General features: G+C 37.6%; 2 protein-coding genes across 2 annotated transcripts in view; one reads left to right on the forward strand and one right to left on the reverse strand.

The window, feature by feature from the left end:
- Positions 1-12,327: 12,327 nt before the first annotated feature.
- LOC149793589 (uncharacterized) lies at positions 12,328-31,624 on the forward strand. Its single transcript, XM_089966432.1, has 4 exons — positions 12,328-13,991; positions 20,707-20,856; positions 23,660-23,844; positions 30,550-31,624. The coding sequence occupies exons 1-4, from the start codon at positions 12,329-12,331 to the stop codon at positions 31,513-31,515; spliced, it is 2,964 nt and encodes a 987-aa protein (XP_089822558.1). The 5' UTR covers position 12,328; the 3' UTR covers positions 31,516-31,624.
- A 36,123-nt stretch (positions 31,625-67,747) lies between these two features.
- Positions 67,748-71,922, reverse strand: part of LOC149793590 (uncharacterized) — a 23,331-nt gene continuing 19,156 nt past the window's right edge. The window contains exons 7-9 of the mRNA XM_089967552.1: positions 70,421-70,544; positions 69,445-69,870; positions 67,748-68,812 (exon numbers count right to left, since the gene is read on the reverse strand). Of these exons, the coding sequence (XP_089823678.1) occupies positions 68,421-68,812; positions 69,445-69,870; positions 70,421-70,544 (942 nt within the window). The 3' untranslated portion in view covers positions 67,748-68,420. The remainder of the gene's footprint in view (positions 68,813-69,444; positions 69,871-70,420; positions 70,545-71,922) is intronic.

The raw sequence follows: 71,922 nt of genomic DNA on the forward strand, positions 1-71,922 counted from the left end.
CAAGAGTGCTACAGACGGTACCCGAACTTGCTTGCTTGTTTACTTGAATTAAAGTGATTTTCGCTCTAATGGAGCATGTATCACTGGTTTAATGACGTACCGCGTGATTATTAATTACTCATGGGGAAGGAAAGAGAGCCTCATCCCCCAGGTTTTTATGTACTCACAGACTACTTTTAAATTTAGCCACTCATGTGTAGGACTAACTAGTTCTTAACAACCTGACTGAAAGGCTTTAAACATGAGTGGGAATAGTCTCACCACACACTCATTTTTCTGTCCGAGCGTGGTAAAGGAGGAAAAAGGTGCTCAGCAAGACAGCCATGGGTGTTAAGTACTCAACAAAACGCTATCCCGTACTTATTTCAAATCAAGTCCCGTTTTTGCTAATGGACAATAAAAAGTACCAATAATGTGTTAACCACCTGTGCAATTAGTTCAAATCTAACGAGTCTGTTAAATTTCCTACTTCCTAACATATCTATCTAATATTAGTACTTAGTGTACATAAAAAATAGCCATACTGATCTTATTTAAATTATTATGTCTAAGCGACATATACCAGTTTGGTCACTGTTAGGTTTAAAAAGTTAAGTTTGTTGCGGTGTTCCAATGGGTCAAGTTTGTTTCGAGAATAGTTTAGTCAAGGAGGGATACCAAGCCAAATATGTTTCCCTATTTGGGAACCATATTTGGCTTTTGGAGCCCTAAAAAAGGCTGTTTTTTCTGTTAGAAGGTAACACGTCTCTCTTTTGCTTTCACGTTCTTTCCCGCACTCCTAGTCTCATGATTCCTGATATCAGGAAATGCGTAGCCATGATGGGCGGCAATGTAAGCAGCGGCTTCTACCAGTTGACTGAGGGGGTATCCAGTGTAGGTTTGTCTGTAGAATTGGGGGAGAACTCTGACCCCTAATCCCCATTGAGAAGGTCTTGGTTTAAAGGTGTCTAGAGATTTGTAGGCAACGTATTGTATGGCTCTAATAAACTGCCCTGCTTTGTTGACGTCATACAATGCTTGATTTAGCCCCATTTCGGTGTACTTCTCAACGAGGGTCAGCGTCCCCCTCCTCCTCCGCCTCAATTTCCTCTTCTGGTTCTGATACTAATTCTTCAGTTGAGGTAGATAGTTTCAAATCCGCTGCTATGGTGTCTGTCGCTGTTATTGTTGTTGTGGTTGTTCTTTCAGCTGAGATTGCCTGTAGTATCGGAGTGAGGAAATAACGTAGTGCCTCCGATAATTACATATGAGTTTGCCATACCGTTTGTCTAACATAATTGGCCCTTTGTTCTGCCACCACTCTTTCCGGGGCGGGTTGTTTGTTAGGTATAGTCAGCTGTTGACTAGATGTTATTTGTGTTCTCGAGGTGGGTAGAGTGCTAACTGGCTAGGTCTGCATTTCTTGCTCCCGCTGCTGTTGCGTATATTTCTTCCCTCCACACCGAGTTCCTGGCCTAATTCTTTTAATTTCGTTGTACCCGAACTTACATTATCCATATTATCACCAACAAAAAAGACACAAAACGCACAGACTTAAAAGAACTCACTCACTTTTTACAGAACATTACTATTTTAAAAATTTTGATAAGCGACGGAAACGAAGGACCTAGAGTCACACTTTGTAACCAAGATAAAGAAATCATGTGCTTATAGACTCACTTCTGTAATTTTTCTTCTAACTGACTAACATATCATGGGCAATGGAATGTTATTTCTTTTCGAGAGTATAGGGTAGCCCTGAAATTTTTTTTTTTTTTTTTTTTTTTGGGGGGGGGGGGAACTTGAAGCTATGGCGATCTCTTAGGTTATAAGATGTCGGCCTCCTCTGACGACAGGCTTTCTCACAGGATAAGGTCTGCTTCTTCGGAAAGAGAAGAAGAACTCTTTGGTGTCGATACAACTGTTGACAAAGCCTCTGTCAGGTTCATGCTGTTGCTGCTCTCTCTGCTGTTTATGAAGTCTGTACTTCTCCGTTCCTTCTTCTTTTTCCTTCTTGAATTCCTCCTTGAAGAGCTCTTCTTTCAGGTCTTCAGTTACTTCAACATTATGATATTATCTATCTCTTCAGGTCTCGTTATCAGACTTGTCATGACCCTATGCAAATTCACATAGGCTTCGTTCAACTTGGCTAATCTTGAGCACATCTTCGAAGGAAGATGAGTCGACAATGGATGGGCAGACTGGAAACTAACCCGTTTTTATGGTTAAAGCGCGGACGTGAAGGAAATCATTACTACACGGTTTTCGAGTCGAACAGTTCAAATAGTGTTATGGGAGGGATAGAGAGAAGTCAAAGAGCATGAATCAGGATACCTATAGTTAAACAAACCACAAAGACATTTTTTCTTCAAAACACAACATTTTTATTCAAAATTACTTAACACTAACAAACAACTCTAACATTTTTAACAATAATCCAACAATATAACATCAAACATTTTTTTCAAATACCAAACATTTTTTCAACTAACACATTATTTTGGACAGGGCTGACAACGTTGTGAATGAAATTGTGATTTCCACTGTTGTAAGTCATTAGGCCATTGATGGACACTACGTTTCCTAGCTAGAGACAAAAGATTAGCATACTGGTCACAAAACCATCGATGTACTTTCACATCGTTTCTAGAAGAATGACGAGGATCAAAATAAGTCACTAAATGTTCTAAAGAATAGCCCAGACTACGATGATGCAGAAAATACACACAATATTGTCCACACACCAAGGAATATGTGCCATGTTATTTCACATTATTGAATCGTGTGGTCTGAGCATTTCTTCTCATAAAGTCAATGATATCGTCTTCCAAAGGGGGCAATCCATACGAATCGAAATATTCCACACATCCTTCTTGAGGAAAGTAGACGGCTACCCAGTGGGTTCCTGGGAGATGACTGTCGTCTGTGTTGATCACATAAGCTTGATGGTTTTGAGGTGTGCGATGAGGGAGTTCATCTTTAGCACAGACGACAGGATTCCAAGAAGCAGTGTACGAACTGTGGTTCAAAAGGTAATAAAGTTCCCAGGTATCCCTGTTTTGTGTGGGTTTTTTCTTCACAGGTAATGATAAGTGATCAATTCGATCCTGACGTTTTGCTTGAAAATGTCTGACAAGTAACTGTTTCTTCGCCTTGTCTCCCAACTCTGATCCAGGAAAGCATCGATGCGATGGATCTCTTGAGTTGTTAATGGAGGACAATAATGTTCACGCAAGCCTTTATACCACTGTTGTAAGACGTCGTCTTCCGAGATGAGACTCCATGCTTCGTCCAGATACTCGTCCAATTTTTCTTCTTGACTCAGCATCAGGCATTTATCGTGTTGAATTTGACTGGGATGATCGTTTTGACATCCATAACACTCTTCCTTGATTAATTCCTTCATTTTTTTCTGTCAAGACTATAGCTTAACAGGAAACTAAATGTGATTCTTGTTCTGGCCGTCTAGACTTCATCATGATGACTTCTTCGTCTTTGTCTTGGGGTTCCCCTTCCTCAGGATCTTCACATTCCATGTCCAAAGAATCCCTACTATATAAACATTGATAAAAGTCTTCCATGACTTCTAATAGTCTAGAATGACTTCTCTCAAACTGTTGGTTTATATCGTGTTGTCAAATTCAGCATACAGGATGACGTTCACCGTATTATCTGCGCGTAGATTTTCTGTAAACTGAAATTCCACACGCATCTGGCCGGATTTTATAGGGTGAAAATGTCCCTCGTCGCTGTCTTGACTTACAATTCGTTAGAGAACCGTTTTCGAAAATGGAGTTTCACTGTAACTTTCCCTTTGGAGAATGGAATATTTTGTCCCAGATCTCCTTTTATAGCAATGTTGACAGTGTCTAAATACGACTTACTGACGGGCAAATAGTGAGGATGTACAAATTCACGGTGTACGTGATACGTGTTTGCACCTTCCTGGTCATTGTTCGTGGTACTATCCACTTTGAAAGGAATGACACGCAGTAACGGCACAGAGGTGTGTCCCACCACGTTGTACTCTACCACATCGGATTACATAAAGATCAAATTAAGTCCTTGGTTCAGTTCTACCGGGTTTCCAAAAGCTCTGTAAAAATCCATATTACTGTTGATCTTGGGGCTCAAATTGTTTGCGACCATTTCTGCATGTCTACCCAAAATTTCAAACAAACTACCATTGAACCTGAGGGACAATGTGTCCGTATCTTGAAATTTGATCATGAGACGATGAGCCAGTTTATGGTACTCAATCTTCACACTCTTTTTTGGCTCTGTTCAGTGCTTTGCCAAAGGCTAAGTTGAACCTGTCCGCAATAGTGTCCACCAAATGTTCACCACTAAAATAATAACCTGAAGGAATTTTCAAGGTGTAGATAATGAAGGCTGGATTGCTGGCTGGTCTTGTGTCACCTAAAAACCCGATTTTATTGATTTCTTCCTCGAATTGGGCATTCAGGATTTCCACCTGGAAAGTGTTTTGCTTTTCGGTGATGTTTTTGATTTGTGTTGGGTGAATGATTTCCACTGAAGCCACTTCCCAATGGGCTTCGTGATCTAACTGGATGGTCTGAGGTAATTTGACCGTGTAACAGCACAACGTGTTCTTGGGAAACACCTCCATGGAACTGTCACTGGGTAAGGTTAAGTAAAATTGGTTGTTATTGCTCATAATTCCAGAGTTTTGTGGCTGTCCGAGGTGTTACTGGAAGTCAGAGGAGTGTCTCCGCCCGAAATGGGGTTGTTGTTGGAGTGGTGACTGACACTGGACGCAAGATTTCCGGTCTTCCCGTTCGAGGAGAATTTCAGGGAGGGATTGGGAAGCAGGTAAAAGTGGCAACTGCTCAATAAAATGGTCCACAATTGTTTGTCTCCTTGTTGCAAACTCAAATTGGCAATGGCTGCACCGATGACACAATGCACAATGCAGAAAAAGACGATTTGCGTTTTAGGCACACGTTCTCTATACCACACCCACAAGGGTTGTTTTTGTAAATCTTGCAGAGAAGTACTGGGTGAACGAGTGATCGCAGCAGCTGAATCTGTGTGAAAGGGCATGCTAGTCACTTCTTTTTATAGTCGATGACGTGCGAAGCGTCGATCCAAGAATAAAATCTGGGCGGATATCCTTTCCAGCGTACTTTGACTTCTTTGACACGTCGTTTGCCCACTTCACGGTTTCTGCGTTTGACAATGCCTTCGATGTCATACACGTCTTCTTTGTTGGTGACACGACTTGATTTGAAATAAGTACGGGATAGCGTTTTGTTGAGTACTTAACACCCATGGCTGTCTTGCTGAGCACCTTTTTCCTCCTTTACCACGCTCGGACACAAAAATGAGTGTGTGGTGAGACTATTCCCACTCATGTTTAAAGCCTTTCAGTCAGGTCGTTAAGAACTAGTTAGTCCTACACATGAGTGGCTAAATTTAAAAGTAGTCTGTGAGTACATAAAAACCTGGGGGATGAGGCTCTCTTTCCTTCCCCATGAGTAATTAATAATCACGCGGTACGTCATTAAACCAGTGATACATGCTCCATTAGAGCGAAAATCACTTTAATTCAAGTAAACAAGCAAGCAAGTTCGGGTACCGTCTGTAGCACTCTTGATGACACCAACTGTCTGGGTTATTTTCTTTCTTGCAAGCCCCTATGTTCCACTTCTGTTTGTGATAATAACTTGTGATACTTCACATTTTCTAAAGTGGAAATCTTTACACGCCGTACAAAATACAAAACTTATATGACTTTGGCTTTTGACACTTGCACAGACTCTTCACTTTATAAGTGTCACGAGAAAATTGTATATCCAATTTTTACCATTTTCAAAAATACGCACACACTTGCAGCTTGACCAGAAATATGTACATCTTGTTTTGTGTATAAGTCACAGACAAGTCCAAGCATATATAGGTGCTTATGAACGTTAGGAATATCCCCTCATTTTTTGAGAAATATCAAAGCTTTTATGCGCATTTTCCCTTTTCCACTCTATATTAGTGCTTAGATTTGTTCCAGAAAAGAAAAAAGAAACGAAACAATTTTGAAAAAAAAAAAAACAAAACTGAATTTTGAATTCAGGTTTCTCTCTGTTTATAATTTTTTCAAGTTGATGGTGCATGACAGATTACATTCGCCTACCTTTCCAAAGTGAAAGGCATTTCTTCACATCTCATTGCCTTTGTTAAATTCGGTTTCATTGGTTAGTTATCGTTAATCTTTAATTTTTTATGCATTTCTTTTTGATAGACGATTTAAGGCTTTCTATTGTTGTAACGATATTTATGTTGTTTAGTCTGTTGATGAAATTATCTATAGCAAAGTGCTTAAGATTTTTCAGATTGTTTTTATTTCAAACCCTACAAAAGGAGACCAAGTTTGTCTTCAAAGACGATTGAAACTCTAAATTACACGGGCGTGAAGGAAAACATCGTTGTGTTCATTCTAATCATGCCTGCCGTATCTCCTTGTGTTTTAGAGGTCATATTTCTTCTTAAGTAAATACACGCATCAATAGACAGACAGATTGGGTCATCATCCTTGAGGTTCACTGTACTTTCGGTTCTTTACTTCATACAAACCCCAAATTTATTAGTTTGAAGAAAAAAAGAAAAAGAAGACAGCATGCCCCTCAATACTGTAACACGTCTGTTCTGACTCTACCGATGTGAGTGTGAGTGTGAGTGTTTATGTTAAGATGTTTAAATGAGATATAAAAAATGATCAGCTTGAAAACGCGAACCAGTACTGTGACGCTCAGTATTTTGATGTGGTAAGAAGAAATGGTACAATACACAAAAAGGGCTTGTAAGTTCACATTCCAGTCTGTCTGCACTGTAATGGTAGCAACGCAAGAGCGTAGGGATTATTATGCCACACAGTCTTAGAACAAAATAATTCATCACCCGTTGTAATCCATTTCATTGGCTATACTTATTTTCTTACCGCGGTCACTTCGAATTGACTTGAGTAGCTATTCACACAGTGACGAGAATGGCCATGCTTTACTGAGTCTATCGTATAGGCGATTTATATAAAAAAAAAATTTAAAAATTAAACTAATGCACGAACAATCGTACCATGGGCGATCCCATGGAAATTGTGTCCGTCTTATTGCAAAATACATCAACATTTAATTTAACCGTGCAGATCGCTAGAACAAACCTATAATAATACATTATGAAAAGTGTTGTGTGACACGGATCGCCATTGTCGCTTGGTGTCTGCTTTCTTCTTCGAAAAAAAATCGTTTCGTCTTGACTATAAAAATTTAATTTGACTAAGTTTTACGCACTACTTAAACTCATAAATTTACGATGTAGGTGTAAGTCCTCGTTCTCAGTTTTCTGGAAGTTCGTTTTTGCGTTTCTCAGATGTGATACTATATTTTATGGACCGAACGAAATTTCTTTTGGCTTGAAGTAGGACTCGTGGTTTTGTGGCATAAATGGAGAACATTGATTAAAGCTCAGTTATGTCGTCTTCGAAATCGCTGACACGGATTTGAGCTAACACTTCAGCTCTTGTGTGAGGCGACACGGCACGTCATTGCCTTTTACTTTCTCAATGAAATCGTTTCATCTTATTGCAAAATTACATTTGACTAGGTTTCATACGAAGCAGGTCCCTGTACATAGGGAAAGTGTCTTAGCGTCAGAGTATTCATTCCACTCTCAAACAATCAAGAAGATGGAAGAGTCAGCACAGATCGACCTGCTGGTCAAATATTTGCTAAAAGTCATACGAAAGCATAATTCACAGACGAAAGTGGCAACAAAACTTACTCTTTTGGTCGTTGATTTGATGAGAGTCATACGAAAGTGTGTAAGTGCTGATGAAGTTTGCTATATCTGCAAAGGTAAATGGGTATTTGTCTCCAGAATACCTGCTCCGTCTAAGAAAGAGAAACAAAAGTCAAGATACCTAATATCGCTGTCGGGAGAAAGGACACTGGGATTCAGAGTGCTCTAAGAGAAAAGAGAAGAAACAGAAACAAAACGAAACAGAGAAGAGGGATTCAGAAGAAGAAGAAATTGAAGATGATGAATAACTTGTGCCAGTAAAGACATGGAAATGGAATAATTGACAATGTGAGCCGATCCGTTGGCCCTGATGTGAAATTTCATACTACCTTCTAAAAGAAACTAGACCAGAAAGAAAACGTGTCTCTTAGTCTTGACATTCTATAATAAGGACGGAGTGTTTTGTTTTTACTCACACTTTATGAAATTGTGCTCTTTCACCTATCTCTATCCCTCTGGAACATGTTTTAGTTAGAATTGAAATGAAAGGATGTTTTCCTTCACGCACGCTCTTTAGGCATGCAAGTCGGTAAACAATAGTCAGTCTATTCATCCATCATTTTGTGTCTTGATGTTTCCTAAATCACACACTGATGCCATAAAATAACGGGTTAAATGGGTTTTGTAGTATTGGGGGTGGGGTGTAGGTGTTTGGCAGAGTTGGTCATTGCAGGTGAGGGCTTAGGTGCTCTCAAAAATCTTTTTCTTCTTCACTCTGTGTTGATGGAATATAATGGGTTATTTTCTTCATTCTATGTTGATAGTATATATAAAGGGTTATTTCTTCACTCCGTGTGGATAGTGTATAATGGTTTTCTTCTTCCTTCTGTGTGGTTAGTATATTATGGCTTTTTCCTCTTCCCTCTTTGAGGATAGTGTATATTGGGTTATTTATTTCTTCTTCCCTCTGCGTAGATTGTAGATATGGGGTTTATTTTTTTACATCTCACCTCCGTGTGGATAGTAGGTATGGGATTTGTATTCTTCCTCTTCCATGTGTAGATAGTATATTTGGGGTTTGTATTATCTCCCTTCTGTGTGGATAGTATATTTGGGGTTTGTTTTTTTCCTCTTCCCTGTGTGTGTGTGTGTGTGTGTGTGTGTGTGAGTGTGTCTGTGTGTGTGTGTATTCGCGTACGTTGTGTAGATCGTATATTTGGTTGTTTTTTTCCTCTTCCTCCCGAGTGTGAATAGTATATTTGGGGTTTGTCCGCGTTAGCGACGTTGTGTGGATAGCATTGTTGGGGTTTTTATGCGTTAGCGACGTTGTGTGGATAGCATATTTGGGGTTTTTATGCGTTAGTGACGTTGTGTGGATAGGATATTTTGGGTTTGTACGCGCTAGTGACGTTGTGTGGATAGTATATTTGGGGTTTTACCCGTTAGCGACGTTGTGTGGATAGTATATTTGGGGATTGTATGCGTTCGGGTACGTTTGTATGGATAGTATATTTGGTTTTGATTTTTTCCTCTTCCCTGTGTGTGTGTGTGTGTGTGTGTGTGTGTGTGTGTCTGTCTGTGTCTGTGTGTGTGTATATTCGCGTACGTTGTGTAGATCGTATATTTGGTTGTTTTTTTTCTTCTTCCTCCCGAGTGTGGATAGTATATTTGGGGTTTGTCCGCGTTAGCGACGTTGTGTTGATAGCAGATTTGGGGTTTTTATGCGTTAGTGACGTTGTGTGGATAGTATATTTGGGGTTTTACCCGTTAGCGACGTTGTGTGGATAGTATATTTGGGGATTGTATTCGTTCGGGTACGTTTGTATGGATAGTATATTTGGTTTTGTTTTTTTCCTCTTCCCTGTGTGTGTGTGTGTGTGTGTGTGTGTATTCGCGTACGTTGTGTAGATCGTATATTTGGTTGTTTTTTTTCTTCTTCCTCCCGAGTGTGGATAGTATATTTGGGGTTTGTCCGCGTTAGCGACGTTGTGTGGATAGCATATTTGGGGTTTTTATGCGTTAGCGACGTTGTTTGGATAGTATATTTGGGGTTTGTACGCGTTAGTGACGTTGTGTGGATAGTATATTTGGGGTTTGTACCCGTTAGCGACGTTGTGTGGATAGTATATTTGGGGATTGTATGCGTTCGGGTACGTTTGTTTGGATAGTATATTTGGTTTTGTTTTCCATCCCTTCCGTGTGGATAGTATATTTTGGGTTTGTATGCGTTAGCAACGTTGTGTGGATAGTATATTTGGGGATTGTATGCGTTTGGGTACGTTTGTATGGATAGTATGTTTGGATTTGTTTTTTCCTCTTCCGTGTGTGTGTGTGTGTGTATTGGTCTCTGTTTGTTCCTATAAAACTCACTTTATCCCTATCAAATACACTCTACCTACCTACCTACAGTAGCGCGTAGTCAGGTCAGCCACTTGCAACCCTGTTGACATTTATCCCCTAGTGTTCAGTACAGTGACTTCACTGACGCTGGAAATTTTGAGACTATAAATATGGACTTGGGGATTTCCACAGGTTGTAGCTATACGTATGTATTAGAGTTCAGAAACAGGAACGTCACTCAAGCTGAGGCTATAAAAAGATAGTGGGATTTTCCAAAGGAATAACCCACAAGTTGTAGTATAAATAGATAGTGAGATTTCATAGGAATTTAAGCTGATTATAGCTATAAATAGATACATGGGTGTTTATCCACGATAGAATATTAAGGAAACATTAACAAAAAATTAGAGACCCCCCTCCCTGTTTCAATTTTTTGCATGTTACCTTTCCATAGACCCATCAGGTCGGGACCGTATTAAAATAGGGTCCCGACCCTCTTCCATTTCCCCATGTCCCTAGATAGGCCCACACAGTATTCCCATGTTCCATTCCCTTTGTCCCTAGACAGGCCCAAACTCTATTCCCATGTTCAAATCCCCTTGTCCCTAGAATGGATATTTTTTTCTCCCATGTTAAATTACATAGTCCCCAGAGTGGATATTATATTTTTTTCTCCTATGTTAAATTTTACATAGTCCCCAGAGTGGATATATCCTTTTCAACATGGAAGTCCCCTAGTCCCTAGAGTGTCCCTATTCACTACTTTCCATCTTTCCCGATGCAATGTGTAAATGATGTGAAGCCAACTTTTGTTTTGACTGGACTTTTCTAAGTTTTGTACCCTTTACTATATATAAATTAATCTTATATTCAACATTATGGACACATTTCTATGTATTCTAGCCCTTGAAGATTCCCTGATTTAAATACACTCGTCAGGCAAAAGTTGTTTTGACCAAAGAAGAGCAAACGTCAGCGTTCCCAGCATCTTAATTTATCATAGCTTCATCCCAATGAAGTCTATTTAACAAATCCCGAACTTTCGATTCCCATTCTGTTACAGTATGGCTATCTGCGTCAATAAGCATTAGGTTATATATGACAAATATGTTTTCAGCTAGCAGGGGGATATAAACTTTTCCCAATATCTCTGAATACGGAATATATGACACATATTTTCAATTAGCAGAGGATATCAACTTTGTTCAATATTTCTGAATACGGTAGTATCACTTGATCTTTTTGGGTGTCCTACCATAATTCTCGTCATAGAAAATAATTTTAACCATTTTTTAAAATCCTATTCATACTTTTGTAAATGTTTAATTACAATCTTTTGACAGCATTTACTTTGATCAATACCCATTCTTTTTATACATAATTAAGAATACAAGAGTTTCTGACAGTCTTGCTCGTTTCTTGTTTACTATGTCACAATCCCTGTCCTGATTTCACAGGTTAGATGTGGGACATGCATACATTCATCTACAGCAAGTATAAACGCATTATACAGTGTGTGTTGATGACATTGTTTGAATAATAATAATAATAATAATAATAATTATTATTATTATTATTACGCTTCATGAAAAATGTCATGAGTCGTCAAAATTAAGTTCGAACCATGATTGTAGAAACACGTGTAGACTAGAGGATAAGGGCATCTAAGATAAATGTTTATTGCTTTGAGTGTAAACTAATGATAAAAAATAATGACAGTAACAACAATCATTGTTCACAAATATATCAAGAAAATTATATTGCATGAGTTTGAAGTCATATTGTAAAGGACATATATGTACATAGGTCACTATCATTACAGTGGGAAAATATTGCTAACAGACGTATTGTTAGCGTAGATCGTTATCTTGTATCAAAATTTTGGTATCTTCTTATAGCCATAGTCTCATTCAGTGCCATGCCATATAATCAGATAAATGTCGAGCTGTCTTGGATTCTGTTGGCCTCTGCATCATCTGAGGGACTCGGAATTATGGATATTTGCTCACATTAAAACTGACGTTTCCTAGTTTAAAGGTGTTCCATCGAAGTTTTATTTATTTTTCTGAAAATCAGCATTAATCAAGATATCTTTGGACATCATTGTGCATGAAGGGTCAAAGGTACTCAGACGGTTTAGTTGATAAACTCTCACCCTACCTGTCCACCCTGTCTTATCTCCTGTTCTGATTCCAGAGCTAGTTATAAAAGCCACTAATATTATCTTTCTTGGCATGTAATAAATTACTGATATTCTAGCATGGCAGACAGCAGAATTTACACGTTGAAAGAGACAGTGCACACTACAAATCCAAGGCGATATGGGAAGAGCAGTGATGAAAATGAAGACGGAAATGTCGATCGCAAAAACATGAACCTTTCAGAGAATGGTTCACCACAAGACGATGCTACAGGTAAATCAGAGTCTCAGAATAACAGCACAACATTCTCTAAATATAGCGCCGATAATGAACAGCAGGCCGGATCCGGAAGTAGACTAATATTACTTGCCGGTGAAGTTGAGATGACGCAGGATTCAGATTCAGACAGCGACATGCTGACTGATACAGAAGTGACAAAGAGCCAGATGAAATACGGGAAAACACTTCATGGAAGATCTTATAAGGAAATTTACAGTGAACGAGATATGGTCAATGACGAAAACAAAAACACTAAAAGAAAAACAGAGACCGATATCCGACTTTTAACATCCTATTTACTGTCTCTGAATGAAACAAGAAATCCGGAAAATATATCACCAAACGAACTCGACCACTATCTAAGTATGTATTTTACTGTGATCAAGAAGCATGATGGGAACGACTATGAACCAACCAGTCTACGGGGAATGCTTTGCAGTCTTGAGAGGTATCTAAGGTCCCGTGGTTATCCCTCTTCTGTGACAAGGGATAATGCTTTTTCTCGCACTAGGAACGCCTTGAGAGGTAAGCAGATCAGATTAAGGGCATGTGGCAAAGGTGCGAAGAAAACTAACGATCAGCTAAGTAATGACACAAGAGACAGACTGAATCAGCTATATACTGCCAAGGAATTGGGTCCGTATAATCCTATGTCCGTGTTGAATTCACTGTGCTTTGCTTTCGTCATACACTTTAGAATGAGAAAAGCTGTAGACCACAAACAACTGTTGTGGGGAGACATTCAACTGAAAACACAAGGTTCTAAAGAATATCTCTCTTATTGCCCCCGAACTGGAAACATCGGAGGAGACACCAGAGATACATTAAAGATCTGGTCCTATGCCGAGTGTCTTGAACGAGACCCGGTTGCCATTTATAAACTATACGCCACAAAACGTCCAAGTCCAATGATGAGCAGCGAGGCACCGTTTTACCTTGGCATAACCACGCTTCATCCACTCCCGAACCAAGCTTGGTTTCGAGCCACGACCATGGGTGTAAATAAACTGAACGATTTAGTCCGCATGGTTCGAGATATTACCGGGCTTCCAAGAGTTCTACTGACGTCAACTTGTTCAGACGCGCAATTTTCAGAACGCAGTATCACAAAAGGTGATGCCAATATTTCTGAATTCTCTGTTCAAAATCACGCCAGTCTTCTAACTTCGACAAGCGCGACGCCACAACTTCATTTCAGTTCATGGTCTGGTGCCTCAAAAGAGTCTACTAGAGATGACGTAGTCTCATCAGACGACAATGAATCCGAGGGACTTCATTTTTTGCCGAACTTGTCAGTTAGGGAAGGGTCACTGCGCCGCGATTTAACCACCGACGAACTTCGTTTCTCGCCAAATTTGTCAAATAAGGATGGGCCGCAGCGCCATGATGTAAACAATGATGGGCATCAACTTTCGCCGAACTTGACGGGAAAACAAACGTCGCTGCGCCGCAGTTTAAGCACTGACAACAGCGTTGACCAGCCTACCTCAAGCAAGGGTGAAGGTAATAAGATAAGGTCATTAATATGTCAGCATAACCACCCGGCAGTTGTTCATGCTGAAAGTTTTTCCTTGTCCTGTAAAGTCAACTTCCGTAACGTAATTACACTATGACCACAGTACAATGAAGCTAAATCCGCAAATTCAGCAGATTTTAAATTAAGTGCAAGTGATTTGAAAAGAACAATAACAACAACAACAACAAACACATATCAATTTAATTGTTTCCATTTTGTCCTATGTCAGCATTGTTGGATATATGATTTTTCTGTCGCTAGTCACTTTTCAGAGTTGCCGCCCTCTCCCGGCCAAAAAAAAGCCTAAAAACCAGAGCCTTTAAAGACTTTTACGCCTTTAAATAATAAATACATTTTGTTTGTAATACAATTCGATTTCATACTTTAAAATCTGTGGCCCCCTGAATTTGTGTTACCTTTTTAATTGGAAATCCTCCACCGGATGTCTATCTCTTGCATGTCTCTCTACCCCCCCCCCCCCCCGTCTCATGCAGCCAGGACACCAGATGCAGATATAACCGATTTCCGGTGAGTGTGTTAGTAGGCGGATGTCGAGTAAACTACATTGGACTTTGGTGGTTGCTTCAGGTAACTTACGACATTTTGCGATGCGTGTACATACATATATAAGGAAATGAAATAACATTAAGGATAAATTAAGAATATACTGGATGGAAATAAAAACCTCAGCACAAAGTTGCAATAAAAAGATATGAAGAAGACGAGGATTGTGTGTGTATGTGTGTGTGTGTGTGTGTTTGTGTGTGTGTTGAATGTGTGTGTGTGTTGAATGCATATGTAATGGATAGAAAATAAATATGAATCTTCGAACAGAGAAAGTAAATGTGTTAAGATGTTTTGCAAACACAAGGTAACATAGACAGAAAGCGAAAGAAAATTAAAAATGTTTAATCACCGGGACACACTTAGACAGACATTTAAGGTTCGATGATTTATTGTTAAAAGTTACCTTCAGAATATAGCATATATCAAAAAAGTACTAGCTTTTAGAAGATGGAAAGCTGAACGAAAAATACCCATTGTAAGGAATTAATTTTGGTATGTAAGTGTGCATGAATAGAAGACAAAATTATTTGGGATCCATTTTTAATACTGGTCTGAGAAATCCACGTAATCTGCATTTTCAGCAAAAGTACACAGAAATTCAGTGTAACCTCATTATGAAATGCCCCAGTATAGCGCGGTCTCTTATATACCACCATGAGGTCGTTGACCCACTTTGCATGATGAATGCAGTGTTACATAAGGCGACATATTCATATACATCCCTGACAAGTGTTATTGTTGAGGGACAGCTGCATGTACAATAAATCCCACACTTTTTTAACGGTAAAATATGCAAGTTTGAACAGCCTCTAATTAAAGTTTGCTTCTGGATGCAAGGAGTTTATTTGTTTATACAGCCAGCTGCAAATCTGATAAAGTTTAAAAGCATTACTGCATATGCTGCTCGTCCAGCTAAACGCGAATGCAAAGAGGCAACAATTATTTTAAGTTTTATTTTCAGCAATGGATTTGCAAATAAAAATGGGTTGTTCAGTTTTACATACGGTAAAACTCCACCAGTAAAAACATATCTACAGAGACATCATTTTCCACTGTCTCATTTAAGAAGACGAATTAGCCAATTGTGAAAATAATGTTTTTCATGCATAGTAAAATCGCGATACCGATAACATCGATAGCTCGAATACCCACTATTACTGGCTTTAAAGGTTTTCGTTGTTGTTGATATTGTTGTTGTCGATGTTGCACGCGATCTTAAAACTCGAACAATTGGAAATTCTAACTCAAGATTATTTGGTACCCTCAACACTTCTACTTCTAGAAGTCCTTCAGTTGATCTAATCTTGCCTGATGCGTATACAAATAATAAATGTTTGAACTCAGAACTATCGGATTTTAAATTACTGCAGTTACTTCAGATATGGCGTAGTATTCTTTTTAGTTGCATTCTCATAAGCATAATTGTGGAAGTCGATTATAAAATCCTCTACGAATGATTCTATTTTCTGGTTAAAATATTAAAAAACCGCAGAGTAATGATAGTTCTTTATCAAAGAATAAAAGAGAATAGACCAGAGGAAACCGGCAATTAGCAAATACGTTCTGATTTGTGTGTTTGTGTGTGTGTGTGTGTGTGTGTGTGTGTGTGGAATGACTTACGACACATTTGCTTATAACTGCGACTAATAACCCCAAAAATATCGGTAACCTTTTCAACGGCAATGTTACCGTAAAAATTTGAATCTGATTAAATGATATGACTGGAATTACATTTTTTTCTCTCTATCTGTCTGTCTGTCTGTCTGTCTGTCTGTATGTATGTATGTATGCATGCATGCATGCATGTGTGTAGGTAGGTAAGTAGGTAGGTAGGTAATTAGGTATATATGAAAGATCAGCGACATATCATGTAAATTTAATTTTCAGAATATAGGTAATTGCAGAAAATATATTTTTTGATTTGTTGAAAATATGTAGGCATTATTATTTATCAATTTGGAGAATTTATAAAGAAAACATAATAATGGTGCCTAATAAGGAATAATTTGTACAAAAATATTAATAGGATTCTTTCAGGGTCTTAGTACATGAAAAAAAGCAACTTTGATGACTTGCAATTGTGTTTTTGATCACACCCACCTTCCCACCATACCCCGCCTCTCGGCATCGCTGGACAGTGACCTAGGGCTTAAATATACAGTCCACTATGCATATTGTATATTACTGAAATTATAAAGAGTGTTTTAAAAGGTATTTTAAAATGTGACTGTAATTAAAGATTCTTTACAGCTCACCATTTACCCATACCAGGGACTCTAATGGAAGGAGCAAAAATTGACCCCGTTATTGGGAATCCAAAAGGAGGGAGCCAAACTAATATCCTCATATAAACTTCATTTATTACCAAGTTTAGGGAATCTCCATCTGGCATTTAAAATGAGATAGTTTGTCTGGACCAATGGTTGCACGGAACCTGCTACCAACATTGATGTCTGTTCTAAATTCTATGCATAATTTTGTTACTTGCAGGCACAAACTGTATTTTGCATTAGCTGTTAATGCTTTTCATATGCTACATAAAATATACTGTACATAATAGTGAGGTAATTGGTTGTGCGGTACAACTATTTCGTACACTATAGATATAGTACCAAGAGGACATACAGATATTACTATAGTCTCTCTCTCACACACACACACACGCGCGCGCGCACGTGTTTTTGCGTTTGCTTTCTACCTCTATATATCAGTTTACAAGTGAGCACTGACGTGGATGACCTTTGTCCTGGATTCAGCTATGGTTACCGAAATTTTGTATCATTGCCGTGACTTATCGTCGTTATCATGGGAATAATGAAAGCTGTGTGATACGGGGTTGCCTGAACTGCGACACTTCCAGTTCGCGATAAAGACTGTCGAGATACTATCACAAGTAGCTTATATTGTCTCCAATGATAACGGCATAACCTTGATTGCGATTTATCAGTCTAACATTGGAAGAAACCTTTTTTTAATACGTTTATTCCTCAGGCTTCGACATATGGGCAGACTAGATGTATGTACATTATCTACATAAATGCTTGAGTATTTAAAAATAAAAAATAAAAATAATAGCCTTCTTTTAACCGATATTAAACTGTTCAAATTGGTAAAGGACAGAGATATACCGCACTACATATTTAGCAAGTGAAGTGCAAAAGTCAAACTGATTTCCAGTGTGAATGAAACTGGCCGATGTTAAGCTGTTGAAATTTGTGTTTTTGTTGTTGTTTTTGTTGTTGTGTGTGCATGTGTATGTGGTAACCAAAGTACTATTATAAATATGTGCCTTACTGTGATATGACCAATTCGATCCCATTTAGAAAATTTTTTATTCACAAATATATTGAATGGTTCCGAATTTTAAAAAACAAAATAAAATTCATTTTTCAGAGTCCTTGATAAAAATCTGCAGCAACATTTCTCATGTAAATCACAAATTAATGTGTACCGAAATAAATGATTCTGTTAAGACACATTTAAGATATTTGCTTAATTTATCCCGGTCACCTTTAATATAGTCACCTTTAGTATATAGTCACCTTTAATATATAAACGAAGAACCGGCTCGTATCCGAATGCGCAGAGACAGCTTTCTGCATCAAAATGACAGGTTAATTGACCTTACGCCAGAAGGTAGATCACTTCGCCTACCGAACACGTGACTTGACGTCTTAACCTCCGACAAACATTCTGTGAAAATGGCGGGCGTGATAATATTAAAATATATACCAGATGATATTGGTGAGCAATATTTGCCATATGAAATAACATTGAGACAGAGACAGAAAGCGAGAGCATTTATCCATCGCTTGCACTTCTCTAAGTTACGTCGGTATGCGGAGAACTCGCCCCCACGTATCTGGAGAAGTCGCCTCAGAGTGGTTGGAGAAGTCGCCCCAATTGGTTGGAGAAGTCATCCCAAAACTTGACACCCAAATAACCTTTTTATAACAGAATTAAGTCATCTTTTACCTGATTCGTATTTATATTTTTATATATACGCGATCACAAAAGAGATATTAACTAAATTAAAGAATATCATAGTAATATTTATAAGGACGAAATTAAGTCTGTATATAATCTAATGAATGACGACAGTATAGTGATTAAAAAGGATGATAAGTCAAACACTATTATTATTGTGAATCAAGATGATTATGTTAAAGTTGAACGTCAATTAGAAATTAAATAAAAAAATTCAACATGCATTAATGAGATCGCTAAAAATAATAATTCCGTATGTGAGGAATTTGATAATTTCCCTCTTAACATACGTACACCTCATTTCTACGTATTACCCAAAACTCATACAAATCCTGACCATAATTTACCTTTAAATTTTCCAGGACGACCCATTATATCAGGTTGTAGTTCGAATTTAATGATAGTGTTTTACAACCTTTAATGAAATCACTTCCTTCATACATTAAAGATACAACTACTTTCATTAAAAAGTCGAAGTCTATTCCACATCTATCCGATAATTTCAATCCTGGTATCATTAGATGTAACATCACTATATACCAACACTCCGCATGCAGATGGTATTGAAGCGTGCAAATATTTTGTTGATAACAATCCTAATAATAGCACACCATCTAGCGAAGATATTTGTAAAATAATAAAATCTTATATCGGAAAATAATTATTTTAAATTTAATAATACGAATTACATACAGATAATGGGTATTAATATGGCTCATATATACTCTTCCCTTTCATGGGTGAATTAGAAAAGGATTTTATTCAAAACGAAAAGTTTAATCCGTCTCTTTGGTTCAGATTTTTAGATGACATATTTATGATCTGGAAGCATTCAACTGAAGAACTGAAAAAAATTATTGATCTCCTGAATCATTTTGACCCGACGATTAAATTTACTTATACTGCATCTAGTACGCATGTTTCATTTTTAGATGTAAATGTTATAAAAATATTGATAACACTATCTCTACAAATATTATTAAATTGCATCTAATGATTTGAAGAGCAGAGCAAAAGGGACAGATAACACTTCTTTTTCGTTAAGTACAGAAGCAGAGTTGATCAAATGGAAAAGTTGAAAAATTGAAGAAAAACAACAATAAATAAAGCCTTAACCATGTGGTTATATCTCAGAATTACTATATATGATCCTTGGGGCGTCTTCTCCGAGCGAAGTGGGGCGACTTCTCCGAACCGTTGCGAAATTTGTAAATATATACAATAGCCGAGTCGATATCGACAGAAGCAGCTTGTCGGAGGAAAATGGCGGACGTAAACAGTGTCTGGAGGTGTGTATAATAGCGCTCGCTGATTGGCCAATCGAGCAGAATTCTGTGTAAATTATTTTATATCAACAACTTACGTATTAAAAATACTTTTCTCTCTTATTAATGATGCAAAACCTGCCGTAAACTGGTACACAGTTTATGGTACACATACCTCTACATAAGCCTTTTTTTGTCTATCAATCACAATGCGTTTTTTCTAAGAAGCGTTTCATTTGAAAAGTGTGCAAAATCATTCGTTAATACAAAATTACTGTTTTAATGATTTGCAGGCGTAATTTGAGTTAGAATGTCTCACTGTACTTGCAGTGATGGTTGTCGGTGGTTTTTATTTTACGGTGGAGTGACATTGTAACTTTTTGCTTTATGTTTTCTTTTTTCTTTCTGTGGTTGTAGCGTAACTTGTTCCTGGAGACCTTATTTCCGTCCACTATCAGTTACACATGGAGAGTTTTTCAGATGTCACTACATTACAAATCTTCAAAAAATCATTATATCCACCTACGTTTTTCAAAGGTTTTAATCGACTCTCTCACAAAAAATTAAATCTAACTGGAATATGGACTATATAGAAATGCAGAAATTGATATTAAATTTATTTTATGGATTTATGCATGCATTTCGCACTTTTAAATCCTCGATTTCGTATGTACCATTTAATAAAAAGAGCCGATAGAAACGTTGGTATAATTTAGTTGCAAAATATAAAATTAAAAGCAAAATGAAACCTTCTTATTTTGGAACTTACGTGCTCACATATCTGCTGATGGATGTACCATGTATGCATGTATGTATGTATGTATGTATGTATGTATGTATGTATGTATCAAAAGGTGACTGTCTCTTCCTTGAATTCTTTCAGGACAGTCTACAAATGATGAGAAAACAGGATCGCCTTTGGCAAATGCCAAAGCCCTGGTCAAGAGCATTATCCGTGAAATGGATCCGGAATATCTGCTTGAGTTTGGCCAGTGGTTGAGGAAAATGCGTATTACATTCAATCACAGTGAAGGTATTGCCCGCTCAAGATTATATATAAATGTCATTTAGAGTGCGCAATATAAATATAAAAGCAAATCCTTCGTAGTAATGCAGTTTTAACCAAACATCTTTACTAACTCATGATGCTGAGTCAAGAAAAAGGTGGAGAAACTTGATTTTTTCTTCTCTGTCTGTCACTCTTTCTGTTCTATATGTAATTTATTTTTCTCTGTGAAAATAGTTTTTTGACCTCTACTCTTCTCTTTCCTTTTCATGTTCTGCATAAAAAATACTATATTTCGTAATATAGACATTTCACATTTCAACTGACCCCAAGCACTGAATCTAGTCTAATAGTCCATTTCATTTCGCAGTCATTAGTAGTTCTTGGCCTTAAAATTACGATGTTAGAGAACTTTCATACCTTAAAATATTACAGAGGAACAGTAGGTAGGCGTGTGGTCAGCCGTTGCTCGGTTAAAATCAGGACATCCGATCAAAGACAGTCATGCCCTTTATTTTCCAACTGTAAAGTGAAACACTTCAGCCTGTGGTACCGTCAGTTTAACTACATTTCTTGCTGACATTTATCTGTTCTAGCCTAGCACGTAGCTAGGTAGACTTTTTGAAGTGAAAGCCCGGTTTTCCGAAAATGTTAAGTGGTGCAAGGTTTCCCTGTCCACCGAAGTAGTGTTGAATGTTTTGGTGTTAATATAAAATAGTAATGAAAATATAAAATAAGTGTAGTTTCAACAGGGTTGCTCTCTGTTTTGTTCATCAAATGATAATTGCAGCGATTTGTATTATCCCCCCAAAAAGTTTTGATAATTGTACTTTCTGTCCTATGCCCGGGTTGGCATTGGGCCTGATTTCCAAACTATCATCACTTTGAACTTAGGATAGTACTATCTCCCATCAAGACTATTAAGTCTAAGGGAGGGGTTCATTTCCTTTTATTCCCTGTATTTAATTTCATTGTAGTGACTCTGCCAGAGTCATTTGTCCTTGTGTTGTGCATTGATGAGTGTAGTGTTGTATTTGTATCCATATAAATGAAAAACAGCTCAAACTAGATCAAATTCTGTATAGTTGTTTGTTCTTATCTAAAACTTAGTGTAATTGATTGATTAGTTGGATTATAGTGGTGTGCGCACATTGTGCATGTACCACTGTTAATGGCCGCACAGCGACCTGATAATTGATCCTGGGGGAAGGAAAAATAGCCTCATCCTACAGGCGTTTGTGTGTACAAGGTACACTGGTAATTATAGCCTTCAGCCGCGGGTCCTTTTGGTTCCCATTGCGGTCTGATTGGAGGGCTGTTTCATGAGTGGGAATAGACCCACGCACTCATGATACTAAAACTTAGTGTAATAATATAATTTTGAAAAGGTATTTCTAATCGAAAGTAAAGTATTTAGTTTTAAAAATAATATGGTGACTAAGTGCTTTTGTGTTTTTTTTAGTGCGTGCATGTGTTGCGTATTGTTATTGGTGTTTCAGTTTTTCTATATACCATGGCATATTGTGGTCTAATTGTGTTCAGCTTTCTTGTTGCACCTTGGTGCAAAAAGAGGATTGAAATCTTCCATCAAGTGGACGTGATGGAAATCACTCTCTTTGTATTATCAAAATTTGAGTACTTGGTTATATACTTCAACAAGCTGGATTCAGCTCCAGTGTTTTAAATAATCGAAATTCATCCTTTGGCAATCCAGATTAGAAAATCATCTGTCATTAGCCAAACTGGTATTACTTTCCTTGGTTGGTTTTGTTATTTATCCGATGATTATTAAGAGATAGTTATTCTTTCTGCAATTTGACTAGTAATCTTGCTGTTACAAAGTCTTTTTTCTTTGGTTGGTTTTGTTGTCTATCCATTTGTAATCAAGTTCCAGTGCTTTTGTTATAAATATTTCATATTTCGGCAATGTTGACTAGTAAATCTTGTCGTTATAAAGTCCATTCAAGCAAATTATATTTCATGTTGAATATTAGAAAGTCTATATATTTTTTCCGAACCAGAATATTCCTTAATTTGAATCTGTATCATAGCCCTTTTTCATTTCCTTGTATTTTCATTTCTTATTAAGTTCGTGGTTTATACCTGGTTAGAGTACTGCATACATGTTGAAATCCGAAATCTACTTTGCAAACCCGCCCATATGAATCATCCGAAATTCTAGTTCAGAGTCCATTTTCGTTTCTATGGTAATTCCATCATCAAAGTTTCTTTCCTGAATTAGAATAATCCATATTGTAATCCTTGTAGTTTCATTGTTTTCTGGTTTATACCTGGTTAAAGATACTGGGAACACGTTAAAATCCAAATTCTACCCTGCTGACTCTCCTTTCAGAAATGTCTTAACTACATTTCGATCAAAAGATTTCTGAAAAAAGCATTTTATTTTACCTAGCTTCCCCCAACGGCCCAACATACAGAAGGCTCTTTATAATTGTAAGTTTTGTTCTTTCAGGAACTGTTTAAAAAGATGTTAATCTGCGTTCTCAGTAGGTATCTAAATTAAATAAGTAAATAAAATTACCATGACATTTATTCTACCCAGCCTTTGCTGTTCGGTTTTATGCTAAAGTAATATACCATTTTATTTTCATTTCAGTTTTTGTTCTAAAAATGTTGTTTTCGAAAATAGTTTCAATATTTACCATCTGCTTGCACTGTCAGACTGAAAATTAGTTTTTAACTGATGACGATTGCAATACATTTTATGTCATTTTCATTTTTATTCAACCAATGTAAACAGTTTGCATAGAACAGCATTCAGTCAATATCATTAGGCAGTCTTATATATGATTTTATGGTCTTGTGACAGATAAAGTTACATTTACTGAAGATGCAGGAGATGCAACACAGTTAGATGAATCCATGTATACAATCACCTTGGCCCTAACACCACAATCCCTAGTGTCCGGTGAGCCAATCAAAGTAACTGCAGCGAAACACACACCAAAGCCACATTCAGCGATATGCGAAGACTCAGTCAAAGACATCCCCAAGGTAAATTACACAGTAAGTTCCTGCAAAGTCGCAATACACGACTACACGTGTATGTAGTTAGTAAACAATGCAATGTCTTTAAATCGGTAAATCGTTTGAGGTCTTTGGATTTCCTCTTTTTATCTTTCCCCGTATTACTGAAAAAAAAATTGTTTTCAAAAGAACACCCCAAAAAAGATCACAGTCAGGACTCGTGAGAAGTGGTCGTATTTATGGTGTGGTGTTAAAATTGGGGTTCCGCTTGAAGCACCTAGCTTCTATGATAAGTATAGATATAATATTGTTTGATATGTAAACAGACAACCAAAGAGATAGAAATATTTATATAAAAAAATAGCCTTTGTGTTACTTAGCTTTGACTAATTACAACAGAAATGCGTAGATTTCATATGATTCGTTTATTTACAATGTTGCACTGAGAATATATATCCGGATTCATTAGAAAATGCTTTCGAGAAATATTTTATTGAATACAAATATGAAATAAAATGTTATTAATTAAAGAATGCCACTGTGATCGCCTTTACGAGCTTTTGGTGAAGTGGAACTCATGGTATTGTTCAGATAAGATGTCCATCCTAAATTCTGAGTGGCTTTGATGATTGGATTTGAGGGGTAGAAATCCATGCAAGTCATCAGACGGGTCTCCAGTTTCTGGTCATACTCTGTACTAGCGGACTTATTTTCCGTTTTGTAAAAGATACGAATACCGAATCCGATAGCTGTAGCCGAAGGTCTCTGTACCTGGGTGATCCCTGGGTGGTGATTAACTGCACCTTTCAATTATCTTGTTTTAATGAAAGGCCACGAGCATGGTTTGATTAAGGTGAAAATAGTTTCAAGCTTCACTGGATTAAATGTAAGATAATTTAACAGCATTGCCCATGATATTCATTGAGATACACAATAAAATCATGTTTTTACCATGGCTAGCCTAAAGTGTTGTTAGTATTCATTTTAGAAATAAAATATTTGGAAACCTTGTAAGTAAGAACTGTTTGCGGGCGTCCTACTATTTCTCGTCAATAATGCAAATTTATTTCGCTTTTCAAAATCAGTTTTCAATATATTTTAAACGTTAAAATTTGTTTGATTCTTTATGTAAAAAAAACCCCACAACAACAACCGCCTCAATCATTCTTTCGCGAATAGCGTGCCTTACAAGCAGTTTCCTACTACATCCTGACTCGATCAGGGTCCTTACCTTTCTGAATCATTTTCTCGTCAGCCACCTTAATGATGCAATAATAGATCTGTTTGAGTGATTTCGTGCAGTTCAGTAAGTGTTTGTACCTAATCTGTTCGTAGTGACATTCTTTAACATATTAATATGCACGTAGTGATGTTCGTTTCAAGATGAAGGGTTATTGTAGAAATGACATCGCAACTTTAATCAGAATGACTGTCATACATATTCTCCGAACATCTGGATTTCAGAATAATGTTAATTCTACGATGATCATGACGTAAATGTAATTGATAGGCATAAGTTATTGCTCATTCAGTTCTTAGATACCGATATTTATTTATTCGTCCACGATGCGAAGATATAATTAAATAGTGGTCCGTTGTATTTCCCCTTACTGGTCTGCTATTGTGCACGTGCAAACTCAGCGCGTGCTCCCTCATGCTAAGTATTGTATAAAAGATGGATTCATTACGATTTAGACAGGCTAAGAAAAATAAACGAATCTGCACGTTGATCCTGACTGTCGTTCTTCAAGCTTACATTGCCAGAGATACAGACAAAAGTTTATAGTAACAGAGGTCACATGTCCATAATGCAAATTACAACATCGCAAATTGAATAACTTTGGTAACTTTGGAGCGCAGTTAACAGATTGCAAAACTATGAACATGAAGAAAAAAATATGAAAAATCTGTTTAGGCCTAGAAGAAAACAATTAGATAACATAATAATTTAAGTTGCTATTGCAATCTCTCTCTCTCTCTCTCTCTCTCTCCCTCTCTCTCTCTCTCTCGTGAGGGAGGGAGGCACATTGTGCATATTTGGAGATTGATACTAGGTTTTTGGACATCAAAGTATAAAAGTTCCATCGCTTTGATTTTTCTAAGAGAAAGTCTCTGTCTTAAAGGTATCAAAAGTGAAGGACGTTGTAAAACAAAATGAAATTCATCATCTATTTTCGCTTTGTGGTGGTTTGTGAGCTTAACGCATTTTTCAGCAAATGGCGGAAGAAACCGGGAAAACCCCGGGAGGAACCAAAAAACCCATGGGAAGCTAATGGCAAGCTTTTTCACGTACACACATTGGCGGAACCGAGACTTAAACCCACATGGACAGAGGTGAGATGGCGGTTGTCGGTAAAGGCGATCGCCTTAGACCAGGAAGGGGCCCTTGCGCATTGTCACATCAGTAGATTGACGTCAGTTGAGCATGATGATATGTCTTCGTTTTCTGTATCAAGACTGTGCACATTACACTATATATAGTCAAAGTTTGTTGGAGATGATTTGATATATCAATGAATAGTGTTGAAAACAACATTTTTAATAAAATCTATTGTAATTATATGCTTTGTGTGAGCTACCGTGAATGGAATGACATTCCTTCATCAAATTGTCTCGACGCTGTTGCTTAAAATGAAATAAAACATATCTTATTTGAATCAACCATACCCATAGGTGAACTATAAGTCTTTTTCCCATTGTAAATCATATGATTTTTCCGAACTTATCCACATTTTTCAACATGATGTAGTTATGTCTTGCATATATTTGTTTGTTTGTTGGTTGGTTGTAACGGCACTTTAACACATTATTGGTATATAAGCGTGAAAATGGGAGCAAATACCTTTCCCAAGGACACTCTGTAGCAGTCGACCAGGCCTGCCAACACGTTACCTTTGGATTTTGAGTCTCACTCTCTACCACCTGAGTTACCGTGACTTCTAATGTCTAGAATAATAATTGTTTCTTTTTTTTAAAAAAAAATCACATTTTTAAAGACTATAATCAGAGTTTTATTCGAAACAGCACACATTCCACTATTCAAACAAAGAATGTCAGATATACATTGTGTGTTAACAAATGCCATTGCCACATTTCTTTTGAAGGTCTAAAACGTTATCGTTCATGAAAAAGTTGAAGAAATGGGACTCTGTACACAGTATTATCTGGTGCATAATTCTGCTAGAAGAAGCGGCATATTGCTGTTTTTTCCTCGCACACGAGTTTACCTTTTATACTCTTATAATACTAGACCTTTGAACAGCTTTCCAATCACTTCTTTGTCAGCAAGATCAGTACGAAAATTCATACAATTAGTAGAGTTAAAAGCCTTGCAGAAGTCTACTGGCAGACAGCAGAAGCGACTTCCTCTCTTATTAAGTGCTTGAAGCCTTTAACTGAGGAGAAAATATTGTATCTGTTGTAAAATATCTTTTGCAGTACCCTGTCTAAGTCTGTTAAGTTTTTGACTGCCATCGTGTCAATCTATAAAACGTCTATTTCAAATACTGTTAAACATATTTCTTGAAATATCTATGGAAGATCAAATTTCCAAATTTATGCCGCTTGAGAACCATATTGATAACTAGTTACTGACGAGAATTGGTAGGACGCCATTACAGCTTTATTTGCCTTCAGTTACCCATTTCTAAGGAGAGAAAAGGAGGGACATCGTTGATAAATAAAAATGGTTGAGTCGCTTATGACTATAGGATAGTAGTTGAGAAGTCCATTACTCTCAGAAATTTACAAGACATACAATGTAACTGTCAATAATTTACGACATTACGATTCAAATATGAATAATGAATACAATACTATGGAGATTTTGTTTGAGGAGACACGTCATGCAGGGTGTGTGTGTGTGTGTGCGGTGTGATTATATATATATATATATATATATATATATATATATATATATATATATATATATATATATATATATATATATAAGGTTTGCCGAGTTTCCATTCATTGAAAAATGTGTACAACGAGCGGTATATCATTGATACAGCGTAAATACTATACATATATTTATTTATATCATATACGAATACACATATTGCACTTTGAATGGAGTTACGATTATAGAAAAGTGAAAGAACACAAACTTCTGAAAATATTGTTTTTGAAAACAACGACCGGAAATTTGTAAATGTTGAAGTAGCTTGAAATCAAACCAGATTCACTAAGCAGAGGGCACATGTCAGTGCGGTAGTTACGCGATACAAACGAAGACATCGCTGATACGTTCTCGGTACTTGATGAAAATGGTTTTCTCCACCATGCTGCGATACCGGCAGTTTTCTGGTCGTTGTTCTCAGAATATATATGTTGCGAATTAAGTGTGCATTATATCTATTTACAAACATTAAGTGACTTCTATATAATATTTCCAAATATTTTGTACAACAACTTTGGAAATTTGTTTATTGCTGATATCAGGTGACTACATGACTTTTGATGTCATTTACATGTAGGTTGCGAGATCTGTATAGTCATGTGACTCGGAATGCAAATGGCGAGATTCAGGTCAAATTTCAGCAACGATGTACTTAAGTCTTGTCTGTCAGCGGATTAAAAGATCCAACAAATGCCATGCTCGCAATTTCTGAGAAAATAAATCATATTTCTGTCGATTTCGTGCCGGTATATCTCGATGAAAGGTCGTTCAAATAAGCTAGGCCGGTTACTAAGCACCTACCCTATGCTGACACCAAATGGTGTCGGCGAATTCCAACTTTTCGATTAGCAGTGGACTCTGACCCTACTCTCCAATATCAATGTCTAAATATCAAAAATGGGGTGGCAAGGGTCAAAGGAAACTCGGACTAAGTTACGATATGCTACGTTTGTGTATTGATCGAGTGAATGAACTCCTCACATCCTTGCGAGTGTATGTGTCCGCTACAAAATGTAGTTCTACGATTTTTCTTGTTGTTCACAAACACATATGCAAATTGCTAAGTTGATTGTTTTCTTTTTGAGTTTCATTTTTATTCAGATTTATTAAACTAATATAAGACACATTCATGATTTAAACATGAAACATGGTTTTTATGAAGAAAGTAGTGCACTGCAAACACAGTTAGCCTCTTGAACACTGAACCTGATCTGTCAGGCATTCACGTATTGGCGTATGGAAATTAGCGTAAAATAGAAACTAAGCACAATATCTAACCGACAAGAGGTAATTAAAATATTTTAATATATTGACAGTTCATCCAAGTCATTATTCTGCTTTTATTAACATTTCTAAAGATTATAAATCTCTCTCTCTCTCTCTCGCGTCACAAAGACAACAAAGTATTAAATACTCTACAGTATGTGTGCCTCGTAACCGACAAATTTAACACATAGGCCTAGCGTCGACTCGCGACTGCAACTATGTATCATTGGTATTATGAACACCATTGACAGATACCAAAAAAAAGTGTAAACATACCGTTACAACGAACCAGATTACTTGCTACAAGTTCAGTTTTAATGTTTTCGTCCAGCGCCATGTTTATTTCTCTGTCCAGAATTTTGCTTTTTTTTCTTCCCTTGCGCGCGAAAAGGGAGAGGGGAAAGGAAAAAAGAAAGCATTCCGATGAAACTGTACCATTTTAATTTCATTTAGAAAACTGGCAATCTATATTAACTATTTTTAACGTTATTTTCATATGTCATTTATGATTAATGAATGAGTAGAAATTTATCATTGATCTATAAGCCTGCAGTTGAAAGAATGTTTATATATTCGTATTATTGCGCCATGGACGGATCACAATTTGATATACCAGTAATATTGATATATCAATTTGCTTTATACCAACACTCTAAATGCCATGTGATTTTTAATGTATGTGATATATATATATATATATATATATATATATATATATATATATATATATATATATATATATATATATATATATATATATATATATATATATATATAGAGAGAGAGAGAGAGAGAGAGAGAGAGAGAGAGAGAGAGAGATTAATTTATTTAGATTTGCTTTATTTAAATTCTTTAAGAAAAAAATTAACTTATTTTTAATCATTTCATTATCTTTAATACCAACAGAAAAAATGATGTGTATTTTAGTCATATGGTTTACATATACAAGCCCCTCGCCATCATTAGGTTTATAAATAAAGGATTTCTCCTAATTTTTCAAACAAAGATTAATTTCGAACAACAAAAATAATTAGCTTCTCAATTATAAAGTGAAACTTGTAAATGTGTTCATTTTCGAAAAAAGCATTTTCATGTCGATTTAAAAAAAATAAAGTTTTGATCTTCTTCGCGTTATAAGACAAAATTCAACCGTTTTCAGATGGATTCAGTTGTGTTTTTACGCTAGACGAAGAATAAATAATACAATTTTAATATACAATGAGATTCTTTCACAAATATAACCAGTTGTTCTACTGAACTGAACTCAGGAATCGAAGTAGCATAAATTGTTAGAAATGCTTCTCTCTCGATTAATCTTACGCAGCTACACAAGTTCAATAGAAAAATATATACATGTATCATATCCTTCCTTTCTGAAGCTGAAGTAAATTGACGAATTACAAGTATTTGCTGTAATTTACAACACATAGTACACAAGTGATTGATTAGTAATATACTTTTCGTATAAATCACGAGACCTAATCCCACCATCCTTGGTACTAATATATGTCTGTGGTATGGAGTTATGAAAAAAATTTAAAACATCTATTTTCAATAACTTTCAGACCGCACGCAATGCCATCATATCAAAAAGAGACCAAACGGCGATAAATAAGATTTTCGAAAGAAACAACTACCTATTTCCGCCTATAAATATAAATCAGAAGGTAGAAGAAATGTCTAAAGCACCCGATGTTACCAGAGAACTGAGACACAAAAGAAAGTTCGGCGAATCACGTGCAATTGGGTGCGGACTTAATTTCGATACAGACAGAACTATAGAAAACGCCGCTGATTTATGTCCTGTTCAACCACAACGTAACTTCGAGCAATGTTTACCGACAAAAAGGTCATTTGCCGAAACTTTGATCGAGGATTCGAAAGGAAAGCGGTTTAAAGCATCAAGAGAGGTAGCAAATAACGACATCAGCACAATGGTTACACCTACATTAGAAAACACCTTAGTATCCGCTCCAAAGGCTTCGAGTAACAAAGTAAACAATATGCCAGTTGAAAAAGAATTCGATTCACGACCATCGTTGACATACGTCCACACATCATCAAATGGAGATGCACAGGTTTCTACAACTCCGTCGCGAGCAGCTGACTGTAGTCCCTTACAGTCTATGATGTCACATGGAGTCATACCGCCACCTATGCTCAACGTATCCGGAGTTGCGTCCCTTACTGACCCTAGACTGTCCACCATAACAAGACATCCATATATAGGAGGTTTACAGATCCAAGCCATGATGCAGAACTCATCTGCTCACTGTATATTTGCGAACCCAAACATGATGACTTTTCTCGACCGGTTTCCGCAAGCAGGACATCAGCGGATGAATACAAATTTGTCTACGACTACTCCTAACTATGCATTTCCGTCGTCATTACTCCAACCATTATATCCCAAAACGTCATCTATTGATCACAATTCTTTGAGAAGTCAGAATTTAAGTGGTCGATGTAACATCGATACAGTGGTGACTGAGACAAATGAACGCACAGAGTCTCGTAAGACCGACACATAAGCAAATGTATATATATAAAGGCTAAGTTTAGGTTTTGGGAATTGTTACCCAAAATGAGATGCATTCATTTATGTCCCTTTTAATGGCGTCGCCCCCACCTAGCTCGCACTCCCCCCCCCCCCTTCAGTGGGGATGGAGGTGGGTGGTGCAGACAAATTAAATTAAACAATTTGTTTAATTAGGAGGGGTCCGAAATAATTTTTAAAAAAATTGGGGGGGGGGGATGCGGTGATCAGTAATGTCTTACTACGCCACTGATCCCCTTAGTTATCACATAATTTGTATAAATTGATTAGTGCCTTTTTAAAAACGTTTTATTACTAGAATGATATTCTTTCTATTAATAAAGTAAATGTATACAATATTTTCATTTCAACAAGTGTAAATTGGCATTATTGTTTAAATGTTCAGATAGTTTGTTTGCGTCACAGGGCAATGAGAGAGAGAGAGAGGAAGCTTTAACTTTGTGTTTGTGTGTGTGCGCGCGCGCAACTGACATACAGATAGAACTTGGTTAAATCAAAGGCGGTATAAAATGTTTATTGGAGAGAGAGAGAGAGAGAGAGAGAGAGAGAGAGAGAGAGAGAGAGAGAGAGAGAATGTCAGTAAAGGCCTGATAGATAGATAGCTATATAGTTAAATGAACGTTTTATGGTGAATACAGAAATGAAACAGACATCTTCACACACACAAAGACTGTCATCAAAGAAAAGTGATATTATTGTTCGCTCTGGCTTCATCAGATCTACAGTGGATTAACAGTCCCATTTCATGAAATGTGTTTATTTAGCATGATATCAGGCAGATGAGACAATTAGCTTTGAAAATGGAGATATTACTGATGAGCATTCAAGCTGATTGAAATCATATCTACACTGACCGTAGGGATCTGATTTTAATCCGATTGGATGATCCTTGCATTATACTGGCCTTAAGCTGTGCTTGTGCGTGTGCTGGGCTTTGGTTTATTTCAAGCATAGCCTTAGGCTATGTCTGGGCCTTTGGCTGACCTCATAATGGGATCTTGTAGCAACCTGACCATGTTTTGAGTAAGTTTGGGATGTATGGGTTCATTTCAGTGTAGAAACAAAATACAGGACCTAAAATCAATTTGGATTAAATTTCCTGATGGGTTTTCGTTTTGCGAATAATATGTAGCGAAATTAAAGAATAACAAGAATTCAGGGACGACAATTATATTTCGGTTTCAAGAGTATTTCGTTTTAGTGCCATGTCGGTCTTAAGATGTATCAAAACAACTAATGGATAGTAGGTGGGTAGGTGTGGGTCTATTTTGGCAGGTACTCTGTGCTGTCTAAAGACCGATCCTGGGCTGAATAAGTTGAGACCCAAAGATAGTGCTCAGATGCGTTTAAATGGGGTATCTTCCACATAAATTAGACCACAACATTTTTGCAAGTGGATTAACGGAGAACATACTAAGTCTTTTCCGTCGAGTAAGAAACATCGGCTGTAATTAACCGCCTTTGAGAATTCTATTCGGAAGTACCGTTAAGCATGGCACAATGAGGCGGAAGTTACAAAGTCACAATCGGAACATAGCCGCCCTTTTCTTTTGCAACATATATACTGTATTCTCTCACGGGCGAATCACCAACCCCATCCAATGTATTAGTATTTTATTTCAAACGCTCATCGATGGGAATGTACAATGGTATGCATGCTATTTGATTGTGGACGCAGATAGACAGTGTATCTTAAGCGTATCTTTAGGTTACACACGTATCTTTGCCTTTGTATGTGGTTTTAATAAACAATAAAGCACATTGGAAAGGTTTGAATAAAATCTGAATTCAGTCAATTTCTAATTATACATTTCATGCAGAAAAATGGATTATATCATGGCGGAACAAATAATTGACTATAGCGAGCATATCGGATAGAGATTTCTCAAGAGTTTGTGTGTGTGTCTGTGCGTGTGTGTGTCTGTGCGTGTGTGTGTGTGTGTGTGTGTGTGATTAGGATTTTTAACGTAGCGTTAACAATTTTTTAGTCATATCGCTACGATGTCTGCAGTATGGCAAATGAAAGTGATGTCTAGCACTGGGGCATCATGCCGCAGACATGTAGCATGATGTCCCACCCAGTCACATTATCCTGACACCAGGCTGACCAGTCCTAACACTAACCTCTTAATGCTGAGCGCCTAGCGAGGGGTTCGAACTCACAACCTTCCGCTTCCGAGGCGGACGCTCTAACCGCTAAGTCACTGGAGACGTAACAAGCAATGCATATTTCTTTCTATGAGAACATCCCTGTTTGGTTGGAGAAATCAGGGGCAGGTCTGGCAACAATCATATTTACAGTACAACTATACATGATGTGTCTACATTTATGAATAAACACAATTTGCAATGGCCATGTTGTTTCTTCTTCATGATTGATTTACTTAGTTCAGAGATGTACAGTTTGTGACAATTATCAATGATGCTTTGTTTATAAAGGATTAACTGTAAATTACTTATTTGTGCCCCTTCTCCCCACTTTAACATAAGTGACTATATGTTAAAGGCCGGTCATCACTGACGTATAACAAACGGTGTTGCGATTGAATTTACTCAGAAGTCTTTTGTACGGCTACTGCACTTTTGTTTCATTCGTGCCAGTGTGTTGAAAAAAAATAAATTAAAAAAATGGCTATCTTCATATAATGTGCATTGTTATACTCTCCTTAAGACGGCCTCAAGGGAGAATAGTCCTTGACTAATGAGTCACCCTCTATAAATAAAGCATTATTATTATTATTATTATTATTATTATTATTATTAATTCCACTCAGTTTGGTTCTCTTTTTCTAAATGAAACGTGCTCCAGGTAGGCCTTCACAAGTATGGTCTAGCAGAGGCATCCCAAAAGTCGCACTTTTAGATGGGGTTTTGGATCTTACACCAGCCATGCACTGGGCAAAGATCATGCCCATTTCGTGAAAATTGTAGTTATTTTTGTAATTAAGATGCTGGAAGAAGATTCTGGACGAACCCTTTATGATATAGCGAAAATGATACTTTTTGTTATCCAAATGTTTGATATACCTGTTATTAGCGTACCTGACTCAGGACTGTAATTGTGCGGGCTCCAATTCTGCCTCAAGACCAGGTCGGCGGCAATAGTGTGTCTTTAGACAAGATAGTTCATTTCATTTGTCTAGACAAGATGTACTTTTTCACATATTAAATACCAATCAGTCAATGAATCCATCAGTGACAATTTTTAAAATAATTTCTAGCAGGTCATACTTGATTATACTTAATGAACTGGACACCATCTAATTCTACAGGGAAGCAAATGGAATTATACCAAACATTCAGCAAAGAACGAGGTGCAAGAGTAACCTCCCATGGATGATTATGATAACGATAATAAACGTGAACTTATGGGGGGTGGTTCACCAGTTATTATGTACTTTTGAGAGAGTGACGTATGTAAGGTGAAGTTGTTTGCATTTAAAACAAGCACCATGGAGAGAATGTTGGCATACCTCTATGCTACATTAATGTAATGTGATGATATTTCTTTGGATATTGTACTTTTGGAAATTGTATATGATCTAAGCACACTGCTAACTAAAATTGTATATGATCTAAGCACACTGCTAACTAAAATAACTGCTCCCTTGTGCTAAAAAATCAGCCTGAATTAGGGTAAAGTACACTATCTCTAGCAGCTATTAAAATAGGGAAAATGAATTTTGCCAGACTAGACAATACCAGCTTCTGAAAGTGCAATGAATGAATTACCAAATATATAAAATGTAAAAAAGCTATCGGCTCTTTTTAAAAAAATACAATTTACCTCTAAGTTCAGGAAGTGAAAATGACCAAGTGGAGCTAGCACACAAGGGATACCACCCTCATGTTTTCCTGACTCTCGATATGTTGGCCTATTCTACGCACAGCTTTGAAAAGATGTAATGGTCTTGCATCAGGCAAAAAATTAAATACATTACTTTGGACTGTTTCTGTCACCAGTTCAGTTGAGTAATTAAGTCAGGTTTATAGCTAGTTTTACAAAATTCAATGTAAAAATGGCAATAAATGAAAAGAGATATTAAACCGATCTTGTAAAAGATTTAGTAAAGTTCAACATTTTATAAAAAGAAATAAGTTATTATGTGGAAGAGTAACAACAATGAATATGATATGATATGTCTACAACGTCTTTTTGATGGGGAAAATTACTAAAGAATTTAGAAACAGTCTATACGCCGGGGAATTTATTGAGAATTTATGTTCTAGCGGCAAGTTGACACGTTGGGTAGCAGACGATTTTGTACATGTGGGACAACTTCTTGCAAAATTGGAAACTTGAATTGAAATGCAGTATTGTTTTAAGGTATACATTTCCATCTTTTATATAATGTATTTATATGTATGATTCTAAAAGACACATATTAAATTGGATTTTCTGGGTTACCGGTTCAAGAAGGCCATGGAGTTGGTCTTTATGTTGACATGTAGAAATCACATTTTCAGATGCATATCGAGTCGAAATGCGGGATATTTTTGTACACTTTATGAATATCACTTTCCTTAATTAAAGTGCGATCGTTCTTTCTTGATACAAAATGTACTTTTGAACAAAAATAACACGTGATTTAATGTTTACAGAAATGATATATCGTTGTACAGAATTACCCGACATGCATAATTAGCCGACATGGTGGCATAGCTATAACCTGTCGAAAATCCTAATAAATCCCACTATCTATTTATAGCTACAACTTGTAGGAAACTTCTTTGGAAAAGCTGACTATCTATTTACAGCCTCAACTTGTGTGATGTTCCTGTTTAAAAATCCTAGTATTTATTTATAGCTACAACCTGTGGAAAAACCCAAGTCTATATTTATAGTCTAAAAATTTCCACCTTCAATAACGTCAATGTACTAGACACTAGGGGAATAATGGCAACAGTGTTGCTAGTGGCTGACCTGAATACGCGCTACTGTAGGTAGGTGAAATGTATCTGATAGGTATAAATGGAGTTTTATAAGACAAACAAAGACCAACACATGCACACAAACACACAAACCAAACGTACGCGTGCACACAAACATATATACGAGTAAGCGCACATACACACACGCCACACAAAGGGAAGAAGTAAAATAAACCCCAAATATACTATCCACACACGGGAAGGAGCAAAAAATAAACCTAAAATCTACTATCCACACACCGAAAAAAGAAACAAACAAACAACAATCATATTATCTACTATCCACACAGGGGAAGAGGTTAAAAAAAACCCAACCTCAAATATGCTATCTATACACAGGAAGAAGATAAAAACAAACCCATTATCTACTATCCAGACACGAGAAGGAGCAAAAAACAAACCCCAAATATACTATCTATACACAAGAAGAGGATAAAAACAGACCCATTATCTACTATCCATACACGGGAAGGAGCAAAAAACAAACCCCAAATACACTATCCATGCAAACGTACGCGCACGCATACAAACACACACTCTACTATCCACACAGAAGGGAAGGGAAAACAAACCCCAAACTCTACTATCCACACAAACGTATGCGAACACACACACACACACACACACACACACACACACACACACACCAAAGACGGAAGAAGAAAAAACAAACCCGGAATATACTATCCACACAGAGGGAAGAGGAAAAAACAAACCCGTAATATGCTATCCCACAAACGTACTCGAACGCATACAAACCTCGAATATACTATCCACACAGCACAATATCTACCATCCACACAAGCATACCCTGGCTGTGTCAAAGACTTAAGGCAGTTAAAGCTGATTACTTCCCGTTCATGATTTTTTAAATAAAAACATTCATCAAACGGGCCTTTCAGGGCCACCCACCTCTCTCGAAAAGATATAACATTCATTTTGCCAGAATCAATTAAAACTTTAAATCCTTTTTATTGGCCATGATGTACGCACGCGCGCGTGTATATATATATATATATATATATATATATATATATATATATATATATATATATATATATATATATATATATATATATATATATATATATATATATATATATATATATGTATGTATGTATGTATGTATGTATGCGTATATATATATATATATATATATATATATATATATATATATATATATATATATATATATATATGTGTGTGTGTGTGTGTGTGTGTGTGTAGGTTCTTATTAATATTATTAAAATCAAAACCAAGAGACACTTACATTTTCTGTCTGGTCTATTCAGTTACAACTTTTATAATCCAATTCACAACACAACACTTTAAAAGGTTCATAGACTTCTGTGTATTTTTCATTCTCTCTGTTTTTGGAATTTCTTCAATTTCACATGTTTTTTCTCCTCTTCTTCTTCACTTTCTCCTCGTTTTCATTTCTTCTCATTTTTCTCTTTCTAGACGTGTCTGGGTTCTTCGTTTTAGGATGGTACCTCTTCTTCTGCTTGTTCGAAACACCTCTCTTTTTTTGCTCCTGTTCTTTCTTAGGGCAGACTTAAGACCAGTGTCCTTTCTCTTGACAATGATAACAAGTATCTTGAATGTTGTCTCTTCTGACAGCATTCTTGCTTTTTTGACGGTCTGGACATTCTGTAGCCCAATGTCCTTTCTTCTTACAGATATAGAAAGTATCTTGGCTTTTATCTCGAAAAGAGAGGGAGTAATCCGTCGGCTTGTCTGAAGAAAACTTTCGTATGACACATCGCACAGCTCTGATCAGAATTTCGATCTGTGTGGGCTCTTCTATCGTTCTGGTCGGTTTGAGAGTGAAATGAATACTGGAAGGGAAAACACTAACCCTTTATATAGGGAAGACACTGGTCTGACATGGATATAAGGACCCATAGCGTTTAAAATGTAGTCATTTTACTTTTGCAGTCAAGACGAAACGATTGGATCATTTCGTGGAGAAAGGAGAAGGAGAAAAAGTAAGAGGCAGATACGTGATTTATCGCCTCGTACAGTAACTGAAGTCTTGGGTCGAATTCATGCCAGCGATTTTGAAGATGAACATTCGAGAGACGGAAGAGCGCTCCTCTAACAAATCTAGAACTACGGCTTACACGTACATGGTGAAGTTTAAAGATTTCAAGTCTGACGTACCGCTGCAAAAAGCGGAGGAGTTCATCAACGATGTGTGAGATTCTTTAATAACCACACTGAAACGACAACGTGAAGCCAAAAAAATAAAAATAAAAATAAAAATATTCGCTTGAGACTTTCCATTCATCACGACAGTTTAAAGTCCTCCGTTTGGATCGAGTTTAACAGCCCAGCAGGATTGACACCTTCCAAAATCATCGACACGTGCAACAACCCAACTACAAGTTTCACTTCACCGATGGAAAAGCGACACTGTTCAGGACCCAAGTGTCTCTTCCCCAAGGGACCGGTCGCAAAAACGTGTTATTGGTTTACGACCTTAGCAGCACCAAAAATAGCCTTGTTCAAGTTAACAATCCTCAAGAACAGATTTGTTTAGTTAGTGCCATCGTGGTGGGACGAATGTGTTCCGACAAGAACGACACGGCAGAATTGAAAATAGCTTGGAAAACTATTCGACAATCGGACCGAGGCAAACAACGAAGAAAAACAGAACTCCTGTTACAGCAAACGGGGCTATCCAAAGACACCATGTGGCATTCCTGAAATGCAAAAATTGCAAGACTTCTGCTCCACGTTACACCTTGAAAGTGCATTATCAATAAGTGCGTGGACCTCTGTTGTTTCGAGGCACATATTTCAAAGACGGAAAATACATTCACGTGTCTATCATCACCATGAACATTTCTATGCCATTACCAATATGGCCGGATTCCTGGGATATAGGTATTACTTTGAGAAATGTGACTATGCAATAACAATCGAGTGCAACACAAGAATTGTGGATCGAAATGTGAGGGACGTTTGGCCTCTCAACCCTGTCCTGACGAAAGACAAGAACGAGTGCACTGACTTGCTTGTCAGCGAACGTTTTTCAGCCTTGCCTGTTACCAACAACACCTGAAGACGCAAGGTGCACGGAAGAAAAGTGCTTGCTAACTCCTAAGATTGTGCCCTACTTGTGCACAGGGCATACGTACCAATACTGCCAATGGTCACGTATGTTCAGGAAAGAAACGATGTCACATTGTCACCAAATCGTGGACTTGGAACACGAACGCTACATTTTAAAAACCCATTCCAAACATCAAGAGGAAGACGACGACCACAAGAAGAAAGGGAATTTAATCGTTTTCGATTTCGAATACATGCAAGAGACTGTGGACATCGAACGTTAAGGAGACTGTCATCCCCATGCCACAGTAATGACTCACAATTTCTAGGGATACGATGGACAGTTTCTTTTGAAATACTATACGGAACAAAGTATCGAACGTCCGAAAATGACATTGAACGGAGCCAAAATCTTTTCCATGCAAGTGGGACAAGTGCAGTTTAAAGATTCGATGAGTTACTTGGCCATGCCTTTGAGTGGAATGCCTAACACGTTTGGAATGACGGCAATGGCAAAAGTGTTTCCCCGCACTTTTTCAATACAGAAGCCAATCAACATGCCGTTCTACCCCATTTGCCTGAGGCTCACTACTACGACCCCGACAACATGCGCACGGAACAACGATAAACTTTCTACATTTGGTACCAGGCTCACGCCTCGGACCCCTTCGACTTTCATGAAGAAATGTTAAAGTATTGTCGTTCCGACGTGGACATTTTACGGCGTTGCTGTGGAAAATTTCGAGAACTATTCATGGAGCAAGGAAGGGTCGATCTTTTGAAAGAAGCATTCACCATTACTAAAGCGTGTTCCTTAGTATATCGCCAACAATTCATGCCCCAAAACACCCTGGCTGTCCTAAGCTCTCAAACGACAAATTTTTTCAAACGTCGATACACGGTCAAAGTCCTACTCTGGCTACATTACTTTTGCAACAAGGAAGACAAATGGATCCAGCATTCCCGAAACGGAAGAGACGAAAAAATCATCGGACCGTATTCGGTAGATGGCTGGGACTTAGAAAACCCCAAGAAAGTGTACGAGTTTATCGGGTGCTTATTTCAAGGATATCCCCTCTGCTACCCTCAACGTGACACTAAAAATCAATTTTTACAACGGACCATGGAAGAATAGTACGAGGCCGCTTGAAGTTAGAACGACAAGGATACCAAGTGGCGGAAATGTGGGAACACGAGTACGATCACCGTTTCAAAACCGATCCCGAGTTAAAACGCATCGTGAAAAGTTACAAGCTGGTGGACCCTCTGAACCCGAGTGACACTTTGTACGTAGGACGGATGAATGCCACCTGTGCAAAGCTGACGAGGAGAAAGGAGAAGAAATCAAATACTTGGACGTGTGTTCGCTGTGTCCTTATTGTCACTTTTGTACATCTTGTCCATGTCATTCTCGTGGTTGTACCAATGTTCTTTGCTATTACTATTAAAGGAGGACATAAAGATGGAATGCAAACCTAAAATAGATTTAGTTTTGCGTTTCTGCATTTCAAGTGGGAGCATAAATAGCTACTTGCAGTTAATCTCTATGTTGTCGAACCTCTCCCATGCAAAGTTTTGCCATGGTACGCAATGCCAGAAGACTCCGAAGATAGAAGAGCATGCTTATTGAAAACTGGTGTTTCCATGAGTATCAGCACGTCAAGAAAATGAACATCTATTTACGTAAGAAAAGGAAATTTGTAACGAGAAACAACAAATTCATCTTTCCTAATATCTTTACTTGACAATGATAAAGCAACGTATTAGAGGGAATATATCTTGCCGAAAAAGAGCAACGCTAACACTTTTGTTGTGCACCTTTGCAGTTCATGCTTCGATTTCTGGTTCAGAAAGGGTAGATGGTGGCCTATCCACGGTCAATAATCTCCTGCGATTTTAGTGTTTCTTTAAGGACCTCGTTTTACGAGTAGAGAGCGCATAACACAGATTGATTGAACTCGTTCACCAATGGATATAGATTAAGAAAGAATTAACACATCTAACCTCAAAATTGCATCCGTGCCCCTTTCCAATGACACGATACCTGAATTCGACTGAAAGCATTAATTCATCTCAAGTCCGAGACTGTTGAACCTTTTCAGGGTGCACCACCAGAAACGTCCTTAACTGCCGATAGTACTGGCCAGCCGCGACAACTTCACCGCAGGTGTTTTAGACGTGAATGCAGATATAACTAAAGCTGAAAGAGTTGCATGTCTAGAGCTTCTATGTCCTCATTCACTACTCGGTATTGGAACCGTCAATACAACTGTCAAGGTCGTGAGAGACAGTAAAACTCCAAATTGTAATGTCAGGTAGGATAATAGTACCACTTCTTACCTTAATCTGTCGTTTAAAAATGATTGCATCTGATTATTCTATAGCTTGCCATAAATTGAGACGTAGTGCAGGCATCGATTGCTGTGAATTCTTATAAAACAATGAATTAAGGCACAATATTTGCATTCAACGTCGTGAAAAAAAACCCATGCTAGCTCAGTGGCTAGCGTGCTGGACTGACAATGACTGGTTTGCTAGTTGGAACCCTGACCGGGCCAGCTTATCGGCTGCAATGGTGAATCGTCTTGATAAGACACTTTGCTCTCAGTTCCTCAGCACTAAATAGTCTATCATGCGATGATGTGCCATTTAATACTAGCTGGAATTTTACGATTAACTTATGTACCATGCTTATTTGTGAAGAAAGTTATCTATAGAAAAGCAAGTCTTGCTCATAAGTAAACAATAAGTGGTATTTTTGAATATATCTTGTTTTTCAAAGAAAACTTTGATGTGATACAACTTGGAACAGAACGAAAGTATTCAAGCTATTAAATAAAGATCATAAAACCTCTCTGAACATTAGAATATATACTATTTAAAAATGTATTGGTGCCCATTTTAGGCAAGACTTATTTACTTGTTTTTACATTTCAATAGACATACACGAATAGACAAAGGGGGACCCGAGTGGCCGAGTGATCTAAAGCGCTCTCCGTTACGGATCACTGCCATCTCACCTCTGTGTGCGTGGGTTCGAGTCTCGGATTCGGCCAATGTTGGTATGTGAGAAAGCTTGCCACTAGCTTCTCGAGGGTCGGTGGTTCTTTCATGAGTTTTCCCGGGTTCTTCCTCCACCATTAATACTGGCTGCCATGAATAGCCTATTGTGTGCTGTAAAATGGCGTTAAACCCTACAACAACAACTACAACAAATAGACAAAGACCTTATATGTGCTGTTAATTGCCATGTTACTGTACAATAATTTGAAATAAAGCCTACATGTATAAACGTATGAATTCTTTCTAAATTCTTTTACGGGATCAGAAACATCTTTAAGACCTAGAATGATCAAAGTATTGCAATGTATACTCCTACATTTAGATTCTACAAATAATAAAATACATATTTTGGGACAGAAATATAATAACTTTTAGCATATTTACTGTAGGAGCATAACTGAAAATGAAGCCATTGCTGTTATAGGAGTCCGTCACTGTACGGACGTCATTTGGGGGTACATTTTCCTACAGTTGGTAGACATTTTTTGGACATGGTTCATTAAAGGTTTCAATCTCAAGATCATACATCACGGTTAGGTTATTTGAGATCAATTCCAATTTTTCTTGGTGAGCGTTGAATAATTTGTCGAAGTGTTTGAAAGAAATAGAGTCGGTCAGAAAAGAAGATCTACTGAGAAAACAAGCTGCTGTTGTATTGTTTCTTTCGTACGCAAGATCGTTTACACCAACTGTTATAGTTATCACATTAATATATGCAAAAATGTATGTTTTGTTTCAAGATGGAGGCTTCGGATTTAAAGCAATCCTTAGGCAGTAATTTTATTATAACAATGTCTTCCCAAAACGATGAAAGCGCATTTATGTAGTGGCCATTTATGTCGGCTGTTTGGGTTGTTTTTTTTTGTTGTTAGATTTTTGTCCGGTTATACCGATTGATGTAGGATGGTGGGATTTGTGATTTGTTTCCAAATCAGGGGATGAATAAGATATAAATCACAGGTTTTAGATAACAACAACATTAGTAGATTTTTCTTATTTGCCCTTGAGCGATTGTTTTGTTTTTCGTTCGTCGCATTAATTGTTGTATCCGATATGGATTTTCAAAACATTATTTTTTCGTCCGGTAAAAGGGATCATATACTTTCATTGTTCAGTTCGATGACATTGTTGAATGCAGTATATTTCTGTGGGAATTCTTATATCACCAGAAACATATCTGTTATGCACTTTAACTATCACCGTAGCAACGCATAACATCGCTGCGGTGGATTTAACATACATATTCAGAGTTCAAAATGACAGTTCCTCACACATGAAATAAAATCACAGAAGGATATCCGTAGCTCCTTTCAGGTTGAAAAGCAGCGCTACAATAAATTTCTGCATCGAATCAGACGATAGCTACGGTCCACTCTGCGGTATATACATCATCACGGGTAGGAGGGACATAGAATATGCATTCAGAGAGTCCTGTTTCGGCGAGAGCTAGCTAAGCAGATAAAACGCAGATTCATCCTTTCCAGGACCTAGCTGTCATCTACTCTCGTACCTAATATAATTAAAAATTTTGCTTTTCAAACCAGTGAACGATCGAACAAAATGAAGAAAAAGACCAGAAAAACTGAAAGTTATCTAAACGTACGTCTTTATGTATTCTACTTGCTGGATTTGGAAAAAATCAGCCTTCAGGAATTAAAACTATTTAGTTCAAACTTCTTTCATATCTGACACAAAAAAGAAAGATTGCAACACCAAGAATTGTTCCATAGACTGTAATATCTTAAGACATTTTACAAAGAAGACGCATACTTATACAATCCGCGATTATTGTAAGAATTTCAAATATGGAATATGGCCTGTCGGAGATGAGACTGGTGAAATTATTTCAAATATTGAAAAATATGCTTTTTTGTGTAGCAGTTCCCCACTAAAGACTATTCTTATTAACATTTATAATCCACACTAACTATTGTTTTTGTTTATCCATACATAAGTTACAAAAGGTTGGGGAATGAAAGTGTTGTAAAATCATCTAATGACAACAATGCACCGTGAAAATGTAGCGATTAACTTTATAATGAAAATCTGTATACCAATATAATTTAAAAGAAAAACCTAGGATTCCATCTTCAGTTTTCGCTCAAGTTTTGGCAGGCTCGACAATGTCTTGTGTGTTGTAGATTACATCTAGAAACTGAATTTTGTCAGTCCAGTTATATAGGAATATTGAAACTCGGATAATGGTTTCAAAGGGACCAATATGTAGAGCAAACCTTGCACAATAACTCAAGGCGGAGAATCATCTCTTTTATCTTTAAATATCTCGAGCATGCACGAAACGATATTAACACATTTCAGTGATGCAGACAATTTTGACATTTAACCACAAAAAATGTCTACGACAATCGATTTTAAACGGTAGTAGGTCGAATATTAAAACCCGTGTAATTCAGCTTGAACATGCTGATGTCATAATTGGCAATTATGCCATGCTTGTTCCTCAGGTTATAGTTGATGCATAGTAGGATTTCATAAAAGTATTGCAGTTGTCTATCACGTTTAATATTCACATAACAGGGGATATCATTAAAATGAAACACTGAGATAGGGCCGTGCAGAGGCCGAGATACCCGAGCAATTTGCTCGGGGCCCCGCACCCCAGGAGGGCACTCACACGATGTCAAACACGGCAAATTCTGCTGGCCGAAAGCTTGATTTTTTTTGTTGTTGTTGTAAAAAGATAACCAGTTATAACATGCACTACAGCACGAAGTAACTAATGATAATGTGAGACAGGGGAAAAAAAGGAAGTGGGATGACGGATTGGATCATCCTGCTATATAGTTTTTACCGGTAATGCGACTCACTTGACTGACGTCAGTTTTATATGACTTCGTCAGTTCGTCACTTTCTCTTGGTCTGAAACGTCAGTCGTCAGGCATATGTTTTGCATAAAAAGGATATCTGAGCGGTGATCTGCCGATGTCTTCCAAATTGAAAATAATTCACGTGTACCGTATTTAAAAACGGAAATATGGAAATACTGCTGAGAAATGACTGCTTTGGTTGAAGATTCAGCAGTATTACAGTAGTACTCTGCAAGTACTGCATTTCAGTACGTTACTTTTCTAGTTGGAAGATATACCCCTGAAGTCGTCAAAGCATTGTGGAAAGAATTGAAATGAAACGCACATATCCATCAGGTGCGTCAAAGCTAAAACTCAGCAAAGCCAAAAAAGCAGCTCTGCAAAAAGGTAGGAAAACCTTATTTGATGTTGGAATTACGACAACTCCCAAGACCTCAGATGCACCTCCCAGTAGTTCATCAACTCAGAAAGAAGATGACCCTGACATTCAATCTTTTGTTCCAGCAGCTATAGAGAGTTTAGAAGCTGGTACCACTGGTCATGAATGAGGAAGTTCAGCAAAAATCAAAAGTGCAGGTGCATCTGTTACTGGTAGCAGTGCTGACAGTGACAGTACAAGTGCACCAGCCATTTTTGAGGACAGTCAAGTCACTGAAACTGGTGAGAGTGATAATACTTCTGCAAGGCCAACTGGATCAGTTTTGATGCAGCCATTTGACATTGGGGAATTTGAAACTGAAACATTCTTACCCACTCAGCTGGAAAATTTTGTCAAGGCTGATCACATTTCCTTTCCACTGGAGCTGCCAAAAGATATTGGAAATCACATATTTCCAATGTCTGTTTTGAAAGGTAAAATGCCAAATGGGGAACCATTTTCGCGAGATTGGCTTGTATTTAGCCGAGCAAAGTTGGCGCTATTTTGTTTGCCAAGTCGATTATTTTCACCTGAAAGTTAGGTTCAACGCTTGACTTCATCACTTGCAACGACCGAAGGATGGGGACCTGGAAAGAAATGGAAGAATCTTATCAATCGTATTCCTGAGCATTATCATTCAAAAGCCAATAAACAGTGCTACATTCATTGGCGTGAATTAGAAGTTCGAGTGAAGAATGATCGGTCAATTGAATATTTTTTGGATCGCCAAATCCTCACCGAAGCAGCTACACGGAGAAAAATTATAGAACGAATCTTGGATGTGGTTCTGTTTCTTGGTGAACGTGGATTGGCTTTTCGCGGAAAGTCGGACATTATTGGAGATCCTCATAATAGAAATTTCTTAGGATTGCTAGAACTGATTTCGCATTATGATCCAATTCTGAGGAACATGTGATGAAAGTTAAACGGTCACAGGAAAAGGGTCAAAGGCTTCAAGCGCATTATCTCTCAAATCGTTCTCAAAATGAATTCATTGGACTTTGTGCTGCTGAAGTTCAGAGACGAATCGTAGAAGAGTGTGAATCTGCAAAGTATTTTTCAATTATGGTTGATGCCACCCCTGATGTGAGTCTTACTGAACAAACTACTTTTGTCATACGATACGTACATCGAAGAGCGGTTTTGGATATTTGCAGATTGTGCAAAAAAGACTGGATCTGATATTGCAAGAGTAGTCCTGGAGACTTTGGAAACTTTGAAAAATCGCTTTGAGGACCGCCGTGGCCAAGGCTATGACAATGGGGCCAACATGTCAGGAAAGTACAAAGGTGTTCAAGCAATTTTCCTAAAGAAGAACTCACTTTCTACATTCTCACCATGTGGCTGTCATTCGTTGAATTGTGTGGACTGAATGCTGCCTTCTGCTGCACAGATGCTGAGACCTTCTTTGGGATTGTTCAATCTGTATATACCATCTTCTCTGCCTGTCCACAACGCTGGGAAATATTACAAAAGAAGCTGCATGGTGTGTCTCTGCATGGGCAATCTGGGACGCGATGGACTGAGAGACTTGATAGCATTCGCCCCTTCTCTAATCACTTGTGTGGAATCATTGCCTCTTTGGAAGAAGTTCAGAGCTTGAATCTGACTGCATAAACACGAACAGACGTGAAAGGTGCCATAAAATATATAAACTCCTTCAAATGTGTTCTCATGGCAGGCATTGGATGAAAGTCCTCTCATTGATTGATCGCTGCAACCAGGTCATTCAGACAAGAAAGGCAACTATTGAAGTTGAGGTGAAAAATATCGAGGTATTGACCAGTCACCTCAAATCTGTTCGGTAATACTGGCCAACAATTTTGAAAGAAGCCAAAACAGTGACAGTATCTGCAAAAATCAGTTCTGAATTTCCAATCCATCGGAAAGTGAAGCGTAATCATTTTGTGGAGAACAAGTTGAAGGCGGTGAACATATCACATATTCAACGGAAATTTAATCAGAAGAAGAAGCAACTTTTCGGAGAATTTTTTTTTTTTTAAATCACATTATTGATTCAGTTATTGGTGGACTTATAGTTCGTTTCACAGCCATTAAAAAAATCTTGGCTACATTCTCTTTCTTGTGGGAGTATCAAAAACAGTCTGAAGATGAAATTAAGAGTGCCTGTTCTGATATTTCGAAGATATATTCATGTGACGTTAATGAAACTGAACTGTCTGAAGAATTGCTTCATATGAAATAAATTCATGCAGCAAATTTTGGTGAGAAATCTCTGGGTCCATTTGACTTGTTGAACATGATTTCAGAATTGATGCTTTGTGAACCCTTCAGAAATGTAGTGATAGCGCTGCGTATTTTCTCTTCAATACCAGTAACAGTTGCCTCGAGTGAGCGTTCTTTCAGTAAATTGAAACTCATCAAGAATTACTTCCGCTCAACTATGGGACAAGAACGAACTAGTGATCTTACCATCCTGAGTACTGAGTGTGAACTAGCAGGAAAACTTGATTTCCATATCATTGAGGAATTTGCAAAAACAAGTGCAAGAAAAATGACATTGCAACAAAAGCAAGCTGGACTTCTTATAATCGGCTATATATATTCTTTTTTTGTTTTTGTGGGGGGGGGGGGGGCGGGGGGCAAAATCTGAATTATGCTCGGGGCCCCCAAATCCTCTGCACGGCCCTGCACTGAAATGCATAAATAATTATCTTTTTGGTTACATTAAACAGTAATAGTATCTTTGCGTGTTCTTTTATTTGCAAATGCGAAATCTTTATTTACCTCGATATTGACATTATTTAACCGTAATTTCATGCTCATCATCTGAACGAGAATGACACTTATTCACGTCAACATTTGAAACAGCACACAAAAAACTAAAATAAATTTGTGTATATGTTTGCTTATAAAATTTAACTCTTTTGCCAATAGTTTGGTGTTGTGATCAGTCTGTGTGAAGATTTTGTGACTTGTGACATGGATTTTTAAGGTAGCTTTAACAATTTGTCAGTCATATCGCTAAGATGTCTGCAGTGTGGCAGTTTATAGTGATGTTTAGCATTGGGGCATCATGCCGCAGACATGTAGCATGATGTCTCACCCATTCATATTACCCTGACACCAGGCCGACTAGTCCTAACACTAGCCTCTTAATGCTGAGCGCCAAGCGAGGAAGCTGTTAGTACCATTTGTGTAAGTCTTTGGTATGACTAGGCCGGGGATCGAACCCACAACCTCCCGCATCCGAGGCGGATATTCTAACCACTAGGCCACCTGAGCGGTTGTGATGGTTTGGTATATTAAATTGATCCAATGAAAATGTGGATATGTCATCACCTAAAATTTATTGAAGATGCAATTTTACGTTAGCATTCAGAAGTGTAGTGTTTGACGGCTGGGTTTACATAGGTTAAAATACAGCGATTGTGAAATCACATTTAAATAACAACGTTATATTTCCACAGGAAGAAAGAAGTACATTAACTTTGTTTTGTTGTCACTTGTATTTTAGGATTGAAAAGGAATATATACTTTATCGCATTAAAATTCCAATATTTAACGTTGTTAGAGCTTTGCAATGCAAACATTCATAAATTTGTTTGATGCTGATAATGAAAATAATTATTGGGAAGACGTTTTCTAGACTCATCCTTGGGGTAAATGTACGAACAAGTAATCAGTGCAAAACGAACAATATGACGTGCTACGAATAACACAGTTATTTGAAATCACTAACACATGCGAGATATTAAATAATTGCAGGGTTCACGACAGAGGCCGGCACGACTCGGATGAAGAATCATCGATCTTACATGATAAAGAAACTGTCCAAACAATGTATAACGTTTGAGTGGTTTATGTATGTTCCTGAAGAAGAAAAAAATCCGGCATATTTGGGGTGATTGAATGTCTTTATTTACTGATAACAAATAAAGCCCATTTATGTTTGGTCCAATACAATATATAGATGAATATATAAAGACCAACACAATGTTTGTCTTTCCAAAAATGTAGCAAAACTTAATGAATATGAAATAGCTGTCCTTGTTGTCATTCAAAAGATATATAAAGTGTTTAATCTGAATATATGACAATACTTTAAAAAACAGAAAATAGTGGAGACCATTTTAAATGAAGCAGTCCTGCCATACGAATATATCTTGCGTAGAATTAATATGTATCAAATACACTTAAAAACGTAACATATGCAGTAAACTTAGCTTATGGACGTAAATGTTACTCTTCACAATTACACTTAGACTTTATGGACTACATGGTTTGAACAGCAATAAATGCTCCTTTTACCTAAACCCAGTGACCAATATCTTATATATATTTAGTTCTGTGGTTGATTCAAGACTGACTTAATACACTTATGGATTGTAGCTTCATCCTTGAAATCTCCAGACGAATATCTAATTACTTCACAATAGTGTTCTTATATATCTATTTCCATTTTCCTTATTTTCCATTAAAATCTCCCATGTTACTTTATGACTTTTACTGTTAAATAACGTTGGCATTATGGAAAAATTAATCTGAATAACATTGATGTAGACAGCATTTCTATCTATCTATCTATCTATCTATCTATCTATCTATCTATCTATCTATCTATCTATGTATCTATCTATCCATCTAATGGACGCTAACATAGATCAAATAATCCTCCCTGTCCGTATACACGTACAAATCCCCAAACTGTGCAATGACATGCTTAATCGGCTCACTCTTTTTGTACCATATGTAGCGTCAATTTCTTGCCTATACAAACAATCCCCGGGAAGAAACCAAGATCCATGGAGATTCTTTAGTACGTAAACGATCAATTAATGTGACGCATGAATTCCGTGAAAGGTGGATAAATACATACAGTATTTCATACGCCTCAATTTGAAATGTAAAAAAAAAATGTTCATAAAGAGTTCCTTGAGCTCCCGAAGAGCCGGATTCTTGATGCAAAGGTTCAGATATATTCATGTAAAAAAATGTATCACTTTTTAATTTTTATGAACCCGTCAGTAAAAGTAATATATAATTTGATTAGCTGCATATAAATTCTTTCACTACACATAGACCTTAAGTATGCCATTATTTGGCGGGAGACAACTCCATTGGCCATATGCAGCATTCTACACAATTCAATAGGGCAAATCGGTTGGAGTTATCTTCCTTGAAAATGATCACTGAAGCTCTCATGGTCTTTCAATATGTCACTTTCGCCCTATGAGTGAAACTGACTCAAGTGTTATCCTTATGTATTTTATAAACAATTAAGAGACAATGAGTATCATCTGCACTATCAGATGCTGCCTTTATTAATATTATTTATACAACAACAGCCATTAGGCCTTACTTCAGTGACATCACACCAATGAGTAGACAGCAGGTCAAACCATACCGTTTTAAGTCCAAATCATTTAATTTAGGCAATTCTGACTGCATTTTTTGTTAAAATGCGGTCGGACACCTATTCACAGTTTATATAAGTAAATGTCATTAGTAAAAACAGTTTGAGGACCGTTGTCAATTCACCATTCTATCTGGAGAAGATTGCATTTTTGCAAGGCAATATAAACTAAATCAAACTAATTCCAACTACTCCATATATACATGTAGATAAAATATACAGGCATGTCCTCTTCCTTTCTCAGTTTGTTTAGTTGCATGTACTCGAGTTATGTCATCGTCGGAATTGGTCAAGCCCTTGCTGTTGCATCTGCAGACGCCACGGGCGATAAGCCACTAGAACCTTTATGACCTGTGGTAGCAAGATTTCCTCTCTTTCATCACTACGCATAAACAAAAAATGCGTCATCAATAACACAGTGCAACAACGTCTACATATCATTGAAAGTACTCATTTTATTGGTCGATAACTGACTGTCTAGGAAGAGAAACTTTGATTAACTCATTCAAACAGCGTGCAATGTCAGGTGGCTCACAGTGGCGAGAAACAGTTACACGCGCTCGCGGGGACAGGTTAACCAGTTGCATACATGTTTATGAGAAACGTGCAGATCTCCACATAGCTACGATGTCGTAGCCTCAACTTGATTTGTTGTGGTTGAGGCTACGAACTGATCCCATATCATGTAATGGAGCAAAAAAAAAATCATCACTAAAGTGAGAAAAACAAACAGTGTAGAAATCAACTACATAATTATAATCATGTTGTGAAAGAAGTTTGGCTTATTTTGAATTTATTAAGCCCGTACACGATAAAATAAATTGGCATGGTTACACTAACCTCATTCTGTCCGCCATGACAGATAACGCGAGACTCTCACAGTTACCTCTTTTCTACGTAAAGCTTGCCAGATCATATTTGGATATTCTACGCTATATTATTATGAATCAAGTGCGAATAATCGCTTCTTGGTGGAATTTCAAAGTTGCCGATAAACCGTATTTACTTTTAATGCGCAGAATTTCTGACCCAAACGGCGCCAAATTTTTACTACGATTTGTTTACATTTCCAAATAAGGCGTCAATGTCCTTATATGGCACACAAACAAACGAGGCTGAGAACGGAAGTAATCATTATTTGAAATAATATGGCAGACATCTAAACGAAAATATCGGCTAAAAAAGGTAAACGAGATTTTACAACTATTTCTACAATGATTTTCGATACTTCCGGTATTAAATAAGAGGACTACTCAATTTATTGGATTATATGCGAGGAATATGTTTAAAGTGTTATTATTAGGCTAAAAGAGCGCCGGGTGTGAATCACACCCGGCTTGCTCCATTAACACGTATATGCTCATGTTAGGACCCTGTCCACGAGGAACGAGTAAGGGTACTAATATTAGTACTAATCTCCACACAATGGCCTCGGGTGATAATGGAGCGTGGCCCGTGGCTTGCGATGATGTTCGTACTGTAGCGTATCGTACTTCTGCAGTCATACGGATATCTTTAGCCCGTGATCAGATTCTGAACAAGAACTCGAACTATGGCATATATCGAGGAGACGCCTACTTCTCCACTACTTGTATACGCTTGTCGCGGTCCTATCCAGACTGTAAAGGGAAAGGATTGTATATGTCAAAAGAAATTGGAGGGAGGTGACATCACAAGATGGATGAACACAAAAACTTGACAAAAATCGATAAATCTCATCAAAACGATCCGATATAATCCAGAAATAAAATCTTTAAAAATTTTACATTTTCTGCATGCTGCAGCATCTGTTTTTTCAAAGAACACATTCCTCTTGTAGCACCCCATACAAGATTATAACAAAATTGCTAGTTCCGCAGCAAATCCAAACTTGGCGAAATATTGTCAGTTTGTGGGAGAATCCAATGATGTGGTCACCTAATACTTGATAATAAGGCATACAGCTTACTCCATATTGATGGTCCTCTCCATGTTAGAGCTTGTTGCCTATTTTGTATCATGATATAATATTAGATAAACATTACATTTAATGACCGTTCCTATGACACTATCGGTACACTTTACATACCTTGTTTGCAGTTTAATATTTTTCATGTGAACACGTTAACATATCACTTTGTGTGAATATGATTGATCCAAATACGTCCATGAAATTCTTGCGCAGTACTCTCATTATCGATTATGAGACCATGGGAATTTTTCCTTGTCTGCCTTCTGGGCATATATTTTTTAAAACTATTACCATGAGTAATACTGCGGCCATCTTTCTAATTGAAAGCTCAAATGACGTTGGGAAAGACAGTCGACAAACACGAAAACGCACAGCATTTGCTACGTATGTCGGAATATAAAACCAATTTACCCTACATGGAATTCTCTGAATGTAAAACTGTATTATAAGTACATTTCACCCATGACAAGCGTGATTTAAATGTCAGTCTAAATAGCGATCAATATACTGACCTATCTTATGAAAATAATGTCGACGAATGCTAGTCTCCCCAAAACATGAAATCTTGAATCACTGTTATATGCAGCAACACCTATCTTGAATCACTGTTATACGCAGCAACACCTAAATGGTTTAGATTTGGTAAACTTTCTGCATCCAGTAATCAGCCCTTCGCAAGAATATCTAACAAGTTGAATACGACTTTTATGTCTACGGTATCCAATACTACATCTGTGGTGAATATCCACAGTAGAATATACACATTTTTTTGTGGAACCTTGTAAACAGTCCCATCGAAATCCATTTACATATGATGCGTCATCTATTGTGGCTTGCCTGACCGAGAAATCTATATGAAATCACACAGAAATTGACACTTGAGATCCAGTGTTAAAAAACGACGTTGTTCTTGCCAATGTTATATTGATTTTGAAAGGTGTAACGTCGTAATCAGAAGTTAACAAACTGCCAAAATTCATCTGTTCTTTCTATTCAAACTCTTTAAACTAAATTAAAAACTATGTGATGAACAGAATCTCAAATGGGTAATGATTTAATATTAAATTTAGAAAATTCGTTTAGTAAATATATAAACGTTACTTATTTTATATTCTCTATTTGTCCGATATACAACAGTGCAATTTAGAATTTCTACTTCCAGCTTTATTGTTGTTTTTTATACAATTGTATTACTCGCTTAAAATTGTGCATTCAAACTTGCATCACCTAAAAGGCAAAGTAGTTAATTTTAAAAAGGTCTTTTTTCTATGTGCTATTTCGTCCATATTTTAAAAGAAAGAAATTATAATATATTGACAAATATGAAGAATGACAAAGGTTTGAATCTCAATGCCATAAGGTACATATAACGTATTTGATATGGCGTAGGGGTACATGGAGCCAGATACGCTTGCTGTTTGATATTTCTACTCCCAAAATCAGAATCGGTCAAGTGAATAACATTGCGACGTTGACAATATATAAAATGATTCTGCTATCTTAAAAAAACTATATGACCTGAAATCGCATTAAAAACACCGACTTGCTCATGCCAAAGTCAGAAGACGTATTCGCTTTCATGAATAGCTATTCTCATCCGATCAGAGCATCCATTTAGAAATACTCTCTGCCATTCCTTTAACCGGCATATGTTAGACAAACAACTGAGCAATGGTATTGTTGAAAATTATTGCATCAAATAAAACATACAAAGGAAACTATGGGGAATTTAAAAGAATTGAAAAGAAGAGGAAGGAAAGAAACACCATATTAAAACGTACTTAATTTATGAGAACATGAGATTTTATTCTGGCTTTGTTTAGATGAACAAGAACATGTATTGCAATACCATCGGTATTCAGAGACCAGTCAGGACTCTCTTAAGACAAGTGTTATAACATCCAAATAAATATAAGTACAAATCATGTAAAAAGAAGGAAAACAAGCCACTCTTATGTGAAGCATTCTCTTTATGAAAAAAATTGAGAGGGTAAGGAAGAATATACGGCGACAATATTTTAATTCAGTGATTCCCAACCTTAACTTTCAAACATTTCACCGACCACCACATGGTAACTCCGTTAAATGAGAAAATGCCTACCACCTGGAATTACCCCGCGGCCCCCATGGGTCCGAAACCCACAGGGTTGCATATCACTGGTTTAGTTACATTGATTTTATTTTCTTTAGAAAAGCTCACACTTCAATTCCGTTTTAGTCGCAGTGAGATCTGAAGAAGCATAAGTAGCACAAAATTGTGGCACTATTTATTTTTTATGACAGCATTCGGGACATAGCGAAAACCGGTGTTAAAATATCGGTACACTTTGAGACGATAATTTAGATTTCACACCCTTATGAGTATATAGATTCCAGATAGTACCGTTTATTTAAATCATCTTCTACTCAACATAAAATGTTATGATCCCGTTTATTCTCTTTAATAAGCATCTGAAAATTCTTTTCAAGACCAAGGTTTCCATAAATACAGATTTTGTACCCAGCCATTATTCGAACAAAAATCGTTGTTTAGCTTTCATTTTGTGCTGGTTCAGTTACTAATTTAGTCTCTAAGTGAAGAAAGTAGATTAATGGTAAAAATGTAGGCTTATTATAACAAAGTCTTAAATTACAAGATTTGTATGTGGATATCCCTCCAAAGGGAGATTAGTCTCTTTGACCCTTGTCATATTCACGACCATTTTTTGTTGTTTGTTATTGTTGTTCTTTTGTTTAAAAAGTCGTATAATCTATCCTGGTTGGCAAATAAATCTGATATAATCATCATCTCGAGCTTTCTGAATAATAAAGAGGATGTAGTTGTACTCTTCAGTGTGTTCGATGAGGGCTCTTCACGAAATGTAACAAAATCAGAAACAGTATAAGGCTGAACCATTGAACAGGAGTAGGCCTCAAAAGAAACCAAAGACCACACAGCCAATAAAACGGCATTATATGTGGGTTGTAACGCGGCTGGGCTTACAAACATCTTGTTTCCCAGCTGGGAGTCTAGCTTTATTAACTCATGTGCGAGCGGAGAAGGTTAAAGAAAGAAGCGACAGCTATCGTAATGACGAGGTTTTTGGCCAGCCAGCCAGCCAGTGGTATTACCAGCGGTCCTATGTAAAAAGGACATGATTGACCTCATAATTCCGGGCAGAACTGCCTCCTCTTTTTGCTAGCAATTTCAGAGTCGGGTCATCTGTTTCAGGTGTTGTTTTGTTCATTGCTTTGCGCCGCCAGGGCTTAGGTTTAGGCGACGTAGTCGGAGGACGGCTGCGGGCACAAAATTGTACTTATCATAAAACCGAAAGTGATGAGAATTCAAGCGATTGTGATGCCCTAGTCGCGACGGAATGATCACAATTTTTCGCCAAAGGTTATATCCTCGCGAATAACTTATCTTATAACCTCTAACCTCTCCTTTAGCGATTTACGTTGTTGGAGACCATTCCCCGTAACGTGTTAGCCTTCTAGAAAAGGTCATTCAGTTACCACTCTTTAGCTCGTCTATGTCATTTTTGATATTCCAGGTTTAGACTGCATTATTTGCACAAATGTGATCTGACAGTGCCTTGCTGAGACCCAAGATCTTCAGCATCGTGCGACTTTTAGAGCTAAGGCACCACTCTTCATTGACTGTCGTGTTCTCTGCTCAAAGAACTTTGTAAAGCTCGACGTACGTGTACCTTCACGTATAAAAACTATATAAGATCAAAGACAGAAGTTTTTAATGACATAGATATTGAGGTGCTGATACATAGGCTAATTACGTGAAAGCACAACTACGAGCACTAGAGAAACTCTAGCACATCATCGTGACCGCCGATATGAGCTAGTGCGTTTAGGTGAGGAAAAGAAAGCAAAGGTCGGCCTTTTACCTTTGTTGACCTCAGAACGATTAGCGAGGAAAGGCTGCAAAACTTATGAAGTATAAGATTCTAAACTGGAGACTATGACGACTGCTTCGTTCAGGCAGTCTTTGTGTAGCCAGTACAGGGTTGTCGTAAGCCACTTTATGCGAATTGCTTGAGAGGATTTGAAAAAATGATCTGCTCATCCGGGCGTCTATAAAACCAACCATTTCTACTTAAGGTAAGTCCCTGTACTACTAACAATTGCATCTGATATGATAACTTACATACATCTTGAGAAAAGCATGGTAAAAAATAACAATAGACGAGTGCGACAGCGGAACGGAATATGAAGCAGAATTAGTGATTTGCCGCAATAGCAAGGTCAGAACCGTCAGTGCTACATTATTAGGAAGTAATGTAGGTGACTAAGGGTAACATCCACATGGAGTTGCTTCTGGCAAAAGACATGCTGCGATGTCGAAACAACATGAGGAAAAAGCCGACACATAGGCCTCTCCATTTCTGGTAGCGGTGGCTGCATTAGTGCAAAACAGCGCTATGCTATCTTATGTTCCCTGGATCGGCCTAGCTTTGGCTGATAGCCTAGCGTACACCTTATTTTGCGGATCACCGCAACCAGAGCGTCGGCCAAACGACAAATGCTGCAATTTACAGCAACCAATATTATACATGAAACCGACCCTTTTGCCAAAAGCTTTTTAGAAACGAAACTGCCGACCTTGGACATCTAGTCTAGAAATACGCAGCAAAGGCTGTAACCTTCACAGAACTGGATCTTTTTGAAGCAGAGTATGCTAATCAAACAAGGCAGCATTCCTGCTAACATCATCATAGCCTTCTGACGGCCGCCGCCATTGGTTGGCAGGGCAGCTGTTAACGCCATTTCATTTAATGGGACAACTATGACTCCTCTTCTCTACACAAAATGAGCCGACGAAGCACGAGTACACCACTACCAGGAAATTGAGTAAATGGAAGCTGCGCAGGTTGCGTTCCAAAGTAATTGTAATAGGTGTCTCAATAATCTCAAAGAAAATAAGACGAACAACAGGCTAAAGAGACTTCACAGAGAGTGGTGGAAACTACACGAGAACTCTGCCCGCTGACAGGTGGAAGAAACGTTGACTATCAACAGATGGGTGGCGAGCCCAACCATTCTGACTTATCCCGAGCAGCAGCAATATGAATCGATGTTTATCGGTTGATTTTAGCGGCGGCAGTAGGTGGGATCTCGCCGCTATCGGCGTTGTGGTCAATAAATATATTTGGCGCTAAAATGCAACAGTACCTGCTCCTTTGGATAAGTATAAGTGGCAAATGGGAGGGGCCGAGGTCGCAGTCAACTGTACGCAGGGCATTGTGGAAAGATTCGACCGTACACTGGCTCAATGGCTGTTTTCCTGCACCAATATACCCACGAGATGCTGTTTTAAGACCGCGAATATGCAACACGTAGTACTGAGTGGGTTAGACGGTTATTTGCTGTTGTTGTGACTTTAAACGTTCATGTAACACGGATTACAATTAAAGAGCCTACTTTTGTCATTAGTTATCATGTAAGTGCGGTCAGAGACGTATACAGCGCCTGTAGTGCGTTCGGTTGATCAGAAAGAGCAACATCTGCCCTGAAACTCCCATGCCAGCTCTCTTTGTACGATCAATTTGGGATTAATTCCCCACGTAGAAGATTCCTCCGCGAAAAATACAGATTGTTCCTGAAGAAATTCTTGGCTCAGGCCAAAATCCCGCTGAGGCACTCCTTCTTTCTTAGAATGGGCGAGAAAGGACGACGGCAGGGGGTTGTTAATTAGAGAAAATAGATCGCTCAACCTCATCCTTGGTACCTTATAACTATTTATAACAAAAGCTTTCTGTATGTTTTTTTTTGTTGACAGACCTGATATACCAGCTATCTACCGATGAAACATTTAAGTAGTAAACGCGTTACATGATGTTGCCTTTGCCGCCCTACTTATGAGGCGAAATAGCCGTTTCGAAAGCTTTACAATTTTGCTAACATATACCTCGAAGAGAGACAGCAAAACTCCGAACAAATCTAGAAATTGGGCTACGGCGTTCCTGGCTGATGCCATATAACAAGATATATGCTACCGCAGCACAGGCGAGAAAACAATTGCTTTTACAGCCAAGGCCGAAGAGGTCGTTGAGTTGATTTAGCGCCGAGCTGCTCTTATGCTGTGTGGTTGTAACCGTATGCTGACGTGTGGACAACGTCCAGTGCAATCTATATTTTCATGTCCAGTGGAGAAAGGATGGTATTGCTTATTTACTAAACCTTCATTTTGTAGTGGTCGCTACGCATGGCCACAATGTACTGATGGAACTCGACGAGAGCCCTTAGGTATAGATCGTTCCGCAAGTCATTTTAACGACTGCCTTGTAGACTCCTTTAGCTTACGGATTTTCAGCCCATCTGCACTCAGGATGTTATTCATCTTCATGCGCAACTTACAAACGCCATACTTGTGACCCTGCGTACTCATCCTTACACTTACTGACATTTTTGTAATTAGTGTTACTAAATACTGTGTGATCTTTCGGGTAGATAATCATACCTTGTAAATGGGCTTCTCCAGTTATGTCCTAGTATAGGTCTTCAATTTCGACAGACAGCAACAGAATACCAGTGTCTGTTTACAAGAGAGCTGCCATGCTCCAGTAGAGAGATTTTATCTAGTCATGATAAATGTCATAAATTAGGTGACTGATAAATTCAAATTTCGATATCGTGATATAGATCCGGCGGATGAACTTTAAGGTTGAATAAACAGCAACAATGTTACCACTGAAGTTATTATGGATCTATAACACCGGTTCGGCAACCAGGTGATGAGGCTCATCTCCTTCGCCTTTATGCCTAGCCAGGTTCAGTTTATTCCGCTTCTAGAACTGCCCACTAAAATTTGGAGTCGCGGATCCCAAGCTTGAGGTTCTGATAAAGGACTACAATGTGCTCCTTTTATCTCATGATGTGGACTATCTTAGTATTTTAGATGAATAGACCCCCACCGTCACCCCCAGTTCCTTCTCCAGAGAGTGCGGATAGTCACATAGCCAGTGTATCTGGGTCAGGCGGTATACGTAAAGAAGCTACTCTGAGTACTCTGGGTCTACTTTTTGAATGTATTCCTTCGGGGAATTGCATTGACCAGGAATAAATTCCGCGTGCTTGCTCACATCAACCCACTTATCAGCAGTCTCTGTATCATTATCAAGCCTTGAAGATTATTGGCGTACTGATAGATTATCTCGGTCCCCAGTATATTGACATCTTAGCACATCAAATTGTTGGCTTTCTCATAGCGCCGACTGACCGTGGATGCCTTTTCAATGAATAGGTGCATGTCAGTATCCGTTATTGGCTCAAGCTTGGCCTCTGTCTTTTTAAACAGGGCGTTTCAATTCAATCATGGAGTGCTATAGCAATGGACTAGACGTTGGCTTTAGTTTTTACAGCTGTGTCTCGAAAAGCATCAGACACATCGGCCAGCACAATGACATCCATCGTCAGGTAAAGTTCGTAATAGTTTTCTATGTTTGGTCAGCCGAATGTCTTCCACACTCTCTATACGTGCTCATATTCCTTTCCTGTTATGTTGGCATGGCGAGGCTGGCTGTAGAAAGCCTTATCAGTGGGAATTGGGCTTTTTCAAACCCATTCTAAGTGCTGATATATTCGTGCGGCTAGACTCTCCTGCAAAGCAAAATTTTAATGTCTTACACAGTAAACTGTGTCGTCGCGCCAAACACTTCCTTGGGTACGCTGCATGACAGCTTATATGGGCTGCTGTTTATAAACTGGAGGTTGTTAATGAACTGCAACTGTACCTGTGAAAATGGCATGTATCTTTTCATATTGTCTGGGATGGTTGCTCATTTTATCTGACGAAGCTGTTCAGATGGCATCCAATCAGGTAGACCGTCGTAGCTGCGAAAGTTTTCATCACAAGTGGCACCTTTATTTTTTGGGGGGTTGATGCACAGCTTGAGATTATCTTCTTTGTAGTCCACTCTACGGTACGTACGGGTAATGCATCACCATAGATGTAAAATTCATCCACTACCTGCAAGGCCTTACGTTAACCTCTCTCCAGAAATGCACATCAGACTTACCAGCGAGTTTCACGTGTTACGTTTATTGGGTATAGCGGATGAACCTTCCACTGGTACGTTTAAAGCATCGAAATCCTCATAGATGATACATGCGTCTGGCGGCGGTGGTTCTGGAACGGCAGAATATTTTTCTTTAGCTCCAGTAAGGTCACGAGCTAAGGCTTCTCGTCTATTTACGACAATCTTTCGTGTGGGCTTTTAGCAGGTTGACTCGGCTGAAGGTGTCGAGGCAGCGGTAGCAGATGTGTTTCTTTTATTCTTACATTTAGGAATAAATATAATGTGGCTTAGGTTTCTTACCAACACATAGTAACTCGGTCAGCACCAATAGGTACGCAGTGTGTGGTGTTAATTCGTCTCTGATTCGTAGTGGGCAGAGACCATTTTCAATGTCAAAGACGCTATCTGCACTTTCCAGGTTGCGACTTTTGAATATTCCAGTGTAGTTAACCTTAACTGGAAAGTCAAGGCCAGCAAAGTTTAGTTCGTCCAGGTACTGACGATACTTGCCTGGCTGGTCAATGTGTCTATTGTCTGCTGAATATTGATCAGACCGAAAGGCACACTCGAAACAGCGATCGACGGTGTTTCTTACATCTATAATAATAGATCGAACCGGAATGAATTTATGTGTCGGAATATAGCTCCGACCTCAGAGCATGTGGTATTGCAACTCACATTGATAGAATATCTCGCACCTCACGAAATACCATACAGATTCGTCGCCCACATACTCTTCGTTGCGCCGTTGAATTGTGGCGTTGACTTGGAGGACTAACTTGCCAGTTCGCGTGACTGCGGTAGCGCTGGTCTGGATAAAGGTCGTCCCTTTTGATGTTTCTTTCTGATTTTTTTTAATCGTAGACGTTCTACTGGCCTGGTGCAGATGTCTCCTATAGGTGGCTAAACGTCAAGTCGTCAAGTTCTCTTAGCTGCCTGCATATGATATTCTGCGGACCAGGCACCATGGCATAAGAAATGCCAATTCGTCTACTTCGAGCCTATGATTTTCTAGCACAGTTATAGTGTGACCCTTCGCAATCTCGGCGGATCTTCCCTGCTGTCACGGAATTAAACTCTTTTATTTATTGAATATATGTACTCGGGTTTCGTTTATCGTGTACAACGATATCAGAGGGTGATTTATATGTATATTGTGTCATATTTCAAAATAGTGAGTTCGGTTCAACCCATGCAGCACGTGCGAAGTGCTCTCGATGCGACGAACCGATTGCCTACAATGCACAGACTGTCTGTGCATAAATACCTCACCGTATGTACATTTATTTACAGTGGGCTCTCTGCTTCAGTGACTTGCACATCTTCAGCTGTAGGGGAATGTAAGTTTATTAATTTCTCGTCTATAAGTTCTAACTTTTGTATTACCACGTTTATATTTTGTATGTTTGCTATGTATCTTTGGTGTATGCAGTATAATACACATATTTCTATTCTTGTTTTCGACTTAGCAAGGGATTTTTATTAGTAATGTAAAGCTACATTTTTTAAGAACTTTTTAATATAGTAGGATTCTTTTCGAGCAGGATTTGGTTTAGTTTTGAACCTGTCATTTTGTAATTATTGTGCTGATAATGTAATCTATATAACTTACCGTGTATAACGTCATTACGTTATTAGGCCCGTGCAATGTATAGTACACGGTATTGCATATATTTTCAGCTGTCTAGTGTCTGTGACCGGAGTGTCTCTGTCTGTGACCAGAGTGTCTGTGTCTGAAGTGACCAGAGTGTGTAATGCCTGGAATGTCCGGAGTGTCTAATGTCCAGAGGGTCTAATATTTCGGAGTGTTCCGAAGTGTTCCGAGTGTTCGGAGTCTGTAGCAGCTGAATTGTAGCAGCCGTGGAGCTGAAACAGTGTACTGATGACGGAGTGTATCTCCGTATATTGTAATTTGTTAGCCGTGGGCTAATTTTGGAGTTCGTAAAACCCAGTGTATCTTTCGGGACTGTAAAGATAAGTTGTATACCCGGTTATCTTGTTAGACCTGCCGCTTTACAAAACCTAGTATGACTGAAGGATCAAACCTGCGCCTTGGAATATGAACTAGCCGCTAGAGCGGATCAGGAGGTACAACCATGTGCCTAGCTGACGGGACTGGCTATTGGGCTTTAACTGGTTTTGGGACTATCTGAATAGACTCACCGCCAGTGCATCCAGCGTGTCATCATATTCACTTTGGGATATCTGTCCTCTGTGTAAGAGCCCATTCAAGCGAGCGAGAGTAAACATTGCTTAAATCTTATAATCAATCTATATTAGATGTCTTGATATGGTTGACTATAATATAAAATCTGTTTATGTACACCCAATAAATACGCGTGACAGATATAGTTGGCGGTGTGCCTGCTCATTTAGCCCATATAGGATGAGAATCTCACAGTATTCTAATATCGGACAGTATTCTTGCATGTGTTTTTCCAGGCGCGGCGTTTGCCCTTTCAGGCCCTTCATTACTAGCTTGAATACCTTTTTAGCTCTTTTTATGTCTCGTTACTTATCATTTCCCTTCTTGCTTTGCTTCCGTGTTGCTAACTAAGCTCAGTTCCTGACTGTGTTCCAATTTAACAGCCATTGCATAGCACTTTCAGAATCTGCCCCGTCTCATCATTCGTCAGTGAAATATGTAGTATTCGTTCACACATGAAGCCACGCACTCTTAATTCCTTCCACCCAGATGCCACATGCAGCTATAAATACTCTCTATTTTTGTGTCTAAAGCAACGATCGTATATATTCCACACAGTTATGTTTCGTGTTTTTGTATGCCAGTTTAACCCCATCATGTTATATCATTTGCCGACAACCCAACTGCGCCCCTCGTGAGTTGCAGGACTGCATTTTGTACTTCAAACTCTCAGTCTCGACCGACAAAGGGGCATAACAGTCGTCTGAGCATGCATTGTATTAGATCAGTGTATCAGGTGGAGGACTGAAAGGTTTGCACCAGTCCCCAACGGGGGTGGGGGTAGTTGGGCGTGACAAAAAAAAAAACAGCAATTTGAGGTCCCCTGAAAATTTAGGATCCTTCTTCTTTCACACTACTTGTGTTTCTTGCGCCAAGTCAACTAGTAACCTTAGCCGAAGGTTAAAGTTCGGAAAAAGCTATGTATGGTGCTCAGTCAATACCTTTCAGTAAATAATGTTTATAGCCAACAAGGACCAATGTGTCCATCTTATTTATTGTTCGTTTGCATTTATTTTCAGAACTGACTCACATGGCACACTTCGAATCTCGAGTAAAGCATTATGTAATGACCGAGTGTGCAAGCAATATCTGCTTACTGCTTTCTTTAATTAAAATATACCTGGCAGATAAGTTGATGTTTTTCCGGGGATTAGTCCTGCGAAAATATTTTCGAAGTTGTTTCACGCATGCATAAGTATCCAGTAAACCGTGCGTGCTGAATTTTGAGATGATTATTGCGGATACCAGTGCCTTCATTACATGTACCGATGACGTTTTGGTCCGTGAATTGATTTAAGACTGCGCACGAAAGTATTATGTAGAAATGCACATAAATAGGAATGTGCAAAATAAGTACACATGCATTGTTTCATATATGGTATGAAACCTGTATCAAAAACATATATTTTAAAAAAAGATAAATTCCTTTCTGATGGATTACATGGCTTTATTTTGTAGCAGCTTGAGAAAATAGTTGTACAAATCCCAATGCATATTCAATTATGTCACAGCAACATATTATAATATCATTCAGATGAATAAATAATTATAGGTTACTGCATTTGTATGGGAAAATATGAACGTGTTTTGGGATGGAATAATGCACGACCTTTTCCCATACAAATGCAGTAACCTTTTATTATATGCTCATTTGTTAAAATTCTACATAAGGTTTAATTATATAAACAAAATACACTACAAGAAACGACGTAAATGAATGAATGCCGTATTCCAAACTAAATACACAAGCGCAGATTTGTCATTACACAATGCCATCATTATTAATGCCAACAGAACTCCGCCCAAATAAATTTGAACCTAGTCGCGCGCTCGACATAACTTTCGAAAGAAAATGGCGTGTCCAGTTAAAATTGAAAATTGCAGTCATATTGTGAATGAATGCGCATTGCAACAACTTTTCCATTTGATCTGGAATGAATATATTTTGGTATTTTGTTTCGATTCGACTAAAGTTTGTGATTTTGGACTGGATTCATCTGTGCAAATTATACGTGAAATACATCGGATTGAAGTGGCGCGGGAGAAGCCTGTTTACATCTGCAAATGTTTCTGTTTCTGTCATTCAATGTTTGAAATCATAATGTGGGAAAAATATGAAGTCTTTCAAATGCAATTATCAAAAAGACGCTATGGAATTGAATGATTATTTCATTTTGAATGCAGTAAGGAGGATGCAATTGCACTTATAATCGAAATTACAGCAGAATTTCGAAATGTGTAATCCAGATTGAAAACCTATGACATGGCTCATGTAATTCGGATTTACAGAATTAAGAAAATACATTTTGAGGAAATTCAGGATGTAAAACTGTAAGTATATTTTATTTTGCCATTCTTATCACCAGCTAAAGAAGAGAGTATATGACTTGTCACTTGTATGTTATTTGTAAGGACATTTTCTTGCGTATCTTATACAATGTAGCTAGCCTAAATCCGTAACATTGTATCAACGCGGAATAATCCCAAAACATCTGGCATGTGGCAGTCCACGAAACATCTGTTTTAGTTCATTCAGAAACAAATTTAAACAGCCACAACGTAAAGAGCCTCTTACGCGAGTGTACATAATTTGTGTACAAATTAAAAGTGCTGGCGTTCGCGTCCATTGTTTGTTTACAATAGAAAGTAGTTCCTTTATGCACGTGAATGCTCTACGTGTAATGTCGCGCGAGTTCAGTATTGGGTAATATTGAACCATTCTGACAATGTAAAGTTAACGGGGAAAACAATGAGCATATAATAATAACTAAAACTATTTCTTTCCAACAGTATATTAAAATTATGCATGTAAAATAGCTTTCCTTTACGTCAAAAAATAAAAATGTTGCAACTGTTCAGTATGAACCAATATAAACTATTCGTATTGAGTAAAAGAAAGGTAAAATGTGCAGACCAAAAAGTATCTAACCTCTGGATTTTCCATCTATCTTTGAAACTGTAACAGTTATGCGTCAAAAGTATGTATCGTGTGCAATCAGTATATGTAAAAAGCATCAAAAATAGAGAATGTGACGTAAAATGAATACACGGATGCAACTGTTACTCTACACATATAATTTTATATATAACACTTACACTGTATAGATTGTTCGGTTTTAACATGAACTGACCGGTGTTATGTGTGCATAAACAAAGCATGCATGTTGAATTCTACACATTCTAAAGTAGGATTCATTATTAACTCGCTTAAAGGTCGAATCCAACTGCAAACAAAATAGTCTCTGATCTGCCCTGCATAATGCGCATAGTGCAGATCAGGGTCAATGTTGTTTGTTCTGCTGATTACTCCTAATAAACTGCATAGATACAAACCTGCCTGCGCATTAAGCAGCGGCAGATCTGGCTCTGTCCATTTTGTGCTAGGACTTAACTTAATAAACGTGTAAGAAGCATATATTACTACATATAATACAACAATAACGACAAATATGATAAATTCATCAGAAGATTTTGACCATTATCATCGCACGATGCTTTGTAAGATGTAATTAAACTTTTCTTGAAAAACCAAAGCGTGCAAAGAAGCGGGAATGCGCATATAATAAGAATTCAGCGATCAGTAACCTCAACCAAGGTTGATCAATTTTAATTGTCATTTGTTTAAACTGCTTAAAGACTCAGCAAAATTAGAATTAACACCTGAACTGTAAATGTATGTATGTATGTATGTATGTATGTATGTATGTATGTATGTATGTATGTATATATATGTATGTATGTATGTATGCATACATGCATATCAGGTATTCTGTTATTCAAAACAGTCACGAAAATAATATCTGGCGAGAACATATCGAAAGAAGATAAAAGGGCGCAGCTAATATGGAACAAGTTGCCATGTTCCTTTGATCCAACTATGATCCTTAATGTGTAATCTTTACGTATTACTCTCGTTCGTCCAGACGATACAATTTTATTTTCTTAGTATTGATAAAACTATCTGGCGGTCTCCATGCTGTGAACACCTTGCAAATACAAACGTAAAAGTAAAATCTTTCGTCACTTTCAAAACGTCATTGTTTGACTCTCAAGATCTATTGTATATATCAGTAGACATTAATAACATTAAAAGGCTTTTACATATCTTTCATGACACTAACCTTGCCTTTGTTTTACCTATTACACATTGCAGTTTGCGCATTTTTTCCATGACCTAAATTTGTTCCATTGCAAGCACGATTTATTTAACTTGGTGAGGAATCAACTACGTTCTCTACTTTAAACGCATCTCTCTCTCTCTCTCTGTATGTTTGTGTGTGTGTGTATATATATATATATATATATATATATATATATATATATATATATATATATATATATATATATATATATATATATGGTTGTAATGTGTATTATGTTTAGCTTTTGTGATATAGAATTGCATAAAAACAAAAGGAAATGACATTCCACATCATACCGAAATAATTGTAAAGTTACATGTAGGTGTTTAGAGTCATTGGATTCAAGCTTAAAATCCAGCTAATTAAATATCTTATTGTACATATTTCATGAACATCAGTGATAAAGTATCATACAGCTAACATACGTGATCCAGATTAGCTAATAATGCTAACAGTTTTACTAAAACACTTGATAATATCAGTGTGGCCTGAGTCAAATTGTTTATGTAACTTTGTTATGTGGGATATATTTTGAAATCATTCTCAACCGTTTGAAAATTATACATTGCCGTGTAGTTCGGCTTTTTAAATGACACACGACATACATGGCATGCTCGCAATTATGACTAGCTAGGTTAGAGTAAATGAAAAATACCAGGACCATTGCCTAGTAATCGGAATAATTAATAGGATGACGTGTGACAAAAAATGCGACAGGGTTCATCATGTACGCTGGCCAACCTCACAAAAATTACGTAAAGCAACATTCTAAATAATTCTGCTTTACACAAATAATGGAAACATCACAATTTCAAATTTCTTGTTTGCTTACCTAATAAAATTAATATTGCACATACAATTAACATGTTCTATCTACTATGAATACTCGTTATTTAATTTCTTCTTAATCTATTGCTTTGTTGATTCTCCTTATATTTTTTCCCACTGATATCTTTACCACCATTTTCCTGTTTCATGCTAGGATAATATATATTTGGATCATTTCCTTGACATATACTGATATCACAATATTGCCACTCGTAGTTGAATTTCGCGGTAAAACACCATGGTTGGCTACGACGCATTCCTGTTGGATTTCGGCAAAAATTGTGATCTCCAAGTCCGTCCGGGTCAGGGATTCCTGTATTCTTGTACGGGTAGGGTAGTAGTTTGTGAGAATGAGGATACTGGGAGGACCATTTCTGACACGTGATGCCGTCAATCGTATGGTTCATATTCCCGCGGTACACTCGCCCATCTCGATACTTCCCGGGAATACATTTTCCTGCAATATTTAATGGAAATTTAACAATTAGTCTACCACTTAATAAAACAGACCACTTAATAAAATAGAACTTTACATTAATATATACTTTTTCCTTTTCTCATAGATTTTCAGTGTTTTTCCAGTCCTAATAGTCCCGTGTGTGTGTGTGTGTGTATGTGTTTGTGTGTGTGTGTGTGTTTAACCATGGTTGTTGATAACTTGATATACTACGATCGCTTTATGGGATCCTTTAGTAGAAAAACCTTTGAAATAGAATAAGAAACCATACAAACTGCTGTATAAAATGAGGAAAGGTCAAGTTTTATGAGTTACGGTCACGTTTAATAAGTGAACGCCACATTTTTATCGTTATTTTTCACTAATGTATACAACGTCAATTTTTTACTTGAAGATAATCCAACTTTGCACCTTTTATTGTTGGCTTCTCACAAAGAAACTAATGGATTATGGAATCTTTTAGGCGGACACCCCTCTTTCATTCTATAGATCAATATGGAGTAGCACAAATGGCTAAATATTGTTTCAACTGGTCCTGATATTCAACCCTACGGTTTTATCTGTGTTGATATAATAATTTATCTGTGATCTTTATCAGTGCATGATATACTATTTTTTATGCGATTGCTTACTGCTTGCTCTTCTTTCACATATAAACGGATACGTGTAGTTCGGAAGCTGGCTTGTGGAGCCAACCCATGCCCCTTCCCATCCATATTCCTTACTGGTATGGTTAACAACCAGGATCAAGGAGGAGAAAGATGAAGGGTGCCCTTTGTTCCAGTTGGTGTATTTCATCTCTTGCAACTTTTTACCATCTGCGAGGAACCAGCCGAAAGTACCATTCTCGATTTTTCCGCCTGTCCGCCATGATCTTTCTTTGGTGTACTTTTTCAGAAGTTGGTCTCGAAAAAATTCATCTTCTTGTGCGGTATTAATGAAGACCAGTCTGGCTTTGTATTGTTCACAGTACTTGTGCGCAGCTGCAAACTGATACCGCTTCCTGTCTATAAATTTGTAACAGCTCCTTTCATGTTTTTGCCATCCTTTGGGACATTCTGCAATGGTAAATAAAAGTGGAAACAATTCTAAAACAAGGAAAATCTCCAGTGCTATACACTTAAAATTTCACGTGTCTCCACTGGTGTTCATAACGAAAATTAAAGATCCAAATTTTTACAACATAAGACAAATGAATAATGCGAAAGGTTGGTAAATGAAGGAATTTCCTTTTGAACATGCATATAAAAACAAACCCAAATATTATGTACAATAATGTTGTAGAAGGCAATCTCTCTCTCTCTCTCTCTCTCTCTCTCTCTCTATATATATATATATATATATATATATATATATATATATATATATATATATATATATATATATATATATATAAATACATACATACATTCATGATGCGAACGGTAGATAATTTAATTAATTTCCATTTGAAAATACATCTGGTAAAAGGGAAATAATTTCTGTCTGTCTGTCTCTATCTCTCTCTCTCTTTCTCTCACTCCCTCTCTCTCTATCTCTATCTCTCTCTCTTTATATATATATATATATATATATATATATATATATATATATATGAAGGAGACTTACGCATCTCTCTAAAATCCTCCCTGTCTGTACACCCGTACATATCCCTAAGCTGTGCAATGTCATGTGTACTCAGTCCCCTCCTCTGTCCTATTTCAAGCTTCAATTTCTTGCCTATTCCAATAACCTGAGGGAGATAAAGAAGATTAAAGGTGATTCATTATAACTTTAAGCGATCTTGGATGTGACACTTGAATTCCCTGCACACTGACCACATACTTACAGTACTTCGAACGAATTAAATAAATATATTAGCAAAATATACTCACTTATACTTTGGGTTCGGCTGCAAACAATATAAACCCTGATGTGCCGTCGCATAGTGCGCCGACAGATAGGAGATTCAACTGTTTGTTCCGCTGATTACTTCCTCCAAACAAAGACACGTATCTGCCGGCGCACTATGCAACGACATATCTCTGTCTATGCAGTTTGCAGTTGAACTGGACTATCAATCGAGCACATCCGGTAATTGGTACACGTACATTTCTTACCTAACTTAAATGTATGCTTAACATAAGTTCGGGGACCCGAGACTGCGTGGGTTCGAGTCTAGTGAGAAATCTTCTCAGTACCTTCCCGTGGGTCAGCGGTTCTTTCCGGGTTTCTCCCGGGTCCTTCCTCCACCAGTTATACTGACCGCCATGTATTGCCTATCTTGAACCTGAGAAATAGCGTTAGATCCCATGACATCAACATTAGCAGCACTTGTTTTCTGAGCACATGCGTCAAAACTTTAAGCATTCATGTAAAAAAAAAACAAAAAAAAAAAACCCACACGCTGTTATTAACCTTGTAGCAAATACTATGCCAGGAGCATATACACTCTTACATAAGGACATTGTCTTAATGAGGTCATTATTTATAAGGAAACAACTCCACTGGTCATACGCATCAACCAGCCAGTTTTAATCGACCGAACCTATTAAGGTTATCTGCCTTGCGATTGGTTAGCAATGCTTGTATAATAGGTTTTGACGGTCTTTAAAAACTGTCACTTTCGTGTTAAATATTTCATTTACAATTTGTGATGGAAAATGTCATATACCATATAAAGTTATGCGACGTTGCTTGTTATTATTTCCATTATTAAGATCAAGACTTAGAAAAGATCGTAAAGAAGTATGTCTCCATGTAAATTATCAGTAATTTATAACTCTCGTGAATCGAAACGATTCGTTAACAGTGTGCCTTCTTTAGACTCTTATCTTTAGAAAATCCTTAGTTTTTCAAAATTTGGCTAAGATTTTGAATTCTTACTAATCCAAATATAATAAACACTGGCATGTTAATTGGGGTGGGGGCTGGTAATTTCCTAAACATCTCCCCGGATGACGTTTGTAAACAACGGCACGAACGACTAAGAAGAAGATGAACGGCTACTGTCTGCAGAGACTATTCTACCTTTGAGTTAGATTCGTTTATCACGGACAAAATGCTGATAAGGTAGGAATTGTAATGCTATATCTTCTAGTTGTAACCGTAAATTTTCCATATTTCCCACT

The sequence above is a fragment of the Sinohyriopsis cumingii genome, chromosome 8 (genome assembly GCF_028554795.1).
Source record: "Sinohyriopsis cumingii isolate HCF-2022 chromosome 8, ASM2855479v2, whole genome shotgun sequence".
Lineage (NCBI taxonomy): Eukaryota > Metazoa > Mollusca > Bivalvia > Unionida > Unionidae > Sinohyriopsis > Sinohyriopsis cumingii.

Coding starts and splice junctions, on each gene's coding strand:
- LOC149793589 (XM_089966432.1), top strand. CDS start 12,329: ATGGCAGACAGCAGAATTTACACGTTGAAAGAGACAGTGCACACTACA. Junction 13,992..20,706: donor TACCTCAAGCAAGGGTGAAG/GTAATAAGATAA, acceptor GAATTCTTTCAG/GACAGTCTACAAATGATGAG. Junction 20,857..23,659: donor TACATTCAATCACAGTGAAG/GTATTGCCCGCT, acceptor GTCTTGTGACAG/ATAAAGTTACATTTACTGAA.